This window comes from Telmatherina bonti, assembly GCF_933228915.1.
Source record: "Telmatherina bonti genome assembly, chromosome: 17".
In the NCBI taxonomy this organism is placed as follows: Eukaryota; Metazoa; Chordata; class Actinopteri; order Atheriniformes; family Telmatherinidae; genus Telmatherina; species Telmatherina bonti.
The window spans coordinates 20,890,371-20,962,459 of record NC_136615.1 but is presented as its reverse complement, the minus strand read 5'-3'; the positions used below and the strand labels follow the sequence as shown (position 1 = coordinate 20,962,459).

Here is a 72,089-nt window from a genome sequence, read left to right as displayed (position 1 = left end):
ATATATATATATATATACATACACCGTATGTACTCTGACTTACTCCCACCATCCAAAGAATTTGTGTATATATATATATATATATATATATATATATATATATATATATATATATATATATACATACATATATATATGAATATATAAGGGGTTTGTAAATACATGTTAATACATATTTTATACTAAATAATAATTAAATATATGATCATTCTTTTGTACTGAATCCGTCTGCCACAGAGTATTTATTTGAACCTACATTTTGTTTGAGGTGACTTGGGTGAGAGTCTCCCCAGTCTGCCGTTGTCGGACAACAAGCTGCCCTTTGGCTCTCACCACAATTAGTTTCAGGCTAGAGCAGGGGTCGGCAACCCAAAATGTTGAAAGAGCCATATTGGACCAAAAAAAACAAAAAACAAATATGTCTGGAGCTGCAAAAAATTAAAAGCCTTATATAAGCCTTATCATGAAGGCAACACATGCTTTATGTATCTATATTAGCTATATTTGCCTACTATCAAAATGACTAAGTTGGCTACAAATACTTAATGATTAAATGTTTATTTTCCCTGTAGTATATCCTGTAGAGAATGACCCATCACGTGACTACTCTGTTGTACGATGCCGCCTCATATTTAACTTCATTACAATATTAATGAATTATGTTTCATTGCTTTGGTGAAATTAAAAGAAATGCAATAAAGATAATAAACCAACGCAGCTATCCTCGGACCTGAGCACCATTACCAAGTGTCATTCCAAATATATACTGACAAAAATCAGAAATCATTTTATAAAAACAGCCACTTTGTTACTCAATATGTGTCTATGAAGGATTATGTTCTTACCCGTTCTGTTGTCGGACATCACTGGTCAGCTTCTCAACATGTAAGATGTAACTTGTGCTGAATTAATGTCCTTGATTTGCTGATGGGTGATGTTGCCATCATTTTAATGGCCCTTTCCTTCAGTCTTAGCGGAGAGGGGCATGTCTTTGATTTCTGTATGATCTCGGTTTTGTTTTTGAAGTCTGCAAATAGGTGTTCTGATATGTTGATGAATGACTCCTTCATGTAGTCACTATCTGTGAACGGTTTTCCACACTTTATAATCTTCCGTGTTGCAACTAAACTTGCAGCAGTAGTGGAGTTTGGAGATGCAATCCACTTCTTAAATCTATTTTTGCGCTCAAACATTCAGGCAATCATTCGGGATTGGCAATGAATGCAAATTATTCGGTCCAAGAAACGTTGAATCCTCTGTTCTCCTCGGTTATTTTTCTCTTTTTCCCTTTGGGATCCATGGCCCATCACACAGCCGCCGGTTTTGTTTACAACAAACACCTGACTGGCATCCCGCCTTGCTGATAGATAGGCTGCGCGTGTCGCAGGCTATGACGCAAGTCTTCCTTGACAGAAATGTTAAAATTTCATATTTATCCTACACATTTTTACAACATTGGAAAACGTTAAGAATGTTTGTGTCATGTTTGTCCTCCTACAGAACTATATCAAAACAAAAATATATATCCCTCCCCCATCTTTTTCCATTTTTTTTTTTATTTTTTTTTTTTTAAACATTTTTTAAAAAGCTCCAGGGCACGCCACTAGGGCAGCGCTAAAGAGCCGCATGCGACTCTAGGGTTGCCGACCCCTGGGTTAGAGTCATGGCTGATAAACCTTCATTTTAATCTGTCTATCTAATTTTATCTAGAGTTTCAGGTCATTTTATTGCTTTAAGATTAACAGCAAGGTAGTGAAGTGTAATAATGATAAAGACAATAATAAAGACATGTCATTGTACTTTCAGATAGCTTATTTGAACTCATCACAGTGTGAGAAGCATGGGTGTGATGATGGGGTCCAGGTGGGATGAAGCCATGATAAACCTGTGCAGCTCCAACTGATAGAAAGTCTGCTGTGCTGCCCACTTTACGATTGCAAAATTATGGATTGGCTGATGAGTTTGACTCACGTACCTCTCACAATCAAGTCTCAATCTCTTTAAAATGACTCTCTTTCTTACTACTGTGATACTTGTACACAGTACATCTGTGTAATTAAGTCACAATCACCTGAATATCCATCAAATGTTGAGCCAAACACAACTACTGAGCAATCTAGGCAAGTTAACTTATAGATGATGTCTTTTAGAACAATTTTTGTTTTGTCCGTACTTTTGAATTTAACTAATCTACTTAAAGCAGACACACTCTTCTACGCAGCTTTTTTTAAAACAAGAAAGTACCTGCAGGAATTAAACTGGTTATTATGGTTCAGTGTTATGTGCAAACCTTATGTAAACACAGTGTCTCATTTCTGATCCACGTTGAACTTTGACTAATAGCCATTCTGTAATGACATCTGTCAGCAGAACCATTGCAAAACACATGATCCAAACAGATACAAAGTCATTAACAGCTATGAATCGGGAGGGATTTAAGAGATAAAACAGCAGAAAACAAATAAAACACAAGCAGCTCAATAATTATGAAACATTTAACAGCAGGACATATATAGCTGTCCTTCAATCAGTGTACATTAACCAAGGACTTGGTGATAAACCAAGCTAGTACCGTAAGTTAATATAAATGAGTGACACGAGTCTTATGGGAAATTTAGCAGTCATCACAAACAATTCTTATTCAGTATCTATTTATTAGCTAGATAAAGGTACAATTTACCTTGACATGATAAAAAGTTAGCAGATGTATTTTATATGCTAAACAACAGCCAACCACTAGAGGGAGACACAGAGAATCCAAGAGCTGGAATCAATGGTCAAGCCCCCCTTTCTGAGATGTTCTTACTCATTAACACTTAAGATAACATTCAGAAAAGTGCACAGACACAGTGGATATAAGAAGTGACAGCACTCATGGACTTTGAGACCACAGCTGAAGTAGAATGAGGTAGCACACACATACATAATGAAGAAATTTACAACCTTCTCTGTTGTCCTTCATGGGTTACATATTACAGGTATCTTGCAGAGAATCTATGCCTTGTGGTCCCTCTTTATTCATGACTTGATGTAGCCTTCTGGATTGAATTAACGTTTGCACCGTGAAGTGAAGAATTATTTATATTTACAGTATTGGAAAAGAGTAATGTCAGTAGTGGGCATGAATCAGCATTAAATATGAATCTGTCATTTAACAAAGAGCAATCTTAATTTAGAATTAAATACAAAAATATGTGCATTGATGTACATTGCTACTCTGTCATGTTTCCATTGATGGGAGAAAGATACATAAGACAGATTGGAAGAAAAAACAGAGTTGACCGAGGAATATCTCTAAATATCAGAGAGAATGTGTGAAAATTCATGGAGCATTTTAACAAGATTGATATGTTAATAAGTTACTGCATGGTTTACTGGTTTACCTCAGGTGACAAATACCAGGAAATGTTGACAGGATAGTCCATCACCTTGTAGAAAAATACATTGTACATCCTGGATGAGAGCAGTAGGTTTTATGGAAAACAATGACAATGCCAAGAAGAGAGGTACGAAAGTTTCTTATCATATTAAAGAAGGTTAAAGGCACCTGGGTGCTTTGTTTTAGTTATAAATTAAATAAATTATAGTATCCAGGAGTGACTGAATTGATTGAGTCTTTCTAACCGAAGAAGCCGTGACAGAACACAGCCACGCACAGGAGGATGAGGGCGTTAGCGTTGACAATGTTCCTCCATAGAGGATCCTCCGTTGTGTCTGTCAGCTGCTTCTTCATTTCTGCTTCTTCTTCTGGACTCAGTATTGGTGCTTTCTTCTGCTCGAGTCCACAGAAGCACATCACTGCTTTCTTACAGAAGCCTGGTTCCTCCTCAGGTTCTGTTATGCAGGCAAAGAAAAGCATCTTATCGTGTCTGTGTATCTGCATGGATGCATGTTTGATTAAAATGTAAACTCTCAATGTCTGCTCATTACCTTCTTTACTCATGCTGTCATCATTTTCAACCCAGTCATCTTGTTCGAGGTCCACCCTCTCCTCAGTACGGTTCCTCAGGCTCCAACACAATCGATAGAGCTAGTCACACACCAACACATAGAGTAAAACAAAATGTTTTAGCACTGCAACAAAAATGGCACATTTTCTTGACTTGTTAGGCTGATAATATACCTGTTTTTTTTTTTTAACCTCATGTTCAGTTCAATTCAAAACTTTATTGCCATTCTCATAAAAATGCATCAAGATTACATCAAAGCATCATAATATCATCATAAAAGTAATCAGATGTGCAAAGAGTGCCAACTCTAATATGAGGAGTAGCTACATATCATGTAATATTGGCACACAAAAACGACAGTGATGAAGTTTCTTGTGTTATCAGACAGCCACACAGTTAAATGTTCAAGGCCTATATTCTTTGTGTAAAAGAGCGTAATGGTGCAGTAAACTAAATGGTGCAAAATTCTGTCTAAAAACTGATCAAAAAATTATTTACAGTTTTTGTATCAGTGGAATATGAAGACAGACACTATTCTATAGTCATTTGACAGACGCTTTTATCCAAAGCAACTTACATCTGAGAAGCGATCCATTACTCTAACATGAATGTGTTTGGACAGGGGGAGAAAGCCTGCGTACCCAGAAAGAACCACACCACACACACAAGGAGAACATGCAAACTCCACGCAGAAGGCCGTTGTTCAAACTTTCCCCAGCCGAGGCTACCAGTGACCTTCTTGCTGGGAGGCTGCTGTTTTTTCCATTTTGCCACAATGCAGCCGAGAAAGAGAGGGAGGAATGCTCATTCGTTTGCCTCAGAATGCCTGAGGATACAGGCTGACGGCACATATGCAACAAGCACTGTTGTGAGCGTAAATGTTCACATACTTCTGTGAGTACTTTACTTATTGCTGGAAGACTTCACTCAGGGACACAATGCAGAAGTCAGATTGAGTTCCCAAATACGTAGAGTGTAAACAAAATGATAAACGTGGCAACAATAGAGGTGGTTGGCACTTGATGTTACGGCAAAAAAAAACCCAACAGCAGTAGTATCACAGACAGGGTATATGACCCCATGTCTTCTAAACTTTCTGGGATTTTCAACGCTATTAATCATGTAGCCTGACATCAAATTAAATCAAAGGAGTTCAGACACTTAAGTTACTTAGATATTCAACTTGCTAACATGCCCATATGAGGCTGCAAAAAGGGAATTATGCAAAGCAACCATAATAATCACATTTGTGCATCTTTAAAAACAAGTATATTATCAGCCTTTGCAAAGTCAAAAATGTCCTTATTCATTTTTTTTATTTGATGAAATGGCACAGATACCATATTTCACCTTTCGTCATCTAACTGCTAATGATGCCTTCTAACCATCTCCTCTCCATGTAACATATGTTATTGTAATGGTTTAGAATCACTTGTGAAAGTTAAGACATAATGTAAAGTAATGAAAGGTATGCATGCAGGCCAGAAAAACAAAGCAAAGCATCAGCTTGAAGTAAATATGGAACTTTGATGCACAGATTTTCACTTAGAAAAACTAAAAATCCATCATGTAATATTCAGTTTGTTTCAATGGTTGTTCAATTCATTTCACTTTAAAAATCACCCACATTGAACGTGCTCAGGGGTGCCCAAACTTTAATTTCCAAGAGTATGAAGTTAATATATGTGTGTGTTTCTCATAAATGATAAAGTGATTGATTTATTTAGCCTTATCTCAAAGCAGTCACGTACATGCTTGTCATCGATGGGCTTGGTAATGAGGGAGACTCCAACTATGGTGATGCAGGAGATGACGAACAGGAGGATGGCGAAGTACAGGTAGTGGACTCCACATATAATAGTCGGGCAGTTACTTGGGTTAGCACAGCTTCCTGTCCCATAAATAAACTCGGCAATCATCCTGGACAGGCCTATTAACAATCCAAGTGTGAGTCCATAGAAGGCGCCCTGAGGAAAGAAAAGGAGACATCAGACTGAACCACAACAACTGTATCAGTGCAGTGGATACATGCTTCAGTTATTCTGTCAGTTTGAGAACGGACAAGCTACAATCATGACATCTGGTTTAAAGGGGAATTCTGTCTTTGAAAAATTATTATTGCCCCACCTCGAGTAGAAAGCAGTTTTAGGATCTAAACAGAAAAGCTTTGTCGTGTGCACAGCTCAAACAACAAAAGCCTGGAAAACATCTCACCTGTCTGAGATTTTTTTTAAATTTTTTTACACAAGGCAGTGTCTACTTCTTTATGTACTACATCAGCTGCAGACTGTTGCAACACATTCTGCAGAAGAAACCGTTTAGAGATGAAGTGCAGCAAGAAAGTGTGACTGCAATTTTTCTAAAAAATTCTTGAGGTGGTTAAAAGTGAAGAGTTCGGGTAACTCTTGGATTCCCCGTTTCAGTTAACAGATTGTCTTTAGGCCAGATGCTGAATCCCACATTGCTGCCTACTGTCTTCCTGACTTGTAAGTCATTAAATGAAAAAAATAAAAAGATCAGTCCTTCCATGGACACATGAAGAGAGCCAGTGTTAATGTTACTAAACCACTAAATCCCTGCATATATTTTTACTGTCTTGAAAATATGAATAATAATAAGCACAAACACAGACACACAAACAAAAAACCAAAGAAATTCTTAATTAGAGAAGCAACTCACGGACTCATTGACACGTTTGCAAAAGACTGCAAGCATGAAGACCGCTGCAACGGGAGGAGCGAGGTAGCTGGTAATGGACTGAATGTAGTCAAAGAGCTGACCACTCTGGGCATTCTGCACCACAGGGATCCATGCTATGCTCACACCAATCAGGGCCAACATAAAAACTCTACAAAGGTAAACACAGTGAAGACACACAGTATCAGTTGTAGTCAACAATTTGAATATTATCACACTAAACATTAGCTGAGATTTTTTCCTTCTTTTACCTGCCAGCAATCATGAGTTCCCTCTCTTTAGCAGAAGGACGGATCTTCGTCCAGATGTCCATGGTGAAGAGCGTACTGGCACTGTTAAAGATGGAGGTAAGGGAACTCATCAGAGAAGCCAGCATCACAGACAACATCAGGCCTCGCAAACCTAAGAGAAAAAAAGTAATAGATTCAAAGGAAACATCAAATAAGATCCCGTAATTTGTTTTCAATTCTTAAGACAAAGCCCTTAATCTGCCTACCATTGGGCATGAGATCCACCACCAGCTTGGGATAAGCAATGTTGGTACATCCCACACTTGCACCACAGTATTTTTGACATTCATCTGGTTCCACACATGCCACCACATCTAGAGGAAAGATTCACTATTATGTCTAAGATGTGCATTAGCTAAAGGGGTTCTGTAAGGCAGAAGTGTTGCCAAGTCAAACGGAGCAGACATCAAACACCAAAATGCACTCACCAGGGTAGAGGATCCTGCTGATCATTCCGGGGAACACCATGAGAAACATAGGCAAAAGCTTTAAGTAGCCACATAAAATGCAACCTCCTTTAACGTGAGAGAGATTTTTGGCTGAGAGGCAGCGCTGTACAATCACCTGCAAGTGCAGAAAAGATCGTTTTCATACTAAATACTACTGCTGCTAAACATATTTACTCATGTCAACAATTTTGATCTATGTTACTTAAACTATAATGCTGATCAAATAATGAATTTTTTTCACTTTTATAATAGTAGCTGTTGGTTTTTTAGTGTATTTAATGATTTAACAATTATTGTATTTTATCATACCATTATAAAAACACTTTTATTTCTAAAGCACTTTAAAAACAACAGCTGACCAAAGTGCTGTAAAGTAAAAGAAAGTGAATAAAAACAGCAGAAGAAAATAAAATAACAATAAAAAGGGTAAAATAAAGAGATATTGTCTTAAATGAATGGATGGCCACAGACACTGAAGGAATAAATGGGAGAAAATGATGGTTGCATGTGTTTCTAAATCATCTTTCGTCTTATAATTCAACTCTAAATGTGCTTTGCCTTTCATATAGATTTCATAGTGATGATCATAAAACTTTGTCTTATTGTATTGGTGCACTGTATACCTTTGAGCATATTCCTGCAGAGTGTGCAGAACCAAAATACCTTGTTTAATAGAACAAAGCCATCATCCAAAACACGATTAGAGATGAAAGTAGGAGGATGCTCATTAATAAGTGGCTTTTCTTTTGTAGACAGAAAACAGCACCGAAGATGGGTTGATGTTCTACTAGCAGAACATGCAGCAATAAACGTCTTCTGGCACTTATCAGTTTCTTGTATAACCCTTTTTAAACCTCACACTACTCTTACATAATGCCAAAATTAACCTTGACTTGTGATTTCATCACATGATTAAAATGCCTTAACTTTAAACTTTACTGATTTATGTGAAGAGCATTTGCTGACATTAAGCAAGCAAATATCCAAAAATAAATATCTAAGGAGAGGAGATTTAGAAAAGACAGACTGTGTCCATGCAGTAACATGAACATGTAATCTTTTGAGTTTAGCCAAAAGTGCAGGGAGAATTAGGATCCAAATCCAAAAGATAGCCATATGAGGTTCAGCCTACTGATACGCCCTACCTATAAATCTAATCTCAGTGTGACCGCTTCACTAACTCTGGCCAAAACAGGAAGATAAATGAGTATAAATGTGTGTACCAATGTGCAGAAATCCATTGTGTGACTCTCTCTTTATGACCATGACTTGTCGTTGGTTGTGTAAGCTGGCACTGAGACAGTAGAAGTGATGCATCTTCACAGATGTCATTTGCTGTACTGACCTGATCAGTGCACCAGTACCAGAGAGCCTGAATGGTGAGCCCAAACACCAGGCCAGGCCATGGCAAGTCTCCTGTGATCGGATCCCGAAAAATATGGAAGGAGTCTGGCCGAGGCTCATAGCAACTTGGGTCAATGCCACCTGTGATTGTGGGGACTGCCTCCATGTAACGCTTCTGGAAGTTTTCATATCCCCCCACTTCATTGAAAGCTGAGGATATTTGCAAGTTGCAACATCTTAGATGTTTACCCCTCAAGAATTGGACATCACAAGCAGTCACAACTTAAAAAAGAATACATATTGATGTTACCAAAGCCCATGAGAATGAAGGATCCCACAATCATGATGATGGTCTGTAGGGTGTCTGTGTAAATCACTGCAGCAAGTCCACCTAAGATACAACAGGTGATATAACCACAAAGTCTTCAGTTTCAGTAAGAAAAACATCAGTAGCATTGTTTACTAGAGAGAAAAAATGGTGTTATCATACATTTATATAACTGCACTTTCCATGCACATCTTATAAAACCTACACTCAGGTTTGTGTGCATTATTACAGAACAGCAACAGAGGTCCATTTCATGCTTATCATAGCCCATGGGTTATTAACCACAATAACACACCACAGATAATCTACCCAGGAAAGACAGAGATTGTGTGTGTGTGTGTCTTTATGCCTTGAGAAGACTTTAACCCCAGTTACGGAACCATTACCATCGATAAGACTTCTTTCTAGCGTCAATCTACAAGGAAAATGTCAGTGTGTGGAGAAGGAAGTGTGGACAAACCTGTTACAGTGTATAGTGCAGTAATTGCTAGCAGTGCGATAACAGCAACATATATGTTAAGTCCGAGTGCCTGCTGGATAAAAATGGCACCAGAGAACATGTCTGCCTGGGTGGAAAAAAAAATCAAAAAGTTACATTATAGTTCAGTCACTTAATGTGATGATGAAATTGAAAAGTTTCATGCAACTGTCACAGTAACTTACAGAGATTTTAGTGAAGACATAGAGGATCAGGGAGAGCACAGAGAGATAGATGCGGATGCGCTGTCCTCCAAACCTCTTCTTCAGGTACTCAGGCATAGTGACTACCTGCACACATCCATCATCAGATTTGACTTTTTCATCACTCAAAATATAGTTGTGAATGCGCATTTTGAATAGATTTTTTGTCTCGTTTACCCCAGCTTTGATGTAGATTGGCACAAAAAGCCATCCCAGAATGATGACGAGAACAAGTGCCTGAAACACACAAAGGTAGAGAAACCAATTTAAAAAAATCTGCACAGAAACTCTCATAGTAATCAATAGACAATCAAATCACCTGACAAATATAACTCAAAAATATGTAATAATAGCATAAATGCTTTTACTCACATTCCATTCAAATCCACCAGTGGCTATTCCTGAGGCTGCAGCAGTGCCAGCGATTCCCACAAAGTGTCCACTGCCAATGTTGCTGGCAAAGAGCGATGCACCAATCTTTAAAAGGCATATTTAAATCAGAAGTCTAACTCTTTTGTTTGGCTTATTCAAAATGTTATAATTAAAATAAAATGTTTCAGGCTGATATATAGAAGGAATTACTAAATGATTCATCCACTCAGTAAAATATGACAGTTTGATCATGACACACAGCATCCTAGCATCCATTGGTGCAAAACAGTAACCATGGTGACAATTGGAGGAAGGTCAGTAGGATAGTAAGATAGAATTTAATCTCTTTAAACATTAAAGTTGAGGGTCAAATACCCACCGGCCACCACACCATACTCCTTCCCGCGAGGAAGAAGCCACCCACAGTGGACCGATTGGTGCGTACCATAGCCTGCAGCAGGACAAGGGCATATTTTAGAACATCCATAAATCTACACAACACACTCCTATTTCAACAATGAATTAGTGACCCCATGTGTATTATAATCCATTTAATTTGCACTCAATTGTCAATCAATGCAAACAAATAAGAAATCATTACAATATCTATACAGCTCATAAATGTATCTATTTTTAGATAATGTACTTTATGTATCCCACAATATGCCTGAGAATAAATAGCTGCTGGTTAAGAGGTAATGAAACAATACTAGTTCACTCCTTTTATGTCTCAATTACACAACAGTGCTGCTGTGGGAAAGCTAAAAATAGCAGTTATGTTACTTAAAGTAGTCCTAATATTATCCCAAAAATTGCTGTCGTCATGTGTAACTCATCTTGTAAATTTATCTTTACATTTCATTTGTGTCTGCTTAAAGAAAATTTTCTTACATTTCAAATAATCAAGGTAAAACATCGTAAGCTCTGCAACTGTTGATGAAGTACAAGGAAACATTTACAGAACAGTCTGAACAACTCACCCATACTCCCACAGCCAAGACCACAAGAAAGTAAATCACAATAACAGAGATGTCTGCTGGATTGTTAAGGACCACCGTGTTTGATCCTGTGCCATTTCTTATACTTCGTTGTATAAAAGAGAATCCAAAATAATCACGAGACATTTTGCCGAAGAGGAGATTGCAGATCAGAAGAAATCCTGGAGTCAGTCCCCTTTGACTGAAGTGTTCACCCAGCACCTTTATATCCTCAGTATGTGTGTGTGTGTGTGTGTGTGTGTGTGTGTGTGTGTGTGTGAGTGTGGGTGTGTGTGTGTTTATGTGTGAATAAGACTAAACTATAAAGACAGAGAAAGGGAGGGGGAGAAGATATTAAGTAAGTCTGCAGGTTTAAACATTAAATAGTGTTTTGTTATAAATGGATTCACAACAAAGCTTCCTGGTGCATTAATGCAAAAATGATCATGTCAAATAGTGAAACCTTTTGGCACATTATGTTGTTAATTATCAACTTACAACAGGATTCCAAAAGAAAAGCCACTGTTCTTCCTTTCACACAATTGTGGGTTTAAATGTTTGCCATGACTTTAAGTAATGGTCACAGCCAACACATATACATATCTGAAATGGAAATGTGTTTATGTATATGTGTGATATATATATGTATATGTATATATATATATATATATATATATATATATATATATATATATATATATATATATATATATATATATATATATATATATATATATATATATATATATATATTTATATATATATATATATATATATATATATATATATATATATATATATATATATCTATATCTATATATATATATATATATATATATATCTATATATATATATATATATATATATATATATATATATATATAGATATGTATACTATATACTATATATCTATATCTATCTATATATATATATATATATATATAGATATGTATACTATATACTATATATCTATATCTATATCTATATCTATATATATCTATATCTATATCTATATCTATATATATATATATATATATATATATATATATATATATATATATATATATATATATATATATATATATATATATATAGTTTTTCCACTTGTCCCCATCCACACGTCTTTGCATGGTTTTTCATATTAAATAGGGGACAAAAAGAGGGTAAATACGGGGGAAAAAATCAGCACCAGAAAGGCTTAAATGTTATTTTGGGGGTTACTTTTATTGGACCCCTGCTGATGTAACAGGACTGTTTTTGTTGCCGTAAGATCTGCTACTGGAAAACAGAATATCTTCAAAAATAAAATGCATGGTGGACTGCATGGTCAGAAAAAGTGCTTACTGAATGTACAGTTTTGACTTGAAGCCTGAATTGTATAAATCATTCAAATATTAAGAACCCTACCTTTCCAATGGTGTATATTGTGTAGGTATTTGGAAAGTGGATTGATTAAAATACTATTTATTTGTCATATTCCTCCCATTGGACTGTCAGTTAACATGAGTCGTTGCCAATGTTAACTGATTGATCAGTTAACAGCATTAATTGATCAATCCCTCGGACATCTTACTGAGAGATCAGAGATTTCCATCTGTTCAGAATAAAACAACACATGAAAACTGACTCCACAATACACATAATCATGACAAATATTTTAATCAATGCATGACGACTGCTACTTTTGATCTCATTTATGAGAAAACTGTCAACCTCACCTTCATCTCATCTGTAATGAACATTAAATGTCCTTCATAAAGAGATAAACTGCTGTTTATCTTGAGTTAATAATTAACATATGGGCTGATGGATGGGGAGGGTCCAAAATGAAAAGGAAAGTGGAACCCACTTTGCTTCTAAACATTTACGAACATCCCTCATTTAACACATCCCAGAGACAATTGCATGGAAAAATAAAAGAATAAAGAGACTTAGCAGGATGGATAGTGATTTATCTTTATCAGTTTATTGATCTTTCTCCTGATATATAAGTCTTAAAAGTAATGGAAAATTTCCATTTCCTGGTCAGGGAATGTTTCCCATCAGCAACCAGTAGGTGTCTCTGCAGGACAGTGAAACTCATGTCTGAGAAAATGGCAGGAATACATCTTGTTTTAAATAAAACATTTCTCTTCCGTTTGATTTCACCATTATTGTTTATGGTTGTTGAGGCATGCAGTGTTGTGAAATCCTCTCTGTCCTTTAACCCTGGTGATCCCTCTAATGTACCTAAAATGATAAACGCTGCCACATACACTCCCATATACATTAACTTCATGTCTACTTGAAATTACTTCTATTGTCTGATTTGAAAAAGAGAGGCAACTATCTCCTGATGTAGGATTCAAGATTCAAGATTCAAAGCTTTTACTGTCATGTGCACTGTAAGTGCTGTGAATACAGCTAAGCGAGGCATTACTGTTCATGATTTTTCCAGCAGAGGGCGCACTTTTATTTTGATAGTGCATTCAGTTGCACCGTATATTATATATATATACCCAATCATGATCGTTGTTACTTCCTGTTTTACCCTCTTCACGTGTTACACGCGACATTTTTCGGCAGTCGAGAGGATATTAGATAGCGGACATTGTTGTTATGTTTTGATCAGCAAGAAAATGTTTTTTTGTTTTATAAAGCCAACCCCCTCCCATTCGGAGCTGCAAGCGGGCAAAGTGGTCAGTAGAAATGAATGTGAACCTTTATTTCCTTTATTTTTATGAACTGCATAAATTCATTGTTTTATTTTGTGCCTGTTTTGTAGTTCTACGGTGGTCTATGATGCAACGTGGTGCTAGCTGTGCTAGTTTTAAGTGCATCAATAAAGAAACCCATCTGTAGTCAAAGAACCGGAGTCCTCGCATGCTTGAATGGGCGGCATAGTAGAACACTTCACCGTGCCAAGGGTGAAGACTCCAACTTAAGACGGAATCGCGGTGGCCGTTTGAAGACGTCGGGTAGAGGAAAGTCTGCAGTTGAAGATGTTTCGTCTCTTCTCTTCGTGTGATGAAACTCTGCGCGGGAACGGTTAAAGAACAGCGTAAACAAGGCTGAACAAGAGTACGGTGAAGAAAACGGCTCGGAAGAAGCACGAGTACAGAACTGCCACTGAACTTTCCAGCGCACTTGGATTTCACTTCATTCATCTTAAAGGAACAGCGAACTTTCCCCTATACTACATACACCTGTCTGCATAACAGGAGCCGAGAGACTGCAGAAGTAAACGCCAGTCATCACGTTGTATAAGGTATTCAGTTCTCATATTTCTGTATTGAAAGTGTGCGCACTGGACTTTGATTGCGTGCAGGTTGCATTGAGTAATATACGGTGCAACTGAATGTATATGCAATTTATTTTACAAGTAACCTACTCAAGAGAGTCATGTTGATATTTCATCATTAAGATTAAGTCATATACAGAATTCATACCATTCTACCCCTCTATTTACATTTCAGAAATATGTTTCATACATCCATTCCATAACACAATTTAGTGACAAACATCCCATTTTCACAACCATATTGAAAGCAAAATATATTGATTTACTGTACATTTTTATGACTTTGAATGGTCTGATATCGCACAGAACATGTCGCAAAAGGGTGTTATGGAGCTTACACGTTCATCAGCAGAGACAGCTGATATTAACGAACAAGTGGAAGCAACCACAAAGGAATCGCAAGATCAACATGAGACACACACACTGGCCGATATTAAGGAAACAGATGTATCAGTGACTGTAGAATCACTGCGTCACGCTAAAGTAGATTCCCAGCCTGCGGCCACTAGAAAGAGTGAACGCACGCGAAAGCTCACTGAAAGGGGACAAGCTCTAGTAGACGATAAATTGAAGGATCTAAAGGTAAACTTCAAAAGGGCATATGAGAGGTGGAAGCACAACATAAATGGACTGAGAAAAGCCATGAAGTATGATGATGATTCTGAGCTAATGGACATCATGAGTAAAATAAATACAAACCAAGTTGAGATCGATGCCATTTATGTCAAAATAAGAGACATTTTACACTCAGATCATCCCGACTCAGAAGTCCGCAGAATCAACGACAGATGCCAAGCACTAACCATAGTTGCGAACAAAAAGGCTAAGCAGTTCCTCAGTGATGGTGGTTCAGAACTTTCAGCTTGGCCTGATGCTGAATCTGTGTTTGAAACTACAACCTCCAATGTCTCTTTATCTATAAAGACCAGACAGTCTGGACAGTCTTCATACATTTCATTAAGTGCTAAACAAGCAGCAGCGGAAGCAGCTGCCACCAAAGAGGTACTAAAAATAATGAAAACACAGAATGAGCAAGAAGAAGAAATCCGAAGACTTGAGCAGGAAGATCAAATTCTAGCAGCTGAAAATGAAGCAGAAAATGCAAGGAACAGAGCCCAGTTTATAGCAGAAAGTGCTACTAGAAAAATGAAACTGGAGGAGATAAGGAAGGAAATTGGTCGGTTAGAAGAACTCAAAAGGCTCAATGCAGCCAAGGCAAGGCTAAAGGTGTACTCTGAAGGTGTTCTTAGTGACGATGAAGAGGATCATCTCTCATTTCCTGTTCCACAACATTCAGCACTTTCACAAGCTCTCCCCTCACAAGAACAGCCACTTCAAGTGCCTCAAGCACATCAAGCCAAGCCCACCTCAACCCGACAAGCTAAAGTTCCACAGCCATACCAAGCTACAGTCAATAAAGACCCAACCTTACATCCTCCTATCTACACCTCAGTATCTATGCCACAATCAGTCACATTTACCAAGGCAACCATGGGTTATCAGCACATACCCACTCAGCCTCTTTACATGCAGCAAACTAACTTCACTCAAGCCCCTCCCACTCAAATAGCAACATCAGACGCCTCTCACAATATGTCTAATGAGCTGGTGAGAACATTAGCCGAAGCTATTACTGCAGATCGCATTCCAATTCCAGAGCCTGCAGTTTTCACAGGAGATCCCCTCAAGTACAATGATTGGAGGCTTTCCTTTTACGCTCTAATTGAGCGGAAGAACCTCCCAGTCCAAGAAAAACTGTTCTTCCTACGCAAATATGTCAGTGGTGCTGCCAAGAAAGCTATAGAAGGGCATTTTCTGTCAGGAACAGAAACGGCATATAGTGCTGCCTGGAACGTCCTTGAAGACAGATTTGGCAACCCCTTCCTGATTGCTAAATCATACCGTGACCAGATACACTCATGGCGCAAAATCAGCCCAAAGGATACTCAAAATCTTCGCGAGTTTGTCGATCTTCTGAGCAGTGTCGAATCAGCTATGTCCTATGTACCAGGTCTACAAGTTCTCAATGATTGTGTGGAAAATCAAAGGATAGTGCAAAAACTACCAGACTGGCTCAGTTCACGGTGGAATAGAACAGTGGTAGCAATTCAGGATGAAACCAATGCATTCCCCAATTTCAAGGATTTTGTATCATTCCTCAATAAGGAGGCTCGTATTGCCTGCCACCCCATCACATCCTGGCAAGCTATGAATCCAAAGGAAGAGATATCAAAGTCAAGCGAACGAGACAACTCTAAGGGGCATCAAAGACGTAACGTTGGTGCCAACACATTCACTACAAGCTCGAGTGAAAGGACAGACAGCAAGTGCCTGTTCTGCCAAAAGCCAAACCACACTCTTCACAAGTGTCGCAAGTTCATTGAAAAGCCGATTGAAGAGAGAGTGAGGTTTGTGCAGCGAGAGAAACTTTGTTTTGGCTGCCTCGAAACTGGCCATCAATCTAAGACCTGCAAAACAAGAAGCAAATGTGATGCATGTGAAAAACATCATCCAACATGCTTACATCAAAACCGTGAGACAAAGGAACAAAACCAAGGAAAGAAACCTAAGGAAAATCAGTCAAATGAAAATAATGACAAAGATGAATTGAAACAAAACCAGCCTAGGGAAGGTAATAGTGACAAAGGAAAAGGGTTCAAGCCAAAAAGGACACAAGAGCCAGATGGGGCTACCTCTCTCAGAATAGTCAGAGAAAAAAGTGGCACTCATACCTCATCAATTGTTCCAGTCTATGTGTCCACACCAAACGAGCCAGACAAGGAAGTGTTGGTGTATGCCTTGCTTGACACTCAGAGTGACACCACCTTCATCTTAAAGGATATAGCTGACACACTGAATGCTAAGAGAGATCCAGTAAAGCTCAAGGTATCTACAATAACTTCAAGAACGAAGGTCGTGTCCAGCGAAAGGGTGACAGGTCTTCAAGTAAGAGGTATGAAGTCTGAGACCAAGATCAAGCTTCCAGTAAGCTACACCAGGGAGTACATACCAGCAAACAGAGCCCATATACCCACAAGTGAAACGGCAAGGTCCTGGCCTCACTTAGAACACCTGGCAGATGAGATGCCCCAAGAACTTGACTGTGAAGTAGGGTTGCTAATCGGCTATAACTGTTCTCAAGCTCTGGCTCCCAGAGATGTCATCCATGGTGGCGAAGAGCAGCCTTTCGCGCTCAAGTCTGCGCTGGGTTGGAGCATCATTGGCTACAGCAGTGTTGCCACTGACTATGAAGATGAAATAGGTGTGAGCCACCGTGTAATCACAAGGGAAGTCAGACCAACTGTCATGCCTCATGCTGAGCTCAAGTCTGAGGTCCACTTCACCTGCAGAACCCAAGTTAAAGAGATAATCTCTCCCTCAGACATAATTAAGGTGTTTGAGTCAGACTTTGCTGAAAGGACAAAGGAAGAAGTTCCAGTATCACAAGAAGACCTTCAGTTCCTCACCAAGCTGAAGGAGGGCATCAAGCAGAAGCCAGACGGACACTATGAGATGCCATTGCCCTTCAAGAAAGAGAGGCCTAATCTGCCAAACAACAGGTCATGTGCAGAACATCGACTAAAATGCCTAAAGAAGCGTCTGAAAGGGGATGAGAAATACTGCAAGGATTATGTGACTTTCATGAAGGACATAATAGCACGAGGTGACGCTGAAAGAGTGCCAGAGACAGAAATAGATAGGCAAAGGTCCTGGTATATTCCTCACCATGGGGTTTATCACCCCAAAAAACCTGAAAAGATTAGAGTTGTGTTTGACTGTTCGGCCAAGTTTTGCAGTACATCACTCAACGAACATCTGCTGACTGGACCAGACCTCACAAATACACTTGTTGGGGTCTTGTGTCGTTTTAGAAAGGGAAAGGTGGCAATCATGTGTGACGTGGAGCGTATGTTTCATCAGTTTCACGTCACACCACAAGACCAGGATTGCCTTCGATTCCTTTGGTGGGACACAGACAAGATGGAGGATCCACCATCAGTGTATCGTATGAAGGTCCACTTATTTGGTGCTGCGTCTTCGCCAGGATGCGCCAATTTCGGTCTCAAACATCTGGCAGCCAAAGGAGAAGGCAAGTTCAGTGAGCCAACAGTGAGGTTCATTCAACGTAACTTTTATGTCGATGATGGGTTGACAAGCATTGATAGTGAAACTGAAGCAATCCAGCTCGTCCAAGAAGCGCGGGAGCTCTGTGGGACTGGAAGACTCCGCTTACACAAATTTATCAGTAACAACAAGAAAGTGCTTGACTCAATCCCAAGAGAAGAACGTGCCGAAGGAGTAACTGACCTGGACATGGCTCTTGGAAAATACAAGATGGAACGAGCGCTTGGGGTCCAATGGTGCACCAGCTCTGACAAGTTCCAGTTCCAAGTTACAATTAAGAAGAATCCTTTCACTCGGAGAGGAGTGTTGTCGACTGTAGCTTCGGTCTTTGATCCTCTTGGATTTCTCGCACCTTTTATCCTAACAGGAAAAAGGATCCTACAAAGGATGTGCCAGGACAAGATAGGTTGGGACGAACCACCTCCTGACAACCTCAAGCTACACTGGGCAGACTGGCTGCAAGATCTCCATAATCTGTCCTCGGTGGAAGTACCACGGTGCTACACTCCATCAACAGCTAGGGAAGTTCAGCAGTATGAACTCCACCATTTTTCTGATGCTAGTTCATCTGGCTACGGAGAATGTTCTTACCTCAGAACTGTCTTCAAATCCAAGGAAGTACACTGCACACTTGTTATGGGAAAGGCAAGAGTTGCACCTACGAAAGTTACAACAATCCCAAGACTAGAACTGTCGGCTGCGGTAGTAGCTGCAAGAACAAGTGAAATACTCAGACAAGAGATGGAGTTGGAAGGTCTAAAGGAATACTTTTGGACGGACTCAAAGGTCGTCCTTGGATATATCAATAACGACGCAAGGCGTTTTCATGTATTTGTAGCCAATCGAATCCAGCAGATTAAGTCAAGTACAGAACCAAGTCAGTGGCGATATGTTTCCTCTGAAGACAACCCAGCTGACCACGCGTCTCGCGGGCTTTCTGCCAAAGAGCTCATGGACTCAAATTGGTTTACTGGACCCAGTTTTTTATGGCAAAAGGAACTACCTAAAGAAGATGAGACTAAGGTCAACGCGATCGTCAATGATCCAGAACTCAAAGGAGCACAGGTTCTTACAACCAAAGCAAAGGAGGAGAGAACGGTGTCAGATCGCCTAAAGAAGTTCTCAGATTGGAAAAGAGTAGTAAAGGCCATAGCAAGACTTAAGCGTCGTGCAAAGGAAGCAAAAGGTCTAAATACAAGATCGAATGAAGTTACCACACTTGAAGAAAGACAAGAAGCTGAACAATTCATTATCCATGAAGTTCAAGGAGAAGCATTCAGTGAAGAGATCAAAGCTCTCTAACAAAAGAAAGAGGTCCATCAGAACAAGTCAACTTACCTGCACAAGTTGAGCCCCTTTGTGGACAGCCTTGGTATCTTGAGGGTGGGAGGAAGATTGACTCAAGCTGCACTCCATCCGCATGTCAGACACCCAGCCATTCTCCCAAAAGGGCATCACGTCTCTCATCTCTTAGTGAAGCATTACCACGAGAAGGTGTGTCATCAGGGTCGTGGAATGACAATCAATGAAGTACGTGCCAATGGATTCTGGATCCTTGGATGTAGCAGTGCAGTGTCATCTCTCATCTTCAAGTGCATCAAGTGCAGAAAGTTAAGAAGGTCCAGTCAAGAACAAAAAATGGCTGATCTTCCACTTGAGAGAACAGAAAGCACGCCTCCATTCACGTACAGTGGCGTGGACTGTTTTGGACCATTTTATGTCAGAGAAGGAAGGAAGGAGATGAAGAAATACGGGCTCATATTTACATGTATGTGCTCAAGAGCCATTCACATAGAGGTACTGGATGACCTCACTACTGACGCCTTCCTGAACGCATTGCGCTGCTTTATTGCAATAAGAGGCAATGTGAGACAACTCCAAAGCGACCAAGGCACCAACTTTGTTGGTGCACGGAATGAGTTTCAAGAACTGATGAGAGGACTAACAGAAGAACGTGCGAAAGAACTGGGATGCAGTTTTGTCATGAACCCTCCTGCTTCCAGTCACATGGGTGGTGTCTGGGAGAGACAGATCCGCACTGTAAGGAGTGTCCTCACCTCTATCCTTGACCAGTCTGCAAGCCGATTAGATAGCTCATCCCTGAGAACATACTTATATGAAGTGATGGCTATTGTGAATAGCAGACCCTTAACTGCTGTTCATCTCAATGACCCATCAGGCCCAGAACCCTTGACTCCCAATCACATACTCACAATGAAGTCTTCAGTTATTATGCCCCCACCTGGAGAGTTTGTGAAGGAGGATCTCTATCTTCAGAAAAGGTGGAAGAGAGTTCAGTTTCTGTCAAATGAGTTCTGGACCAGGTGGAAAAAGGACTACTTACTTAATCTGCAGCAAAGACGGAAATGGACTAAGGACAGGAGAAATGCTAAAGTAAATGACATTGTCCTGCTGCTAGATGAGAACTTGCCAAGAAATCAGTGGAAGTTGGCAAGGGTAGTAGAAGTCTTCCCAGCTGCTGATAATAGGGTCAGAAGAGTCAAACTGTTGGTCAGTAACACAACAGCAGATAGTAAAGGCACTCATAGATCTCAGCCACTTTATTTAGAAAGAGCTATACACAAAACAGTGCTATTGCTAGAGGCTGAGTAAAGGAGTTAACTCATGGTGGTTCTTTGTTTTTGTTTTTTTGTTATTAAAAATACGTGTTCGTATTGTTTTAAGAATCACTTTGCGTGATTGGTGGGAGTGTAAGTGCTGTGAATACAGCTAAGCGAGGCATTACTGTTCATGATTTGTCCAGCAGAGGGCGCACTTTTATTTTGATAGTGCATTCCAGTAGATCGTTGTTACTTCCTGTTTTACCCTCTTCACGTGTTACACGCGACATTTTTCGGCAGTCGAGAGGATATTAGATAGCGGACATTGTTGTTATGTTTTGATCAGCAAGAAAATGTTTTTTTGTTTTATAAAGCCAACCCCCTCCCATTCGGAGCTGCAAGCGGGCAAAGTGGTCAGTAGAAATGAATGTGAACCTTTATTTCCTTTATTTTTATGAACTGCATAAATTCATTGTTTTATTTTGTGCCTGTTTTGTAGTTCTACGGTGGTCTATGATGCAACGTGGTGCTAGCTGTGCTAGTTTTAAGTGCATCAATAAAGAAACCCATCTGTAGTCAAAGAACCGGAGTCCTCGCATGCTTGAATGGGCGGCATATGCACAGTAAAGACACGTTTCCCTGTGCAATGAAATTCTTACATTGCTGCTTGCACCAGATGCCAAAAGTGTAGAAAAGCAAGAAGTAAAACAATCAAACTATAAAATAGATAAATGTCATACTTGTCAGTGTTTTATATCATTCTGCTAGTATTTGTTGGTTTTCCTGTAATTTTGTTTTTCTCCTTACTTTCTTACTTCCCCTCAGTGTGACTTGCCCACTCTGATGGCTCAGTCCAAGAAAATGAGCTGCTGTTATTCTTCGGTCCTGTCAACAGCAGTTCTTCTTCTTTCACTTGCTTTTGTATCTTCAAAACTTATATATATATATATATATATATGTGTATATAATATATATATATATATATATATATATATGTACATATATATATATATATATATATATATGTACATATATATATATATATATGTATGTATATATATATATATATATATATATATATATACACATATATATATATTATTTGTCAACAGATATATATATAATTGATGTGATGAGAGATTTAACAAAATATTTTTAGAATTTTTACATATTGCATTTGTTGTTTTTAAAAACACAACAACGTGAAAGAAGCAGCATTGATGATGGGCTATTTCTTATATATTCATAGTGGCCAGGTGGGAAATTAGGTTCATTTTAGCTTCCACATCCCAATTCTGAGGTTTGCTTCATGTCTTTCTGTTTCAGTCCCACTGAAATGAAATCATATCTGTGTGAAATTGATATGATTATCAGTATTGCAAATGTCACTTAATTTGTACATATATTTTTTTTAGATTTAATATTGCACAGCCACCAATGTAATGGTAAATAAAGTCCACCAAAAAGGGTCATATTTCCTGGAACAATATTTATTGATATAGATTTGAGCCCTCGGGGATCAAACCCAGATATGAACAACTGGGTGTTGGAGGAGCTAACCAACTCATCCATGCACATTCACACCATAGAATTTGCAATTTCACAATGTAAAATGTGCTTATAACCATCTGTAATTAGGCACAATTATGTACCAAGCCTTTTAATTAAATGGTCTAATATTTTGGATTCAAAGCAGTGATCACGGTATACAGGCTGTTTTTTCTCATTACATTAGTTGCAGCTTGTAATTTTAAAGCTGTGTGTTGGTACTAATTTGTCCCTAACATGGGTGATATTTACATCATCTTGCTATGCCACACACAAAACAGCAACCATCTCTTACTAGTTATGTCTAGTTATGTTGATGTGTTTCTGGATTGCTTCTACTCTATGCAGTTTAGTTTGAACATGTATCCGTCCCTGTTCCATCAGTATGGCACGCACAGAGAAGAAACATTAGACACAATCAAAGAAATTATTTTTTATAGAAACTAAGAATTAAAAAAATACTCAATATGTTACATTAAATTGACAGTAAATATATCTTGTTTGTTGTGTGACACTCCTGGAATAAAAACATGTTTATGCATGACACTTTCATTACATAACACATAGTGGTAATAATATTAAAATTTGTTGTCCGCAAACAAACATACACACACATACAAACACACGGTGGCTTTTAGATACCATAACTTATATATATTCTGTATATAATTTTCAAATTGAACCCAAATCTTTATTAAATATATTTACAAAATGTCACAACTTATTAGGTTAGCTTTTTTGTTTAAAACAACAGTTGGACCAAATGACTTTGTTTCCTCACATCCCATTTGATTATCCAATGGTTGTGGCTTCTATAGTGTGATTAGTGTGATTTATTTTCAACATCTGTTTCAATGAGAAAAAAAGGGACACAAAAGCAACTATCACAGCGTTAAAGCTGTGACACCACAGCTTCCCACTGAAATACGATTGCTATGGCTGTGTGGACAAGATGAGAGCGTAAAGGAGCCAGATGGGGGAGTTATCAGACTGGTACTGTTACAAATGGCTGCTTGAAATCTCCAAATGGGGACAATCAATATTCGCTTGAATGTGAATCAGTCACTGGAATGAGGCCATGCTCTGTGAGGATTAAAGCCTGGTTGTATTTGTCAAATTTGGGCTTGATTTCAAGCCACAGAAGCAGTTCTGGTCGATCTGATGATGCTTTTCTTTATCCCTGTTTACTTCTTTATTTACCAGCGTTGAGATGTGAGGAAGAAAGACTAACATAAACAGGCCAGAAGGCAGATTGTTTAATTGCTGAGAGATCACCAACACCCCTGACGGTGCCAGAAATTGATTGTTTCACCCATTATTCCTCCTTATGAGGAATCTATATTGTGTGGGAAAGAGATGTCTTAACAGAGCTGTACCTCGAGGTCACAACAGACACATGTGTGTCTTATGAACATTTCTCTGTGCCTACGATTTGCATGATGAAGGAAGCTGTGCAGAGGGCCGACTGAACTAGTGAATCATGGCTACAGGCAGAGCCTTAAAAGACAGACTCACGGGAAGGATTTATCTTGTGACCACAGCACTGCTGGTAAGTACTCACGTAGTGCTTTGTCCGTGTTTTGGTTACAAGTTAAAAATAAAATGAAAATTAAAGTTACTAAAACTCTCCCCCTTCCCCCGTCTTCCCCATTCACTATTCAGAGTATTTTTACTATGGCGAGTTCCAACCTGGAACGCTGAAAATATCATCTCCCACAAACAAAATGAAAAGTATTCCCAAATCATCAAGCGTCTTTGTCTTCAGTATTCTTCCACTCCATCAGTCTTACTAATGTCATCTTTACTGGTGATTGTTCTATTTTTTGTACTCTGAAGTGATTAAATATTTTCCAAGAGAAAAGTTTTGCCAGTTATAACAGCTCCCACCTGTCTGAGTGAGTATAGCCTCAAAGTGAACCCACATTAATGAATTCTTTTATGCTCACTTTTTTGCTTTGCTTTTATGATCAATTCAGCCACATATCATGCTGCAGTGTTCAGTGAAGTTCAGTGTATCTGTGTTGAGATAAAAAAAAAGAAAATGCCTGAGAGACTGCAGTTGTTCATATGAAAACTTTACAATGCCTGAGTGACTCTTGTGAACACTTGTGAAATGGCTAACACCTTGAAATTTCAAAGTAATTTTTGTAAAGATATTCTGTAGAAACAAAAGTTTCCACCATTTTGTATCGTATTGCTCTATTTAACAAAAAAAAAAGACTAATATTTAGATGTAAAACTGGTATATATCCCCATATTAAAAGCAAATCAAAGACAAATGTTTAAAAACGTGACTTTTAGAAGTGTAATAACTGCTTTCCCTTATAACTTTCCAACAGAACTCAGCAGACCAGCTAGTGATTTTATCATATTGATTATTGTAGCCAAATACTTAGTTGTGATAACATTTCTGGTTTCTTTGTTTTAAAACATTTTCAACTAATTTCAGGAGGGCATTTGGTCTGACATAATTTTATTTTGTGTGATTTCTGAACTTGTTTGTTATGGTTTGGAATTGGAGACAGGACCCCAAAAACAGAAAAAAAAAAAAAATGGAGATTGCAATTAGAGAGATTGTTCTTGATAAGACTGCAGTTGTAGATGAGGTGGACGAATGCTTACACAGGAAAAGGGGGGGCCGCATCTAAGGGCTGGAAAAACTTATTTAAAAAAAACAACTAAATATTTCCTGACCGTGAGAGTTTTACTGAGAAACTGATCCTTCAGGGATGGTAGTTGTTGGTGGCGGTTCACTGACCAGATAATTGGATAAATACTCACTGTTTGACAGATTATTTCCTGCAGCTTGATGAGGTATGAAAATCTGAAAGGCTAAGTCCTGACTGAGAAGCTGGAAAGCAGAGGGTGGGTTTAAAGGCAAAAAACTTCTTTTTAAATGTGACAGATTTGGGCTCACGCTACCACTGGAAAGCAGACGGACTGGCTACAGAGCAGATTCAGACTTTAAAGGAGGCAGTAATCAGCTGTCCCAGGTAAGCTGCATAAGCAAACAATGCAGCAGCTGGAAACTACCCCCAAGGAAGGCAAGAGCAGTAAAGCAAAATCACACATAAAAAAACCCCACAAAACCCAATAATGTTTGCTTTGATTTCACTACAACCAACAAGAATGAATGTATCAAACAAACTTTATTGACATAGCAATGTCATGCAGGACTGTAGTACAAAGTGCTGCAATTAGTAATAAAAACAGTTTTTGCATTGTGAAAACAAAGAGTCACAGACCGAAGTTCATTTCAAAAACAAATCAACACACACATGTACCTAAACATGCTCTCTCACGTATCCCCTCTAAAAGAAGTTGTTTCTAAAATGTAACCGTAAAAACCAGGTAAAGAAACATTATCTTCCACACCATGAGCCACCCCCACCCACAACCACAGAGGTCATCAGTGCTGGAACCACCCAGGCACTGGCAGACCATGCTCACATAGAGCTGCAGTGCAGAGCTCTGACCACCCACCCAGACAGGGTACGTCACCTTGGTGACAACCCACAGACATAGCAAGGGTAGACTCTGATGTTGAAGACCCTAATGAGGAAAACACAGGATTTAATAAATAAATAAATAAAATATATTACAACAAATGAAACAACAAATAAGAAAATATCCATAAAAAGTTCATAATAAAAAATAATTATAAAAGCTACAAAAACTGTTAGAGGATGAATAAATCATTAAATAACTAAATTAGTCAGTAAATAAATAAATACAAAAATGTAATAGCTAAGTAAAGATAAAAATGTATTTCTTTAAAAGGAATAAAGCTTAGTTATAATCTGAATAAAAGGTGGGTTTCGGAAAACAGCATCTGCAAGGGCTCATAAAAACAAAATTTAGATAAATGAGAAGGCTCAAGGCCATTAAAACATTTATAAATGTCGCTGGTGGGCTAAATACGGGTTCGGTCGTGATGTACAGTGAAAGGAAGATCGTACATGAAAACCCAAACAAGAAATAGAGACCTAATGCACACATTAATATGGAAATAATCTAGCCGTTGTCTGGGTGAATCCAAAAGCATGCACATGTGCTAAAGATTCAAAGATGGAGGTGACTTCTCATGGAAATCTTTTCTACACAAAGGAGCATTTCATATGCTGTTTAAAGGGCAGACTTTTTTCTTTGTGAATCTAATTGTATAAGTTACTGGGGTTACTGCTCACCCATTTCGCTTTTGGCTTCACATAATTCTTGGGTAGTAGTTGTAATGACGTGTTGTATTGGAATATCAAAGAGATGACGAAGGCTGGGAGTTTTTACTGAGGAAGCTACCCATGTTGTGTTAGGTAGACATTTGAAAGAAGAGTGCTTCAGTGCACTCAGCTGGAGCTTTCACACTGGCCCTGCAGCAGCTATTTGCAGAGAAGATCACCTGTATGTCAAACCCATAATGCCCTGTCCATCTGATCACACGGGGCTTCATGTGAGCAACTGTGGGAGCTGCTATTAAGGAGATGTCATTTTACATCTAATGCTTCTCTTTAACCCACAGTTACATCCACTCTGCTTACTCATCCTCAAGCACACATGACTGTTTTGATCTCCCTTTTTTACACATATATGGACAGGAAAATAATTCTATAAAGGAGAAAAAGACTCCTTCATTTAATGAATCTATAAAAAAAAAAAGAGTGTTCATCAGATTTAGCAGGCACATTTAAAAAGTCCATATTTGGATGTTTAAGTGTGTAGTGCAGGAGTCAGTCGCTTGACACGGATCCAAGAGACTTGTGTTTGGCTCCTGTCTGACTCAATACTTTTCACACTTTATTTTCTTTTAAACATTGTTCACCCTTCACTTTAGTTTTCACACTGTCCTTTTTTAGTTTAGGCATCAAGTCATATTTCACAAAGATCAGAAAAATACGGTCATGCCTTAATATTAAAAAGAAGGAAAGAAATGTGTCCATTTTTAGAAACACATTTATCTCTTTCTCAAGGCTTTCTCTGAAAGTTAAGACTGAACTGAAAGAGCAGAACAGCAAAGGAGACATTATAATATTAATTTGGAGCATCTTTTGTTTGCAGTAGGACCTTTAACAAATACGTAAAAGCTGCACTAACAATATTTCCTTTTTCAACTCTTATCCACTTTCTCCTATCGTTCGTGGGCAATCATTGCTATTAAAGCGTGTTGTAGAGGACTCGAGTATGACAGATATAAATATACGTTAGGTTTTTCTCACATGACAAAGGAATGTTTCATTGAACACACAAACCAAAATTAAGGATTGAAACTGACACCAAATATATTAAATTTGGTTTTAAAGATGTTAAATATGCAGAGTTTATGGCTGAGATGCAAATGGTGTGCCAGGTGAAGGTTTTCAGTTTTGGCTGCATGCTTGTGTGGTGGTTTGCACAGTGAGAAGGTTCCTGGTTGGAGTTTTATCTGTGAGTTTGTATCTTCTTTCCTGGTACTCCTGCTTCCTTCAAATACATGCATTTGAGGTTATAAATTCTCATTAGCAGTAATGTGAATATTTCTCTCTTGGCCCTAACATAGACTGTACTCTGCCTCTTGCCCAGTAACTGCTGGGATAGGCGCTGGCGTACACAGGACTCTTAAATGGCTTAAGATGTAATTAAATAAAGTATAAACTGGTGTTTAAAATTTAAAATAACTGCGCAGAGTTCTCCACTCTGAGATGCAAAGCTTGTGTCAGGATATGTGTCAAATTCTATTCTATTCTATTATATTATATTATATTATATTATATTATATTATATTATATTATATTATATTATATTATATTATATTATATTATATTATCCACAAGGTGGCAGAATTAACCCTCTCTGTAAAAATGTTGCATCATTGTGATGTGCAGAATTAATGGAAAGAGCTCTGACACAACAAAAAATTACATTAAATTGCAAAATGCAAATGCAAATAGAGGCTATATTTCAGTTTTAATATTACTCTATTGTTTAAAGTGAACTGTTCTTAACCATTAACTTCTGTGTAGACTGATTCAACAGCAGCTATTTTTTATTTCAGTCCTGAAAGTACAGCCAGAAAAAGTTGAACTGAAATGATTGGTTCTGAGAAAAAATAGTCCAAGAGTCAATGTTATAAATGAAACTGTCAGCATATATGACACGTTTTTATCAACTTTTAAGAACTTTGATTTGGCACTGCAACAAGAAAAGAACAGCTGTTTCTCTTTTTGGCATTACAAGCAGGAGGCATGGGATCCAGATCTGAGCTTGACTTTGTCCTGATCTTTCCACCTGCCTAAATGCTCAGGAGTTCCCATCAAGCTATGGATGCCATCTTAAGCCACACAAAGTCTCTCTCGTGTTTGATATTGAAAGTTGGCAGTCAGTTTGGGGATTTCATAAAGGAGGCAATTGATGTTTGTATCCCGGAGAAGTCTGTGATGGAAGTAAATGTTCCTTGGACAGGAGGTGTGAAAAGAGGCCGATGAATCCATGGTGGAAAACGATAAGATAGTGCTGCAGCCAGGATTAGAGCTTTTTAGGTGATGCAGCCATTTGTGGGATCTGTTGTGTCTGTGTGTGTGTGTTTAGGAGTCAGTGTGTTTAAAAACACTTGTGTTAGCTCAAGGGAAGCAGTGGAAACAGAAGGTCCCTGAGAAGGCAGTACAACAAATTGCAATATTAATTGTATAAAGTAGATCACTAACTGATGGTTTTAATGAGACTCTGGTAGGAGATGTCTTTGGCCCCAACGTTGCTGGAAAAGTGGTGAGAGGCAGGGTGGTTGAAAGGGATCACTAATTGCTAATAAGGTGGGGACTGTTGTGGGGAAAAGGTTTAAATTTCCAATCACTGGATAGATAAAGCATCTCCAAATCATCCAAGATTGTACCTCTGCTAACTGGAAATGGCTTCAAGCTATTTACTTATTGTGCGCTACAGCATCAAAATCATTGTTCCTGTTGAAAACAAAAAGAAAAAAAAAAGTCTCATTTTGCAAAAGTTGAGTCATTATCTTACTTTCGCAACTATCTGTCTCGCACTCTGTCAGTTTTTATCAGGTCTTTCTGGGCCTCTTCTTATACATATTGACTTTCTCTGGCTTTAGCATCAGTCACTCACCTTCCACTTTAGCACTGGAGTCTTCTTGTCATAACATTTTATGAAATTACAGTCATGTGAATATAACAGTACTTCACAAGATTAAATAATTTCATTAAATCAGAAAACAAGAAGTATCTGCTTGTGAATGCAGTGTTGTTTATTTTATTAGTTTTTAAAAAAACAAGCTAACAACAACCAGACAAAACGATGGATTCCCCCAACGCATCCCACTCTCTGTGGAGTCACAATGTATCCATGAATGAAAGCAGCAGATGCTTCCTGGCAGCTTAATTATAAATTTCCCTTGGGCCAAGAACCCAATCAGAATAACCAATCATTACTTTTGCCCAGACCCCAGTTTCATTCTATTCATTTACTGTTATTAACCAGAGTCGGGATGTGAGTCAATGTGTCTCACAGGATGTTGACAAAAAAAACTCTATTGCTGAATACTAAACATGAGTATATTCTAACTAAAGAGCTGCATGCTTAAGGACAGAAACATGTCATGATTAGTTAGAGATAGCCTTTATGGAAGTAGTAAGTTTGTTAGTCCATTAGTTGTACTAAATCTGTGATAAATGCACTTTTTAAATGACTAAGGATCAATTATGGCTGACATAATTTGAAAGGTTATGTTAGATAAGTTGCTGATAAAGCATTAGAGGCATTTTTATATTAGTGTGATAAAGTATGACAGGAGGGCACACTGCCCAGAATTTGGAAACCAGAAGGCTTGTTACAAGTGGACTGTTTCTGTGAAATCATGCCTTTGTGATCTTTATGAAGTCATGTAGGATTTGACTTTAATGGAGTGAAATGGAGTTGGGAACATGTCCATAAGTTACCAGTGAAAAACAGAAAAATAGAAGCAAAACGAGAAAGCGGTTGCTGTTTGCTCTGTGTGGATGTCATTTGGGATTTTGGAAATAAAAAGTATTTATCAAAAAGAAATCATTTACCTTTTGAGGGATTTAGGACGTTTGTTCTAGTCACAGTGTTCATGTAAGGGTATGAAAAGTGTTTTTTGTTATTTTGAGTGGTAATGTAAAATGTTTTGTAAAACCTTTTGTTCCAACAAACTGGGATTTATGCAGGATTTTACATGTAACATCGGGTTCACATGCTTTAAAAACATTTCAAAACTACAAAATATGCTTAAAAGTTAAATGCTCAGATCATTCCCTGGACAACACGCACCCAACATTATTTACTTGTAAATAAAAGAAAAAAAAGATTTTATAGACTTCAGTCCATCTCTCTTAACCTTTCTCCTCTTTGTCGTTTCCCCACTTGCTCTCTCTCTCCATATTTGTGTTTTTTTTTTCTTTTTTGTTGATTTTATTATCAATAGTTTCTTTACAACAATGTTTTTATTCTGTAATATCTTATTTATCTGAAGCCGCTCCTGCAATAACTTCATAGTTCTCCCATTTAAGAACCAAGCCAGGAAAGCTGAATGCTTTCATTGATTTTGAACATGCTGAATTTTCTTTTAAGCAATTTAATATTCAAAACTTTGAGTCATATTATAAATTAATTATAGATATAGAAACAACAAAGTTTTATCGCGGTTATATACCGTTATATCTGTGATCATGTCTGCATCATGTGACATTTTTACAGCTCCTTAACAAAAGATTAGATCATCTGGAGCTGTTGAGCTCACAGGATTGTTCACTAGCGCTAAATTAGCAAGTTAGCTGTCGATATGCAAGCCAGTTAAACGGAAGTTTCCAAATATGATTTCTTATCCTGAATTTTTTTATTATGAAAAACCTGATGAGTTTTGGGGAAATTTTCTATCTATGACATCAAGTGGGTTAAACAAAATTAGCTAATCTGCTGGTTTTCTACTCAGCCGATCTGCAGAAGACCTCTGAGGAAGACGAGAGGTTCAGAAGACATGTGGCACACCCTCAATCTGACACATGCCCCAGCTGCACCTCTGGTCACTGGTGTGTTCGCTGCAACTACAGGCAGTGGTGCTCAACGGTGGTTACAGCAGCGAGCGCTCCCCGCCCTCCTCCAGCCCAGCCGCTGGAGCCTACTTTTTCTGGGTCTCACCCGCAACAGCGGGCCCCCAAAAACCAATAGCTTGCCTGTTCATTATCCATGCCAATAGAAGAAATATGGCTTCGTGGACAGCTCCATGCTTCTTTGTCTACTTTTACTTACAAGATGTTTCCAGTTTCTCTCTGAGCCACTCTGTCCTGAGTGCTTTCTCAGAGTAGCATGTTCCCCCTTTTCATTTGAGGTGATGAGGGCAAATTCCTTCCTTCTCATTTGCCCAGGTTTGGACCATCCCAGCACCTCTGCTGCTGGTTCTAGTGAACATTCTGCCACTACTTGGTGCATCAATGCACATGACACAGCACCTGGACCTACATAAGTGTGTTTTATGCTTATTATACAGACCCAATGAGGCATGTACTAAGCCCATGCGAAGCCCATACGAAATAGAACGTTATATATGTACTGTAACCCCAGATTCTATGAGTATAGGCGCAGCCCTTTAAGTGCTTGGCTTCACTGGTTCCTGGACCGGCTGAAGAGAAAACTGGTATTTGGAAGCCAATTGTAGGGCTCAGCCCAATTTATACTCAAGGACCAGACTGAGCCTACCCAGTAGGTTGGCGTGGACGAAAGTTTTCAGTGCTACACGCATGCACACGGAGGGATAAACCCACTAGTGATAGCCTTAAAGGGCTGCGGCTATACTCATAGAATCTGGGGTTGCAATACGTAACCAACGCTCTGTATGGCTCCACACTGACTTCAGCTGCAGACTCATGGCAGCCCAAAGCATGTTCATATCACCATCATTTGTCTGCAGCATGATATGGGGGTCTGTTCCCAGCTATCTTAACTCAATCATACAGACTTTTTCCCTTCTAGACTGCCTTTAAGGAATGGTGTGTGGTACCATAATCCCTATGCACATCACAGCCTGTCCTGTCTCTTCTTGTTTGTTGCTGCATGATGATAGAAAGAGTTTCTTTCCTATACAAACAGACAGGAAATCACAGGTAAAGTCATTAGTTTGAATTTTACTCACTTGGAAATTCCATAAACACCATAATGCCAACATCCAAACACCTAATGTGTATAAGGGGGCTAGGGTAATTGCTACAGTCTTGGCACAAATTATAGCAATTAAGAGAAACTACCATTAGAGAAGGTAGCATTAAGGAAATGTGAACAGACAATTCTAAGAGCTGGACAAGAATTGCAATTCAGTATGAAGCATGCTTTTTATTACAGCAGTCACAAGGGGATTTTCATAGTGTTTTTCTAACCAGGGAATAGAGTGGAGTGGCTTAAGAGACACTCTGTGGAAGATGCATGCTTGTGTACTTTTACAACATCACCATTTGAGTTAAAAGGGAGAAAAAAGTTTCACCCAATTAACCAGCTGCAGTGCCAGACACATGTTATGTTGTCTTCAGCCAAGGACTTGCAGAACATTTGGCCAAAGAAACTACAGTGAACTTTATTTCAGCGAATATCCATTATCCATTATCTATACCGACTTCAGCTTGTTCAGTGTTGCAGGGAGCTGGAGCTTATCCAGGCAGACATCTGGGAAGAAGTTGGGTTAACCCTGGACAGTTTCCCAGAGACAGTCAGCCATGCACTTTCATATCTATGACCAGTTTAGAATCTGTCTGACTCTGTCCATCACTATCTAGTTCAGATGGCACCAAGTAAAGTCTTGCATGATGACAGGCTAGCTGCCCAGTAGTGCTCCTGCAGGTTGCTGTTGTTGTACATTTGCTTGTTTTGTCTGTGGTTTCTTAATTCGTGTCTTAGCTGTACGACTGGGTGATTAATCGATTTAATCGATTAATTCGAATTTGCTGTTTATGACAATTTATTTTTATGAAAATCTGGATTTTTTTTTGCCCTGCCAGCACCTTTTGGGCTTCCGTGCCTTATAGTGACGTCAGCGCACTCCCGCTGGTTTCCCACAGAAACGCATAAACACAACATGGCAGCTAGAAACGTACAAGAAGTGCCCCCTCTGCGTTTCCATTACATTTAGTTGCAAAATAAAAATGATATTTGTACATTTTGACAAACAACAGTTGTGATTTGCAGGTGTTTCCATTGCACAATGTTTAGCACATTAGCATCACGTATCGTAATTGTGGTTAATGCAAAGTGGGCATGTAGCGTTATTTTATGCTTTTCTACTTGCTGCGGAGAATTTGCTTCGGATTTTCGAAGCTTTTCTCCCTCACTTCCTTTTCTAAAACTCTGAAATTCGCTGTTGTTTATTCCACACCGCGCCATCTTTACCGGGAATTAACTGGACACGACCCCCACGTCACGTCGGCGGACACAAAAAAAAGTGTTTCCATTACACTTTTGCAATATATTTCTGTACTGAAATTTCTGGAAAAACCACCTCTTGAGATTGTAAGAACTTTTATAGCAGCTGGTTCTTATGGTGATATTTGGTTTTTGCATAGTTCTAGATGTCATGGAAACGCAGGGTTTTCAGTATGGGAGGGGGCGTTGTCACATGCCACAGGGGTCTGAAGCCAGATGCAGCTGACAGGCTCGTCTTTTTGCCAAAAATGTGTAAATCAAACAAAAAACAGCAAGGATGTAATAATACATGTATGTTAGAAATATAGCTTTAATTAACATTCAGGGATTTTTTAAAAATAGTATTTCGTATGAAAGTGGTCAATTTTCTCAAAACACATGTTAAGTGTAAAGAAACATTCATTTTTATTACCTCATTACCAATGTGGGAAATTGTTTTGGTTATTTAATGTCAAAATACTCACTATTTTTCTTCCAAGAGGAGGCACTTTTACTTATTTAGCAGTATTTTATTTTAAAATAAAATTACACAAGTGAAGTGAGGCCTATTCTTAAATGTATGATCAAAACTTAAAAACTATCTCACAGTGGAAACGCACTAAGTACAAACATGTTGTTATAATGTTTACAGTGGCAGCGCCTGCCATCTCTTTTTACAATCTTGTTTAACAGCATGTTTAGTTGCACTTTAAATTTAGGTAAACTTTTAGGTAAACTTTTTTTCTCTTTTTCTTTACAGTAAAGGGGAAAAAATCAATTAAAATCGGAAATCGGATTTGGTTTATGGCCATATCGCCCTGCCCTACTTAGCTGTGTGTACTGAAATAGTTGGACTCAATATGAACTGCAAACAGTGTCACTTTGATTTTAATCTGAAACAGTAACCAAACTAGTTGCAAATAAGTTAACTGTTTGAAATGTTTGACAACTGCTTTGGTGATCATTGTCATCTTTTTGGATGTTTTGGTTTCTTAATATTCCTCAACTGTTAACTTCTTCATTAAGTAAGTTTCCAAGAAAACAGGTCTAGTAGAGTTTCAGGACATCACAAGGGCATCCAGTTTGTCAGGACTTCTTTTGAATGTTTGGATCTCAGTTCAACTTTTATAAACACCTGTGTGACTTATCACTAAATCGCAGCCTTATTTTCAAGATTTAGTCTTTATTACCTGATATTTTGTGCCATCACATCCAGACTGCTGCTAGCATTTTATCCTTTTCCCTTCAGCAGAGGAATGTTGGCCCACAATTTTATCTTTTGCCCCAAAGCACAGTGAGATGGATTTTTCAGGGCTTTAAACATCATCATAGTTTTGGTCAGAGCTGTTTTCAGTACATCCAGACTTTAGCAGAGATTGTTGGTTTTTACAGCACAATAAATTTAACTTGTTAGTTGCAATAACTGTTTTCTTCTTTTAAGAGGGTTTAAAAAGTCAAAAGATAATTAAAAACAAGTTTTTTTTAAAAAAGAGTCTCAAATGAGGACATTATTGTCGATTAAAAATATTTACCTCAACACGCAACTAATTCTGAGATTAAAACAATCATTTTAACCAGAAAACAGCACTAGTCCCAAAAGTACTTTTAATTCAGTTTCAGTTTGATTAATGTTCCTATTAATAAAATATGATGTCTTGGTGTGGAATAGAGGATTAAATACACCTTTTATCGATATATATATATATATATATATATATATATATATATATATATATATATATATATATATATATATATATATATATATAAAAATATATATATATATATATATATATAAATATATATAAATATATATATACACACATGTTTGTGTGTGTGTGTGTGTGTGTGTGTGTGTGTAGGAGAGTACAAATCTGTTATTTTATTGAATTTCTACATTGAGAGGTCAGGTCTACCACTTTAGTCCAAACTGAAAAGTCCTCAAAGCTAGTTGATGAATGGAATAATGTTTTGGTTGCTAGACCTTGACCCTCAAATTAGCTCATCTGATGTGTGAGGAGACTTCACTTTCTTTCTTATTATATTAGTTAAAAGGTGGGTATAACGGCGTCCTGATGGGTAGACTTGGTTTACCTGTTGACTCATTCTCAAAGGAATTAGATTTTTCTTTGCCTTTAATAAATGCCACAGTTACACAGTTCACTGTTAAAGATTCAGTTTAGTTATCACAGGTGTAATTTTAGATGAGATATCCGAAAGTGAAATTTTGAATAAGTTACTTTTTGAGAGACTGTAATGGAGCAACAGTGGTTCCATTCAATAGGAATCCACATCTGGATTCATACTCTGCACAACAGTCTGAAAACTGCTAAAAAAAAAAACAAAACAGTTAAATCGAGTCAACGATGACAGAGATGCCATTGGTCAAGGAAAGGTTTTGTGTGGAGAGTAGCAGCTTTTACTGACTCTAAAGCACATGGTTCATGGCCAGATGTCAGGGAGGAGTTGATGACACTCATCAGAATATAGAGCAGATCAGCAGCAGCAGTCCAGAACAGGGAGGACATGAAGTTGGTTCAGAGGGGCAGATGTTCAGTCCTCTAGTGTTTAGTTAAATACTTCTTGTAGGAGTAAACTGAGAACAGACATTAATCTCATGTTCAAGGGGAGACAGTGACCAAAGGTCTCTCTGAGCCTTAGCTGTCATCGTGCTCTTTGTGACTTAATCAGAGAAAGGCTAAGCTGAGCCGGACTAAGAGGAAAAGAGAGGAAAAAGAAGCAGAAAAGTAGATTTTTAGAGGTAAATGACAGATTTGCCAGCAGATAAAGGCAGAAAAAGGACATGAGATACTAAAACTATTCTAAGAAAATCAAGCCGGTGGAATTTTCCTCAAGCTGCCCAAAATCCACTCTCCATTTGATTCACGTGGCAGCTTACTGCCAAGAAGCAGGTGAGCGCAGTTAGACAGTAGAAAGAGGAGACGATCTGGGGTGGGGGGGGTGTAGGGGTTTGGGATTTGAAGGTCGGCGACAGGAGTCAACTAGTGGGAGGTAATGAGAGTTGAGATGAGGGCAGGACGTAAAAGAGGAATCACGAGACACAAGTTTGCATAGAAGATAAAGACGCAGTCATCAGTCATGTGGGAAAGATAGATAAGAGCCACTTATAGAAAGGGCTTATTTTCTATTTTCTTTTCTTTTCTTTTGCTTTCTTTTCCCTTTTTCATGGGTTTAAGTTTATATATTCGTCTTCAAATCTGAATAATTCAAGAGCCCTGTAAAGATGGTCAGAGCACGTCAGGAATTAAAGATATTTATTGTCCCACAGGTTAAAGATCTTTTTTTCAATTGCCTCTGGTTGTTTTGTGAACAACGCATATTTCTAGAAGCGTCCTCAATCATTTTTCCTTACTGTAGACTGAACGTCTCAACACTGAATGCAAATTTGGTCAGACCCAAGTTAAGTTTTATTTTAATGAACATTTATATTTGAATACACGTGTAAATTACATAATTTAAGTTTCTATTATCGAATACTAAAAAAACTAAGGTGATTCCCTTCTATAAGCGGATACGCCGCGTAAAGAAACATCCAAATTTTTTTTATATTTGTGCATCACAATGCAGTCTCATTTCAGATTGTGTAGTAGTTTCATCCGACCACAGCCTAACATACAGCGGATTTTCTTTAGAGGCTTAAATTGTTCAACATGGTTCAAATATTTTAAAAAATGATCAAGTTTGCATTATGTAAAGCTTCCTTATAAAATTGTCTTATTTTAAGGCTTCAAACATGATATTATCATGTTTTCTTTTGTGAACACAAACATGTTGAAAATTTTCTTTTAAAACGCTTGTTTGTCTTTAAATATTAATAAATACATAGTTACAAGTTGTCATTATGTCACTTGAAGGTTATTATATGAAACTCAGGACACTTCATTTACCTGTTGACTAATAGGATGGGGAAACAATTGCTTTGGTTTTCTTCTGAAACTGGGCTATTAAACCTTCATGATTAGGTTTCCTGCACTTTGTGTGTGTGTGTGTTTTAACATTAAGCCAAAATGTTTCTACAACTTACTATGTAACTAAAAATGTGAAAACTTAAAACATTAGATAAAAATTAAATATATTAAAGCACAAAACAGATCATAAGTTTGTCTTTCATTTTGGATGAAGTCCACATTTTTACATGGAATTTGTGTGTTTAAGAGAAGTACTTGAATTTGTTTTATTTTTACAAACCATTTGACAAACCTGAAAAATGGCGTGATTGAGACTGCTAATTTCTCCCATGACTTCAGTGAAGCACAGCTGACTGAACCACAGAAAACACAGCCAGTAGTCTGCGTGAGCCTATAGGAAAATTTTGGTTTTATTATAGAAACAGTTACAAAACTATGTCCAAATACCAGTCCACCCCAGCTTCTCATGTTTTCACTAAACTGGCAAAAAGTAACAACAATTTTACTTTATTACTTTTATGTTTGAAAGTTTCATTATGACCTGATGATTTCCTTTGCAAGGCACCTTTTTATGCATTAATTGGACACATTTATGATGAACTTCACCAATGTAACTTATTCTAAAGTTGACTTGACTGATTTACATTTGTATTGCAGTGAATGATTGCATTATAAGTGGATTGAATTAAATTTTGCTGTGAACTGGCACCATACTTTATACTTTAACTAACTTCAATTTAATATCTTTTGCGATGGAGGGGTTCTTGTCAGTAAATAACCCAGAAAAACGTGGGGTAATTGTTTAAAACTTTTATATTCTAAGAGTCTATTTCAAAGAAAGTCATGATATTTATGGATCAAGGTGATACTCTCCGCAATGATGAGGCATTATGAATTAGTCAGTGCAAGAGTAAATTAATGTTTTCCAAGCCTCCTTACGCTGCTTCATTATCGTGATAAATGTAGTCATGTTACCCAAATCTTCAATGAAAAGATTTGCAAAACTAAAAATTGTAGTAGGCAGTAGTAGCTAACTAGTATTGTGGGCTGAATAATAGCAGCCCTTGGCCTGTCAGAAGTGCCAAAACCTCATTAAATGTTTTTGGGATCATTTATAAGTATCCTACAGACAAAAGTGTCTCAAATCTGATTTTGTTTTTGCCCACATGATCCATATCTGTCTATTTAGTCAGAAACCGTTTTTGGTTTTTTTCTTTAAATCAGACCCGCTGTCCTGAGTGATACTAAATCAGACAAATATTTGATGGTTTTCAAATGATCTCAGTCCAAACAGTCATGTCGCATTTCATTCAATTTCAACTTCATGGAAGTAAGACTATTCTGGAGGCAGGATGTGGAAACATAACGTATTGACCAAGATTCTCTTCAGGAAGTAGACTCCACACACTGGAGTCTGATGGAGATCACACTTGAATTTTACTGTGAACTCACACAGACGAGAATCTGAACTAAGCATTTAGACATGCAGTGTGAACATAGTAGCAATGTGTTGTCTCTGAGAACAAGCCGGCTCGAAAAGCCAGCTCTTTTGTCAACTAGAAAAGCTGACTTCAGTCTGAGAAATAAGTAAATCTAGAGTATTATTATGTTAATATGTTGGCCTTTATTTTTCTGACTTGTTTGTTGTGCTTCGAGGTTCAGTTTTACATTCAAAGATTCAATTGAATTGATAAACAATAATTTTCTCTTTAAATAATGATAATAGACAAAAAAACATAACAATAACAAGAAAAGTAAAAAACAACCATACAAAAAAAAAAGACTTACCTTTGTTCAAGCCATTCATAACTGCTCTGAGTTACATTTAATTAATAATCATTTGGGACCCAAAGGAGTCGGATCTTCTAAGCGAGCCAAGCCAAAAGAGCCAGACTTCATACATCTAGCACAATGCTCCTAGGTTTGTTTGACAATGAACAAAGCCTCCAAAAATGTGAAACCATCTCAATGTAGCACTGATGGAGGAATGAGTTATAATTCGTCAGATCCTCAGAACCAGGGATGCTTTTCCATAACAATGCTCATGAGGATGAAGAATGTGTTGAGTGTAGATAAATATCTGTTTAAAACATAAAAGAAAATTGTTTAACTATTTAATAGGTGAATTCCTTAACTGTGTCTTGTGATATACTGCTTTTTCTGTATGTATGTGGGGAACAGTAGGCTCTTACCACACTCGCATTAATCCTGTCTGTGTGTGTGTGACACAGCTCCATCAGCTGCTTCCAGCGCCACCTTGTGAATGGTCCCGAGAAAATCCCAAGTCCCACCGCTGAGCACTCAAAATGAAACTTTAAATTACCTTTTGGTTCTTTGGATTGAATGAATACAGAACATTTTTATACTTCATTCGATTTATTTTTGGCAGCCATTCTGTAACTCAGTCATTTTTATAGCAGGCGCTAACCCCGGCCACATGACAGTCACAAGGCATGATTTCTCCAGAACTCTCCATTCTCAGCGGTGATTTTTATTTATGTTCATCTCTTCTACAAATTCCCACTGCTGCTTAGTCCCAAAAGATCATCCCCATGACTGGAGATGCTTTTAACACAAGGATGTAAATTTAGATAAGACAAGCACAAGATCCAAATTATATGAATAGTTTTAAAAACTACCAGACACACAGGGTTGCCATTTTCTTTTATTCATAATCATCTGTGTGTAATATAAATACTTAGAAAAAGCTTGATTTCTTCCTTCCCTTGAAAGATCTCTTTCATTAAAGGAATTGAATGTGTCTTAAATTTGCTTCATCTTTTTGAGAATCGACTCTTGGAAGTATTCATGTGAAGTTTGATGGACCTGTTTGTAGACTTGTTGGGTCAGCTAGAGTTTATATAGTAATTAGAGTGGAATCTGTTTGCCACTGTACCCTGTCATCCCATCACACAGAGGCCAAGTTCATTCAGGAGTAATTTAATTGCATACTTCATGCTTGAATTCTTCTTGCTCCAGTGGCTACATTGTACGGAGAAGACAAACTGTTTTTATGTCACGATTTTGGACACTAAAGATGGAAGTCTGGATTTCGGACAGAGCGTCCTTTTCAAGATTGCAAATCATTTGATGCATAATTAGAACAAGAGAGAATTGTGGCCCAGAGGGCTTCTGGCAGTGTAAACACTCCCATCCCAAACACATTTAAAGCACTGTTGACACAACAACCACCCAAACACACATTCACTACACCATAAAAATTTGCATAAGTTGTTTTATTCATAGTTATTGTCCTTTTTTTTTTTTTTTTTTTTCTTTTTAAATATTTCTTATGTCAATGTTTTTCTCTTTTGTTGAAGTGGACATCCTGTAAAGTCAAGCCTGAAGCCCTTGGCTGAGTTGTTCTCTGATCTGAAAAGAAAGGGTAAGAGGAGGAGAAGACGCACATCTTCCTCCTTGATCTCTCACTCTCTCTTTATCTCATCAACAGTATCCCAACTCAACCTTTATTTTCATTTGTTTGAACAAAGAGTGTACCTTACAGTATATTTACACATCATACTGACTGACTGTTGAACAATTTCCACTTAGATAATGCAAGGAAGATTGAAGTTTCAAGGTTTGTGTTTATTTTTTTTATTTTTTTTATTCTTTAAAAGTCTTGTTCTCCTTTGATCCACTTTTTCCTCTCATGCTAACTTTAAAGTGAGATTTTCATTGTCAGCACGGTAATGACCAAAATCATCATCATCATAACATTATTATAACCATTACTATATTGATAAATCTCTTTTTCAATAGATTCCTCTCTGACAACTGTACAATCGTACACAGTGTTTGACCGTATATATATATATATATATACATATATATATGTATATATATATATATATACATATATATACATATATATATATATATATATATATATATATATATATATATATATATATATATATATATATATATATATATATATATATATATATATATATATATATATATATATATATATGTAGGGAATATATTATTTATATGTTATTCAAAACCTAGGAAAGGAGAATAGGAAAGAAAATATAGTAGTATCCCAAAGTAACAAAATCATGCATGTTTCAATGTGTTTTGTCCATAAAAACAAAGCAAAAAAATTAATGAATGGGATCTGATTTTATTTACAAACTGATCTTGGCACTGTTTTTGTTGTCTCTTTCTGGAAACTGGAATGATCATAAATACTTTTTACTCCTGGTATTTTTAAGTCAGTGACCTGCTACAAAGAGCAGGTTTGAGAGACATATTCATCTTTTTAAAGCACAAAAAAATTAAAAGAAAAGGGGTGTGGAGGAAGAACAACATAGAAGGACAACCAGGGGGGTGAACAGAAAGAGTGTGTAGAAAACACATTTCACTTTAACCTTAGACTGTGGCAGTTTCCTTTTGTAGGCAGAAACCCTGTGACATCATGTCTACTGACTGTTTTTTTTCCCCAGAAACAAATGCTCTCTACATCTCATCAGGTGCATACTCACTGTTACTTATTGTTTGGGTGAAGATCCAAAACAGATCATTGATTATGTCCAAATTATTTTCATAAAGCAGCATTAATTGACCCAGGCAAACAAGATTAAGGAGAATGAGTAAAGAAGATTAATGAGTAAAGAAAACTGCCAGTATACACCTACTACTCAATCTCAGGTTTGACAGGCAGGCTGGGGCATCTGTCTAAAGGTTCCAGTGTCGCCTTGTCAAACGAGAGCTTGACTGTTGATCCATTGATCTTTTGTGTGAGCAAACCATTTGAATGTGTGTTACTTGTGTGTGTTTGTGTTTTCTGTGTGTGTTTGGGTGTCTCTGCATACTCATATTCAGTGCAAACACATAGGGTAAAAATCCCATCTTGCCCACGGCCCATCAGCTCTGTTGTTTTATCAAAGAGATAAACGTCAGGCAGAACGACAGGCCTTTGTTTTTCCAGCCTGATGGTGGGCCAACTGCTGCCAAGCTGCCCGCTTTACCCCACCCCGTCCCCACCAACACCCACCCAGAGTCAGGTCCTAGCATAGCCCAATGTATTTGAGATTGTTCTGGATGATCACGTCCGTGACTGCGTCGAACACAAACTGGATGTTGCTGGTGTCAGTGGCACAGGTGAAGTGCGAATAGATCTCCTTGGTCTCTTTGTTGCGGTTGAGGTCCTCAAACTGCCGTTGCACATAGACAGCTGCCTCCTCGTAGGTGTTTTGACCTTTGTAGTCAGGGAAGCACACTGTCAGAGGAATGCGTTTAATCTTCTCAGCCAGCAAGTCCTTCTTGTTGAGGAAGAGGATGAGCGACGTGTTGGTGAACCAGTTGTTGTTGCAGATTGAGTCGAACAAACGCAAGCTCTCTGCCATGCGGCTCTGTGTGGGCACAGAATCAGAAAAAAATCAGGCAATTCCGAAGCCATTTCATAGCTAAGAACAACTCAGAGCAACAGTTTATTATCATGGTAGGACTTCATTCATGCAAAAGGGTTCAGATAATTTGGCATTGAAGTGAGAAAATTAGGCAGAAAAGACCCTGACTGGATTTCAGGGTGAAAGAGGAGAGGGGCACACGTCTTAGATATCCACTTGACTAACCAAAGGTATGGCTTGTCTGTTGTGTCAACAGAAATTTGAGACTCAGACAGACAAAGTACTATGTTTGAACTCTTCTCTGAAACAGACGATTACATCTTTAACCAACACTTATTTTCTCTAAGTCCAGAATTGTGAAATAATCAGTCACAGAAGGCGCGCTGCAGCCTAGCAGAGCTATTTCTATTCATTACTGGAACAGCTCATGCTGTGAGGATAAAAATTTGAGTGAATTGTGTGGAGGAAAGAGCTGTTGATAGACAGGTGGTTTGCGCTGAGGACAGACGGGTAAAACCTCGTATAGTCTATTTCCACAGAAACACCCTTCTCTTGAGACTTATAAAAGCTTGAAAGGGATGAGAGCTGCATGGATTTCTTTCACTCTGTGCCTAAAATTTGCGGTTCGACAGTTGATTGAAATTCTTAAAAGTTTCATTTTAAAGTGTTTCAACTCATTGACAACTCTCCAGATTGAGCTGTGTGTCGGTAAACGCTCGAGTCAATCCAAACTTGTGCGTTCTCATTTATTAACCAACAACCACATTAGATTTAAAACATTTCCCCATAAGTTAGGTCAAAAAAAAAAAAAAGATAACAATCCCTCCAGTGCCTGCCCACAAATTAGTCATAAGTTATTAAGTGGAAAAACCAGTGACGCTGTTGTCAGCATTAATCTACAACTTTCACCCTAAGCCACGTGTAGCTCATTTGATTCTACTACATGCAAGGTCATTAATAAATTATCAGCCATGCTGAGATAATCTTTGGTCAGTTGGTTTTCCACATCTAGCTAGCAGAATGGTAGTTTAAGTGTGGAAAAGAAGAAAAAAAATAGTAGAAGGAGAAAAAAAAAGCCTGCGATCATCTGTTTGTGTGTGCGGATATGCATGTCCCTGTAAGCCTCCTTACAGTCTGCACTCATGTGATGTTGAATGTATAAGAGAAAACAAAGAAAAAGAAAGTTGATCTGTTCGTGGCAGCTGCTGGCATGTGGCGAGTGGCCAGTAGCTTGTGACTGGGAGGTTGTCAGATGGAGGACTGCTGTTTAAAAGGTTACAGAAACAGCATGATGCTCAGAGCAAATCACAAGATCTGCACTGCATAAAAAAAAAGGATACAAAGGGGAATAGCAAAGGATTAGACAATCGTTGTGCAGATACAAAGCAAGTCCTGATTATTCAATGATAAAAGTGCTGCGTTCCAGGGTAATGATCAAAAGGTTGCAGTTATGGCAATACAGAGGTGCATGCAGCTCTTTGATACAACTTTTTTTTTCTAAAAAAAAAAAAAAAGTGCTTGCAGCATAAAAAATAAGTCTGAAAAGACAGGAACCTATTAACTACATCCATAAATGGTGCCTCATTATAATAAATAATTTAACATTACAGTTTTAACTAAGAAATATTGCCTTGGTGCCCATTTAGGCCTCCATTATTCACATCATTTATTAAGTATCCCGTCAAATTCAAGTAGCATATGAAATATCCTGAAGAATAGATTAAAAGAATATGAATTGCAGTCGTGCAGTTTTGTCAATTGCAAATCCTGCAAAGTCATATGACTTCAGAATCATTTCTACACAATAGCATTATATGCTTCTTGCTTTATTCATACATACTTCATTTCTGTTCCTTTCTCGCCGATGATGAAGCACACGCTATACTTTCTGTATTCATTATCCTGCACGGGTCAAGACTGGCTCCTAATCACTGTATACAGCAGCAAGTCCTGTCAGGCTTTTTGACCTCACTCCTCTTTCCAAGGTGTCAAAACAAGAGTGCAGCCACTTTGAAAGTATAGCAGGAGACAGCAAGCTGAGCCCAGGGAGTCTCTCTTCTCCTGCATTGGCCACTTTAACACTCGTACAGTAAGTAAGATTACTTAATGGGGAGTGGAAGGAGCTGGGCTGGGAGGAGGGTGCACCTCGGAGCATTAAAGCATGCAAACCCCTTTCCTTTATCTCAGACACCCACTGATGCAGCAAATTCTTTACACATGCTCCTTTACACCCCCTCCCCACCACCACACCCCCTTCTCTCGGAGGCACAGGCCCTAATTAAGCTTAAGTATTAATGATGAAGTTCATTGCAATGTCATTACTTTGTTTCCATACATACAAGTTCCGTCAGTGTTTCCGCCATATATGTTCACTTCGTTATGGTTCATTTTAAATGCTGCTGTCTGCCAGAAAGAGGCTTTTTGCATAAATCTTTTTTTTTTTTTCCATTTGCTTTTTTGTAGATTTAATTGTTCAAACTGCTCCCACTTTCTTCTTTCTCTCAGCCTCCTAAAATTACTAATGTCATTAGGGGGAGCAGAAACACTGCAGGGTGTTACGGTAAAAACATACAGACATGAACACACTGTATTGCCTATTCTGATCCAAATCACATTTTCAAACATAATATGACTGAATTAAATATATTTTTTAAATCATACATTGTATGTGTTTGAATTAGAGGGTAAGATATGTCTAAGTTCAAGTGTGCTTTATTTTTTACTGTGTATTTGCATGAGATAAAGTGAAATACAAATGCATGAGATGGCTGATAAATGTTACTGGAGCAGCTATTATGTCACAATAAGTGTGGCTACATTATGAGACTAGCATTGTCAGGAATTTCAATCATTTTAATTAAATTAAATTACAAAAAGCATTCTTTTGATTCTGAATCTGTTTAGTTTGGTTTTCTTGCTGAAAGTACTGCTACAGTATATAACAGTAATGCCTTTGATAACCCATTAGCCAGTGAAGAGGTTGTGTCCTGAAATCTTGTCTGACACAGCTATGAAACACATTGAACATTGTGTAATTCTGAATAACAGCCAATGCAACGTCAAAGCTTTGACTGGGGAAAAGGTTGCTTTACATCCAAGTCTGTTCACCCATGATGTTAACAGCAACTTGAAAGGATGACACCCACCAAAAACTTTGACATTAACAACATAAAACCTCACTGATTAATTTTTATTCTTCTTTCCTGTGACATTTCAGTTTTCTATTTGAGAAATTGATAGTGAAATATTGGATATAGAGCTGATACTGCTGTCAATACGGATGTTTGCTGAGCAGAAGCTTAAACAGCTGCAAAGCTCACTTCTCTGCTTTTCATTTTTGCATCACTGACACGCTGAATTCTCTGCCGTTGTTCAGCCTCAACTGTTGCATACAAACCAGCACTACATATGCAGAGTAACACAACCACAAGCACTCACAAAGACACACAATGAATATGTGCACACGCACATGCATGCATGCACATGCAGCAGACCCCACCCCTCACTCCCCTCCACCATTTACTCTTTTCCCTTCCTCTTCCTCCCCTCCCTAGTCACAGCTCACTGTCAACAGCACAGGATTAGGAGCATTTGACTGCCTTGTTGCTTGGCAACAGTAACCATGGCAACCGATTCATTATGAAGACAGGGATGGGACAAGGAAAATGCATCAGGGAATGGGTTGATGGGTAAATGCACTATAATTATGATAATGTATTTTCTGTCTAGTGTGAGGTGGTGCATTGAAGCTGAACCAGCGTTGTCCCAGTCAGATGAATTGAGCTAGTTTTTTTTGTTTTTTACGGGGGAGTCAAACAGGTGTGTTACACTGATAAATGTCTTATAACTCCCAATGACATTTTTAAGACTGAAGGAATGTTTTCACCCTCAACAGGCTTTGCTTTTTTTATCCGCATCAGCCAGCTTCGAAAATTAATTAAGTTTTAGTTTGTAATCAAACGAATTATTGAGTCAAATTTTAAGTTAAAACTTTCATGCTTCACTGATTGATCCACTTGAAATAAAGAAATTAAATAAAATGACAAAAAAAAAAACCCAATTCAGCATAAAACTATGAGTCATCTCTGATCTGAAAATCTGAATGTTTAGCATTGAGGTGAAAATCTATTTTATTCTACTTGAAGAAATGCTGAGCATCTGATGTCAATATATCCACTGAGTTATAAGTTCAATATAAACAGATGTAGGAATAGATATTAAAGCTATGAGGAAATACAAGATTCTTGTAAATTTCCTTCCATTTATCATATGGGGCACTGTACCAAAACACTACTGCAAATGTAATCAGGGTTTCTGAAATGTTCCTTTATTATATTTTTAAACATGTGACTGAGGTCATGCCCTCACATATCCTCCTAATGTCCCAGCTGTTAAATCTAGTTGGTGGTTTGTCAAATCTAATAACATTTTGACAAAACTTCCCTCTGTCTAGTATTTTTAAAGATGTGCATTCAGGTTATTTTTTTCTTTTCAAGCTGAATTGAAATTATCATGTTTTGAGGCTAACGCAAGATTGTGGGCATATGTAAAAATATTTATGTGCAACCACTTTATATATATATATATATATATATATATATATATATATATATATATATATATATATATATATATATATATATATATATATATATATGTGTGTGTGTGTGTGTGTGTGTGTGTGTGTGTGTGTGCGTGTGTGTGTGTGTGTGTATTCCATCTGCACTGTGCACTGTGCTGTAAATGATTATCACCAAGGTGTTAATTTTTAACAAAGCAGAGTTAATACACATTGCCACACCCTGATGATTTTCAAAGGTATGATTCAATGGACTTCATGAAAAACTCACAAATTTTCATTTTCATCCTGAGTAATAATATCACAGGTTTTTTGTTGATGTCTTCTTTTGTTATTACATTGTTGAATTACAGTCTTTCAGATCATGATCATAATAAAACTGCGGTACTAAGTAGCATTAAATCATAGTAAAAATCTGAGTTCTTTCTTATTTAGCTATGGCTATCAAAGTGGAAACTGGTATGGAGATTGTGCTATGTTATTTAGTTATACAATGGAATAACACAGTACCAAGAAAAAGTTTGTCTGTTTTCAGCATGTGAAGGTTCATTGCTTTAGTTCTATGTTCTAGTTCTAGTGTCATGTGAGTCAAAAGATTCACATGACTTCTTAACACTGATATGGTATTTGCTTTGTTTGTGGTCTTACGTAATAGTGACAGTCAATGAACGTGGCTAATGAGCTAACGCTCCTTACTGACCATGTAATACTGCATCACTATTCATTTGAAAAATTGTTGTAATTTTTTATTTTAGACAAGTAAGTTTGATGCTGCTAGGTAATCACCACTATCACCTCACAGCAAAAGAGTTAGGTGACTGTCACCTTGTTCAAGATTGTACCTCACCTCTCCCTGATACACGCCGGACTTAACCAATTCTCTCCAATATTTTAAATTTCTTAAAAGGAATTACCTTCAATGTAAGGATCAGAGAGGGACGTTGAACTACAATTAACAATAAAGTAAAACAAAATGATTCGGAATTCATGATCTTCACAAATAGCTCAGCAGTGTAGAAAACACACCATGTTAGATGTAAACACATCTAAAATGCTCCAAATACTCAGTACTAATGTAATTATTGTGAACACGACAGCAGACAATCAAAGGGCGTCACCTGAATCACATAAACCTCCATGTCACGGTCTGGTCACTGAAAATGGGTATAATTAGCATTAAATCAGCACAATGTAGTTTTCTGTGGCTTAGCATTAACTTGGAAAAGCCTGTTACTTTGTTCAAGGAAATCTAAACTAACTTTTTGTGTTACTATGTATAAACCCATATGGAAAGAATTCATAATTTTAAAAAACTGGGGAAAAGTGAAAGCAAATGGTAATATGACAAACAGGTTTTCATCTTTGCTCATTTACACTGTATGGGGCTTTCTTTGAATAATAAAGTTGTTTCTTTTATCACCAGTTAACTCCCATTGCTACATGGCGCCTGCACAATCTGCTAATTCTCACAGGTACAACCTCACACTTTAGTCTGTGAACTCAATTAACACCATACAGCATTTTCTCATCAGACTTTATTTTTAACCTATAAAACTAATTGATTTCATGTTCCAACCCGGCACACTGTACACCCTGCCTTATTTGGGGAGTCCAAAAATTATCAGGCCAGTTCAGTTACAGCCATTACAAAGTTTTCCCGCTCAAGCTATTCCTGGAGTTGACTGTAAGACATAGAGGTGAACCAGGAAACTGAACCTCCTCTGGAATTTTAATCATGCTGTTGAATAGGAAAAAAAAGGCAAAATGAGCCCTCATAGCAGAGATTTCTGTTGTTGATCTTATGTTATCATAAAGGCAGTTAAACAAGCAGTAACTATTTTAAAAGATCCAGATAAGGCAGTGAGAATGCTATGGATAGGAAATCATTCACATTCCACAACCATGACAAGAAGATAGCAAAAACCAACCACTGTCTTTGATTAAATATATTTTAAATAGAACATGTATTTCACCATTTTGTGATAAAGAAAAAATAAACAGTCCATTAAAACCCTCACTCCAAGGACTTTGGATATGTACCATATTTTCACGAAAGGCTTTCTGATTATGTTTTATATAAAACTAAATCAAATGAATGCATTGTACCAGGACTGCAGGATGGGTGATTTTATTCATTTAGGACAGAGTGAACCTGTACACTCTGCTGGGCAGGGTCGAGCATGTCAAGCTAATCTTGTTACACAAATTTTTACACTTGCAGGATGTTAAAATGAAAAATCATAAAATCCCCAAAGAATTGTAAATCATCTCTGGTGTCAGAAAGTCACATTTTATTTTTGTACTTGCCATTTAAACTCTTTTGATTGAACACAGCAGCTGAACTTGACAACAATATGGTTCAGTGGTCATCAAACTGCAGCCCTGGTTACGTTCTGGTAAAATTTTGTTTCAGGTGATTGAATGGCAAATCTGTTCCAGCACCTGAATTGATAAGCAAAAATAAAATCATTGTGTGTTGGATCAAGATTAGAATAATGGCTCTCATCCCAACCCAGGAGCACAGCAAGCATGAAGACCAAGCACTATCATTGGCCATGCAGGATATTTTATGCTGGAAAAAACGTACTCTATACTATACATTCATTCATTTTCTTAACCACTTAGTCCAATTAAGGGTCACTGGGAAGCTGGAGCCTATCCCAGCAATTATTGGGCAACAGGCAGGGTATACCCTGGATAGGTTGCCAGGGCCAACACAGAGTGACAAACACCTTTTGGTCACAATCATGAAGAGAATTTAGAGTGTCCAATCAACTTAACATGCATGCCTTTGGATGGTGGAAGGAAGCCAGAGAAACTCCATGCAGAAACTAGTAACCTTCTTCCTGTGAGGCCACAGTGCTAACCACTACGTCACTGTGTCACCACTTTACTCTACTATACAAAACTATACTATTTTACAATACAGTGTAAAATATGTAAATGTGTTTTTTTACATTGTGGCTTTTCTGTTGCTCCCATGCATCTAACCTAAGAGTCTGAAGATGGCTGTAAATAACATGGATGTACACTCTTACAGAAAGTCTTTAATCCTTGCATTAGCCAGCACTCAAACAGAAAGCATCATGCATATACGACACTTTACTTCAAGTATACAATTTATTTTATATAGTAAGACTAGTTCAACTTAGCCGTTGGATTTAACCACCATCTTTGTGATACACTCAAGGAAGAGTCATTGAGTTGTTCACTGCAGTCTGTATGATGCCAACAACACTTTAGTGAAAAAACATTCAGGACATTCTGCTGCTTCCACCTGTCTCTGTAGAAGATCATCATATATTCGCATTGCCAAAGTTACTGCACAGTCTTGGTATTTAGGTTATTTGTTGGATATTTTTGTCAGACGATGTAACAGAACAATACACCAAGGAAAGAAGTTTTTGTCAGAATTAGCATTTTACAAATAGATGCAAGAAGATGGAGCTTTGGCGCATGTCCAGCCCATCACAGTATTTTTATTTTTTATTCAACCACATTACCTGGATTGTGTTTATGTGGTTTCCAGAGCTTTGAGATTAATCACACTGTCACATTTACAAGCATTTTAAAATTAATATTGTGTTCTTAGTTGCATAATTATTGTCTTTTTTGTCACTTTTATGTAAATGAGCTGTAAAATATTTTGAATGACCCCAATTTACACATACACCTTCTCATATGAAGAAGTAGGCTGAAGGTTATGCAATTAATCTACTAATTTCAAGGTCCAATGTGCAAGATATTATGACATCCAACACATCAGTAAAGCAACAAAATAAATCTCCCAAAAATGTCCATAAACTAAAGTGGTTGCAATGCATGTTTACTGTTTTATTATCACAGTTTATCATGATAAAGAGGTAGTGAATGACTCTTTAACATTTTTTTATATAAACTGCTGATAGTAAAGTACTGAAAAAGTTTCATTTTTCATGTGATTAATACTGAATTTCATGTCTTCAAATTCATTGTTGTAAATGTTATACTTGAAGTAATTCCTATTTGTTGGACATTGAACGATCAACAATCTACCTTTAATATACACATAGATTGTATAAGTATATACAGAAAGTAGAAAAAACATCAAAGAGGACAATCCAAGAAGGTTTTCAAAGTATTCTCAACAAGTTTAAGCATTTAATACTAAACACTGCAACAGAAAATGCCAGAGCTGACACTATGTGTTTGCTATGGCCAGAAGAAGATAAATAAATGTATTATCTCCATGCATTTACTGTGTGACCACACCAAGGTTGTTAGTGTTGCAGAAGGGGATCTACATAGAGGAAATGACATAGCACAGTAGGATTGTGCTCTCTTTGCTTCTCAGAACTACGACATCATTTGTTCCAAATGCCTCTCATCTCGTACTGTCAACCTCTATTCAAAACTTCGTACACAAGCTGAAAAACAATGACAAAAGGTCCTAAACTTAAACATCACTATTAGGTTACTGGTATCTAAATGTTTGCAGTTCAAAAGATCAAATAAAAGCTAAACATAAATGATACACAAAATTCTCAATGATTAAACACACGATGAGAAACAAACGCTGATTCTCCTCTAAAGACATATCAAAACTTATTGATATATTTGAGCCATCTGAGTTGATATCTGCCTGGTCTCTCTTTATGCTTCTATGTAAGGTTGTTTCATACACATCTAAATGTGAGCATGTGTACAGAAGTGTGAAAGAGCTTTCTTACCGTCTGGTTGTCTTCATAGAGTTTGAGGTCATAGCCACTTAGCTCAACACAGAAAATGATTGCAGTCACACCCTCGAAACAATGAATCCACTTCTTTCTCTCTGAACGTTGTCCTCCCACATCCACCATCTTGAAGGTGAGCTCCTTGAAGGTGAACTTGTTCTCTACAATGCCTGTGGTCATGTCTCGGGAGCGTAGGATGTCCTCTACAGTGGGGATGTACTCAGGTGCAGAGATGCGATCCAGGTCGTTCAGGTAGTAGGCAGTGTTGTCCTCTAAGTGATACTCATTGGATCGTTGAAAGCATTCCTGAACCCCTGAGTCTGCCCACAGACGTTTCATCACTCCCAGCAACTCTGGAGTGATCTCCCCTTTGCTCTCAGCTGGCCCTGTGAGAGCAAACAGCTGTACGGCATCGTAGGCGCGGTCAGGATTGTGGAAATCAATCTTAAGGGTGGTGAGGGCACGGATGATGCGGGTGAGAGAGTCTATGGCGTTGTACAGGATGAGAGGCTTGTACTCCTTGCAAGCCTCCAGGTTGAAGCCTCCACTATGAATGATTTTCATCTGTTTGACAATGGTGCTCTTGCCAGAGTTGCTGGTGCCAAGTAACAATAACTTGATCTCACGTCGCTGCCGCTGACTTTCTGAGCGCAGGTGGCGGTCGATCCGCCGTGAGCGCCTTGCTGCTTCCTTCTCCTCCGAGCTCTGACGGCATCCCATGGTCCTCCACCACGTGGTAAGCACAAAGGAACTCGTGCTGCTGCGTGATGGGAAAGCCAATTATAAGGAAGCGGTGAGTGGAAGAAGGCTGATGGCAGAGCCGGAGAGGGGGTCTTTGTGAGTACCGGGGAGAGGGGGAAGAGGCAAACAAAACTTTTGCAACAGATTAATCTAACAGGAGGCAGGAAAGCAACAACACAGAGGAGCGGCTCAGGAGTATTTCATTCCTACTTTTTCAGGGGCAGTCTGTGAGTTCTGTGTGGGCAGAACCCAGACTTGTGGGATGCCCACACAGTGCCTGGCACTGAGCTTGGACTGCCTGCTGAAGCCAGTGGAGCTGGGGTTCATAGCAGGGACTCCCCCTGAGGAAACGCTCTGGTGGAAGGCTGGGGAAAGTTCAGTGTATGTCAGCAGAGAAAGTGTTTGGGCTTGATGCGTGCAAACAGCAAATCCCATTCACTCTCCTCCCACATGGCTCTTGTGGTGTGTGCCCTCGTTTGGTTTCTGCAACTATGCACCTCAGTTCGATATTTGGCCCGTTTTGCTTGATCCTCCTGATAAAATCTTTTCTGCTTCTTCTCTTGTGCTTTATCTTCCCAACAACCGAAAGCCTGCCAACACAAGAGAAAGAAGAAGCACAAAGAACAGGCTTTAAACAACATCTTTAATTTTCACATTTAGCTTTGTCATTAACTACATGTATTGGTGGAATAGTTCAGCATTTTTGGAAATATTCAAAAGGTCAGAAAAAAGGCAGAAATAGCTTTTTATTTTTGTGCATTAGGGATGGAAATTGATTCGCCTATTTTGTTTCAAAGGTCTGAAGCAACTCATACGATACCTTTTCTGTCTGATTTCTGCCCAGCCAGGAGTGCCTGTGTAACTACATGTTTTCAGAACCGAGTCAGACGTGCAGCTTGAGCTGAGCTGACAATGCTGGGCTCTGAATTCTCTCATCTGCAAACTGGTGGGAACTTAAAGTGTAAATGTCAGGCTGTTCACCTTCAAAAATGACAGCGAATGGTTGACACAAAGAGCTTCTACTCAATATTAAAACGATGACAACAGTGGACCAGTCAGCATGCAATTAAGACAAAGCATAAATTCCACTTTAATTTAACAACCTGCTTCTGTAATTGAGGGCATAGACGAGCTTGGAGGATGGGCATCACAAATAATCACTTTTATACCTTCATGGATTTAAAAACAGAAGATGTGATGTGCATTTTAATCTCAGACATGAGATGCATATCACTAATGGCTTCATCTATCTGCTGCATAGGTACATGATGCACCTGCGGAAATTGTCATTGTAGTGTGACTACTCGGTACATCAATAGAGGTACATCACAAATATCCTTTCACTTGTTTTCCCCTTAGAATTCATGTTAGCATGCCAAGTGCAGGGTGGACGAGAACGAAGGAAAATATCGCTTTTCTACATACTAAGGTCAACGTACAAGTTAGCATTATGAAGAACTCTAACTGGGTTGTTACTGGTTATGTTTTAGTGCCACTTGCATTTCTAGAAGCTCAGCCATTGTGGACAGATATACAGAAAAAAAAACTCAATGCTGTACTTTGGTGTTAAGTGTGTGAACTGTGTGACATTAACTGTGTAGTTTTTCCTCTTGACGTTAACACCTTTTTCCTTGTGCCATATGGTGTCTTACACTTGATTTTGTGATTATTTCCATGCCTACAGGTCTAACAAAGTTGAGCTACAGCCAAATTGCGTAAAAACTGTATCTAAAACCCCACACAGCCAAACTTACAGTTTCAGTTTGTGATGAAAAAGTATTGTAGCAATGTAAGATTTTATTAGAATTCATAAAAATAATATACTATCGTAACAACTCCATCAGTCAAATTTATTTGAAATTAGTTTGTTGTGGATTTTATCTCTTTTAGCAAGTTTCTAAAAACCTAATATGATGAGTGTCAGGCTGTGTAGTGGGGGTTATGCAGCTTTAACTATGCACAGATGACAGTTATAATTAATGAACAGGAAAAAAGTTGTCCAGAAAGATTGGATCAATACAATATCTTCTCTGCACATCCTCTACACAGCGTCAGTGCAGTGTCAATGGAGAGAATATCAGTCACAAAATAATCATACACATATGACCACACAACGCAAATATTGCTTCTTTTTAAAAGAGATATCAAAGTTATTGTTGGTATCATATCACCACTGCCATACTTCACATTGTCATATGAACCACTCTTGTAAGTACGAATTTTTTGAAGTGTCGAGTTCACACGTTCCTTCATCACATCAGTAGAGCACAGTGTACGGGGTGTATCATTAACGCATACCAATCTAAAATGAGAAACTACCCTAATTTCCCTCAAATTATAACTTCAGTAAAGACTTTCCTAATTAGCTGAAAGTTGGCTGTCTTCTGGTTCTCAGTCTATATCCACCCATGACTGTCATGTCTGGTTAAAGAAAAAAGAAAAAGATGTCAGCCAAAATGACGAACAACAGAAACCACAAAACAAGGAGTGACGCAGAGTGGTTTCTTCTATCAGGCTTCGCCTTCAGTATTTATGCTAATTTAAGCTAATTGCTTTTCTTCTCCTGGTTTTCTACCCAACATTCAGACGTGACACTGATCTCAATCCTCTTATCTTTTTCTAGGAAGGAAGACAAATACCTAGAACTGAAATGCATTGAAACACATTAAGAGGCCAAAGACACCTAATGAGATATGATATCTGTCTCCATCTGACAGAAGGTAGTGTGTGTAGTCACACGCATACTGACCTGCATGCTTCCAATTCAGCAATGTTCTGTGGAAACTTCAGCTCCTATCATCTGCAGTCCTGTATTGCTATAGACGCTACATACATATTAACTAACCATGCCTGCCCATGTAACAACACACACACACAGACTTCTTAAATGTACCACTGCAAAGGTTGCATTTATAGTTAGCAATAGAATAAAAGCCACAAATCCACAGTTTGAAAGGATAATGACAAAAACAATAATCACGTGTCCTTGTGGCATCTTACTTGCCAGTTGAACCACATCTGCTAAAATATGTATTTACTATTAGAATGAAAAATAAGAAGCTCAAGCCAGCAGGTACGTCTCATGCTTTCACTCGGCTCTAAAGCTTCAGCTCCGTTCCCAGACATCTGTTTTGTTATCCTGCAAATTCTGCAGTGCAATCCGAACATGAATGAAAAGATTTCTGAAAATATTTGCCTCAATTTGACTTTAATAACGCAAATGCTGAATTTACACGAGCTTAGAAACATGAAATCATACAACATTTTTTTCTCCTTGTATGTACCGGTAATAAATGTGGAGCGGTGAATTCCTGTGGGGACTGCAATAAATATAGTAGATGCACTATGAAAAGACTTTATGCTGTTGGCGGAGGGACAAATGTGAAATCTTTGTGCAGCCTTTTTCTACTGAAACTTGTTTGTCATTTCTCAGAATGTGGAGAGTGAGGGTCCACTGTTCAGAATACAGAAAGGGCAAACAGAGCAGAACAAAGCCATAACAAAGAGAGTAGGGAGCTTTGTTTTATGGCTTCAGGCACCTCACTATGCTCTTAAAATGGCAAAGCCAGCCAAACTGGTTAATGCACATCACCGATTTTGCGAGCCTGTGAAACACATTAAAGCTGAATGTGACAAGATTCCAGTTTGCTGTTTTCAAAATTTGCAGTTTCCACATTTCTGCTTTTTTTTTTTTAGATTTTTTTTTTTTAAGTTTAAGTCCTGCTTGATGTAGATGTAGTATGCTGTCACAGCAAAAGAAGTGTGATATGAGGTTACATTTATAATAATTCTACTTAAAATGTATCAAGAAAAATTAGAATACAACACACCAGGATAAAAACTTCGATTCTTAATATTTACAAGCAAAAATAAAGGAAAAATTTTTTGGAACGATGTCACGATGTTGTAAACATCCTTTCTTTTTGTAGTGATTCTAAACAATTCCTCACCTTCCTCTGGCTTGGTTTGCTTTTATACTGTACTTCACTCCAGCTGACCAAACTGCCTGGATGATGTCACGCAATTACATTTTTCACAAGGGGGCGAAATTCACCAGAAACAACCAGGTAAACCATCAGTTAAAACAGCAATTTCACTTCAAGTAAACAATGGAGCAACATGCAGTGTTGGGGTTTTTGTTTTTAACTTTCATGCAATGCGAAGCAATGCAACTTTATTTATAACACACTTTAAAAACAACAAAGTTGGCCGACAGCTATGTGCAGAGTTTTTATCCAAAACCCCTCAGAATGCGCAGTGGTAGAAGCAGCAAGTTATCTGACATGATGTGTTATGACAAACGCATCACTTGCTGTCTTTGGTTCACTTGATGGACTGTTTTTTGGGGGTTTTTTCACGCTGTAAGCAAACCGCACCAGGGTTCGCTTGCAATAAACTGAAACCCCCAGTTTTCAAATGGATCAGAGTTTGCTTCTTTGATCTATACCAGAGTTCAAATTTGCATTCATCCTGTTCCAATAGAAACCATATGCCTGTGGAAGTGGACCAGGGTTTGTTTAAAACAGACCAAGCAGTGCCAGTGTGAATTCACCAAAAGTAGCTTATTCCACGTCAGGGTGAGCCAAACTCAGTCGCGCCTGCTCAGCTTCTCAGAGAATCTTTGCAGCCAGAAGTAGGATTTTGATTGCTACACCATCCGACCAATCATGTGACGACAGACTACGGTCAAATCTTTGTGATGGAAGAAGCAGGGGTAGATTTACTTGATTTGGTTGCCACGTTTCTGTGTTAAGTTTTTCATTTAAAATATTAAAATTATCAAAATTTTGAACAATTGCAAAAGTATTTTTGTTTTGTAATGAAAACTCCTAAAATTAGTTTTTAACACTTGACACCCCAGCACACAAACCATCTGTATAAGAGATGAGAGACAAGCCAAGTGTAATCTTTAAAATGAGCTGGACTTCCCACTAAGTTTGCGATTAATTACAATGGGAACAATTAAATATATAAATAAATAAATAAATTGCACTTAAGATATTTTTTAAGAAAACCGTCTGTTAGATACATGAAATATGTTCGTAGAGCTCAAACTTATTCGTACCCTTTGTCTAAGTTAAAAGAACCTGCGTACTGCCTGCCTTGTGTTTACACAAAATTAACCAAAAACACTAAAAGGTCAAAACTTACGGAATGCGTGCTGACAGACACAGACTGAAGAGAGACAGACAGAAAACCAAAGGAATGAAGGAAACCAGAACATGATATTGCAGATGGGGGCTGAAACATGACTGACTTACTTTTTGAAGTAATAACTTTAATTATCGCACAGTGAGATCCAAATCATCTAAAAGTAGCTTTGTGTACAAACGGGGAATTAATTCCCTCTGACCTAGGACAACAGTTGAAGTTTGGTCTCATGGGCACATTAGGACACATATTCTTAATGCACAGGCTAAAAGGTTCACCACTAATAGTGGTGCAGTTAAAAAAGACAAAAAAAAAGAAACATCCAGATGAGGCAGTCAGGCTGTAATGTTATTGTTTTAATAAACTGAACAGCAGAAGACAATACAAAAGCTTATTTAGTTCAAACATATTCCACTCAAATGTCCATAGGGGCACTCCGACATGTTGATAAGATTTGCTTGTTTGTAAGATCTTAGCTCTATCTAAGAGCAAATCTGAGAATGGAAGACTTTTTATGAATGCCACAATATTCATGTGTGATGTATGTGAGAATGACTGATGAATTAGGCCCAATATTTATCTATGAGAGGCCGCTTGAGAGATAACTTAAACCTAATTTTACACATACCATCATACTTGCAAACAAACACAATTACACTCTTTCTCAAAAAATAGTACACTCTCACAAATACATATATACTCTCTTATAGGGATAATCATACTCTTACACAATTACTACTCTCTCACAAACAATAGTATACCATTTCACTGATACTTGTATAGTCTCTTGCATACATGATCATACATTCTCATATTTACTGTCATCCTTTATTACATATAGTTGTATATAAATCCAAATAACTATGTGGATGTAGCAAAATGACTGTGAATGCAAAAGAGAATGATGTGATGTGTGAATGACAATAGTTGTATGTGTAAAAGAGTTTGATTGAAACGGATGCAAAACTAAATTCCCAGCACATTATTTATTATCTTTGATTAGGAAAGTAGCGGGATATCTGAACCTGAACATCTTTCTAACTTTACCAAAGTCTCCCGGTCTGCCATGTTCCCATTTTAACAAGGAGGGCGGATCAGGTTCAGATCATGTACTCAAGATACGGTATCAGTGAAATGGTATACTATTGTTTGTGAGAGAGTAATGTAGTATATGTGTGAGAGTATGAATATACCTATAAGTATAGATGTATTTGTGAGAGAGTATACTATTGCCTAAGTAAGAGTATAATAGTGTTTGTGTGTGAATATGATGGTATGTGTAAAACCAAGTTTAAATGATCTCCCAAGCGGCCTTTCATATTTTTCTGTCATTTATAGCGTATGATTTGCACTGTGGTCTAGTCAAGTCAGACATGTTTCTTCATCTGTCTGATGTAATATCATTAAGACAAACAGAATACAGTTATATTCAAGAAATATGCAACTTTTAGTGTTCATGAGTGTCTACATACAAGGAATTAATGCTCTCTATGATGGTAGATTTGTAAAGATATATTTTAGCCCATTATCAGTTTCTTACCTTTCTATAAAGTCTTTTTCTTTTATTTATTTTTTTTTTTTCGTAACATTTTGTTAAGTTATGTGAGAGAAATTGTGACAGCAAGAAAGAGGGGGGCAGAAATAGCAAAGAGCCACATTTTGGAGCAAAAATTCAGACTAACTGCTTCAAAGAGTTTCCAGGAGTATCCACCTCTGTACATAGGCCACCACCGGACCATTTGAGCTGTGTCACTACATCTTTTTAATGTCTAACCTCAATCAAGTGATGTAACTGCCAAATACCAGCCAAGAAATTGTGTTTCATCATGCCACGTTTTGTTTGTTTGTCATAAAACTTCAAAAAGGTGAAACTAATGTCTCCATGCAATGTCGATCTGCTTATATAACTCATTTTCCTTCTTCTCATTTGTTGAAATGGTACTTTACAGCAGCCTTTCTCAAACTGGGGTTTGAAACCTCCAAGGGGGTCTCAAGATAATTTCAAGGGGCTGCCTTGTTATTGTAAAAAACAGAAAGGCTTCAAATGGCAACTTTTTTGTTTTGTGGTGGTGGATATGCAGTGAGTATTGCATGCCCGCCACCAGAAAAATAGGAGTTGTTTCATATACATAAAACCGAGATAGTGGAATCCGAAAAGTATGTTGGCCCTTTTAGACAGAAGTTTGAGAATTACAAAGATGAATGTTGGTTGCATCAATAAAAATGCTGCCATTTGAATACAGAAAGGAGTTTTGTTTCAGTTAAGCACCTCTATCTCAACGTCAAGCATTTGTGGAGGCTGCAATTTCAGGTTCAACACTAGCGTTCAGCACATTCATCTCAAAAAGGTTGAGAACGACTGCTTTACATTTTACCAGATTTGACGACCAACACATCCATGTCAGCTGGAGGACTCGTTGGATCGTCTCTTTACAGACAATAACTCAGGCCTTGAGCTTTTCATGCCATTACTGCACATAGCTGTCAATCACACCACCTCCTAATTTACAAGGAAATGCAGTGGAAGTAGAGTAATGAGTGAAGGCAGAGCCATGGGGCCAACACAAGGAGGTCAGCATCTCAATGCCTCAGAAATTTGATAGTCAACATGAGACAGAGCCCCGTCGCTCTCCTGCATTTCCCTTGGAGCTCCTGCTGCGTACAACCCAGCAGCTCCCCCCGATCACTCTCCCTGCTGGTTACTTACAATTATTAATTTACCGTGATGCAAATAATTACAATCCCACCCTCTATTAAAGCTGAGCACACGTAGACACATCATTTTTCTGTTGCGTAACCTCCTCTACTTTCATGCTAATGTTGTTTAGCCCGCAGAAAAGCTATTAATATTAAGAGTCAATCACAATAGATTGAGTTGTGATTTTAATCCATTAAAGGTAAAATGTTATTGTTAAGACAAGAAATAAATTACAGGTTAAACGCGTTATACCAGGTTTTAGAGACGAGCAATATTCGATTGCAGATGCAAACATGGGAATCTTGGAGTGAAGCTAAGAAACGTCAAAGCATGCATCTTTAAACAGATCTTTTCTTAACACTTGAGAAGATGAGAAAACAAGTGCTTGGATCATTAATTATTTAGTGTCATTAAATAGTCATAGCTGGACAAAGAGTTACAAAAAACTAAGTGTAACTTTGTGTATCAATAAATGGGTGGGAAATCAGCCCCGCAACTGAAGACATGTGATTTGAATTAAATGAGACCACTTATTGCATAAGCAGAAGAATGAAATGGACATTGCTGTGTGATGATTAAAACTGACAAACGCAGCCAGATGTGTGTTTTGCTCTTTCTCAGTGGAAGGAGAACAAATGAGACGTTTTAGTTTTCTGAATGAAAAGTAAAAGGGTGTGACGTTTGGAGAGGGGTAAAAGGCACATGTTAGTCATCTTGTAATGATTTATGAATGAGGTGTGCAGGTGTGTGTGTGGGTGTGTGTCTGTGTGTGTGTGTCAACAGGCTTGCATTTCAGGAAGGATCGAGTGAGTAAAATGAACAAACCTGCTGCAGACAGGCAGCAGGAAGGACGTTGCACTTCGCAGCATCAACCTGTCCACTGTATCTGCTATATCCAGCAGATGAGCGGCAATTACGTTTCTTCTTTACCAAGCATATAACCGGTATCCACGATGTCCATTTTTATCAAAGCTAACTATGGCAAGAAGATGGCCTATTCATCACAAATAAGTAGTATAATATTTGAGCTGCAACCTGGAGCTTTCACCTGGGTTGCGAAGGTGGCTGAAAGATACAACCACATCCATGCATTCTTTCAGTGCAGTCGTGACTCTCAGATCACTGTGAAAGGCATATACATGTCCAGTTTAATCTATTCAGAACAGCTTGGTGCTGTGCAAATGGGAATATTTAATAATAATAAAGAAATTCATATTTGACTCCTGGGTTAGCAGGTTGAGTGAGCCATGTTAGTCATCATTGCTCATGTTTCTTTCTTTTTTTTAAACAAACATTGAACTGAGTCAAAAACATTATATAATAGAGAATGTTATTTTATCTCTGTCTTACTAATAGATGTTGGCATTATTTAAAGAGGCATTCAAGCAGCTAGAGTCCCTCTAGCAAACTAGCATACAGTAAATGCACATAAGAAAAAATAGCTCACATGTCTTATGATCAGCTGCACGGTGCTTATGCTCTCCTATCCAAAGGCAGCTGTTTTAGCTTGCTTCCAGCTTTTTGACTGGCTTTCTACCAGCTGCCTGCCAAAAACAGGTTTATAGTTCAAGTTAAGGCTACCTGGTCACTGTCCGTATGCAATGTCCTACCAGAGTGATTTTTGCAATCAGAAACGGACTAATCCCTAAATCTGTGCAGCTGAAACGGCAGTGAAACTTTTTGGCAGTGTCAGATATTTTTGAGCTTCATGGCAGCTGTCAGAAACTACCATATGCAATTTTCTGTTTTTCGTGCAGAGCTGTATAATCACCCCAAGTGTGTTTATTCCGAAAGTGCTTAAGAATCAGCAGATGAAAGGAAGACAGCCTTGTGAGATTCTTGGGACAGTAAGTTGCCCAGTCAAACATAAAGAGCCTCTTAACAAGACAAGAGGCTCTACTGGAGAGGTATTATTAATTTATGTGATGCCACAGAGGCGATGAATTAGTGAGAAAAACTACGATGATCAATGGACATGTCCTCTGGAATTGTGGTCTTCCGCAAATTAAAGAAGTACTTCAAGGTCAAGGATGCTGGGATATCACATGAACTGAGGTGACAGGTTTAAAGGAGGATTGACTAGGAGGTGATGATTGAGGTGGTTTAAGTTTAAAAAGGAAAACATTTGACAGCTTTCTTTCCCAAATGATGAGACAAAATCTGACAAATGGATTTTTGAGCCAAATCTTCCTCTTTCAGATACATGATTGTTGGCATCTTTTCTATGCAGTGCGGTTATTTGAAATATGCACAAGGAAAGGAAGGCTGAATGCTAATATACAACAAACACAAGAAGAAGAAAAAATTATTACGATGAAATGAACTAGTTTAGTTTAAAAATTGTACTGAGGCGAATATGCACAACACTAATGAGGCTTTTAAGTGTTTCGGTGGAGGGCCAGGGTGAGGTTCAGAGGTTGTTGACCATCATTAGGAGCAGCCCTGATGTTACTAAACCACAGCACAGCATCAGCACTACACACAAGGTTTAGAGAAATTTCCACAGAAGTTAGCATTTCCTTAAAAGGGTAAAAAAAAAAAATAGAATTCTGGTAATGTTGCCAATTGAAACACGATGAGGAATAGAGCTGCAGAAACACAAAACAAATGAACAGCACTCTTTCTTTATTCTTTTTTTTTATATACCAGCAGCCATTCCTGCACTGTGCTACCTACAAAAGAGTGAAATATTTAATATTAATAGATATTACTGCTGCATGGTTGATCAGTGACAAACCCGTTATAGTCCTAAGGTCCTCTGCACAGGCAATATTTGAATATTTAATCAAATGCAGACATGTTCTAGCAGTGCCTATCTTTTCACTAAAACTCTTAAATCTTAAATATTTCCACAACTTAAAACTTTTTCAAGCTTTTTATTAGAAAAAAGAAACGTGCTGAGAAAAAAAAAATGCTTGAATTGAAGACATGAGGTCTCAGCCTATGCTAATACTTTGGACCACACCATCCTTGTGGTTGATGGGGTACACATGACTCAAATCAAGTCTTTAAAGCTCAAACTGCCTTTTAGCTACTCCGACTTCAGATACCAAGAAACTCACACTGGAAAAAAAAGATCGATGTGAGGAGAATGTGTTAGATTTGTAACATGATAAAGTTCAACACATATAGCTGAAACAATATCCAAATGAACAAAACAACATTCAATGACGAAAAGGTCTACTGTATTATTTATTGCATAGCCTTATCGCACGTCGGGTTATTACAGTTTGAATAGCTTTTTGTACAAATATTGACTAATTTGTGCAGGTTGAATAACACAAAATAAATCAGAATTTAATGATCTTATGATTTGAACCACCAGCAGTGAGGCATCTTAAGGTTAGTTGACATTTCTACAAGTTAAGTCAGTGTAGAAACTACAGGATCTACAAAAACCAAGATTTTTTCCTCCACAAAAAAACAGGTATTTAAACTGGAAAAGGACACTGAAATGGACCTTGCTGAAAGAGGGGAGTAGAGTCCTTATAGATGAATTTATAGAAAAATGTTTGGAGGTCTTCATTCTATTTTAGTTAAACTGTCTTCTTTATTTATTTCTACTTAGCCTGGCTATGTTGTGCTGTGACTCTGCAAGGAATCTTGAATCTATTATGCAAGAGCTACTGGAAACAGTGATGGAGATGTTAACAATTTGGGGAGGTTTCCAAGATTTCTTACATCCAGAAACTCATACAATTGAATCTTCTGTTAAGATAGAAACGGGCGATCTTTTGGTAAAGTTGATCTTTATCTCTTCAAATTATTTTGCCACTCTTAATGGGTGAATCAAAAGCCTGAAAGCCAAAGACAGGCAGAAATTGACTAGCGTTGGTATTTCAGTTTTAACTATGATAAGTCGTGTCCATACACTATATAGAAAGAGACCCCGGTCTATGGTCGTGTCATATAAATAAGTGCATGTAATGGAGAAAACGAACTGCAGATCATAAGCAAGGGTGTGTTAGCAGAGACTCGCCATAAAAGAGAAGGAAGTGGCAAATTATACGCGGGGTGTGGGAATCTGCAGGGCAGTATATACTGTAGTTTATAGGCTGAATCTTCTTTAGCTGCATTGTTGTGGAATGTGGGACAACAAGCAGTCAATTTCATGCTGTGAGCTGCAGAACCATAGATCAATGTCACCTCAATGGCATTTGTTAGCACTGGTCATGTATAGAGCAGTGCATCATGTGAAAGTACTGGAGAAAAAAAAATACTGAGCCTTTTTGATGGTAAGCAACCAAAACGGATGCCTTTCTGTGTAGATCTCAGAGGAAGGGAATAAAGTATCCCAACCCAGAAGGCCTGCTTATGTGTGATGAGTCAGAGCTTTGTGGTCGCCCCACTCTACGTCAGAATCATATGAGATATAGGTCGCAGGCAGAATGATCTTCAGCTCCATTCAACCGTTTGAACTGCTAACAATTTACAGTTTCATCTAAAAAGAACTGCTTTTTAATTAGTCCTCATTTTTCCACAATAATCCAGTCTAAATACAGTGTCAACCTAAAATTATACTTTATACCCAATCTGTTATGGATAATGTTGTGGCACAGAGAAAATTAATAACTTGTATCTTTTCTGATCACAGATGTTTTGAGGGGTGAAAATCAGTTTTAGCAGAAGGTTAAAGAGTTAACAATGAGCTTGTTATTACAAGACAGTTCCTATATAGATGTGTTGGAGGGTCTAGGTGTTGGGAAAATATTTAATAAATTTAGGTTTGAATGTACTAAAACGATTTATTTAAGTATGAAGTTTATTTGTTCAGTGTTCTTAGCACAGAACCTCTAAAACATGGACGACAGCACATTATGAAGGCTTTTTCCACATGGCTAAAGCTACTTATTCATTATGAATGCATACAAATCACCGGGGATGCTCACGCTAAATCAAATTTAAGCCAAATAGTCAAATCTTCTTATTGTAAACTTTCAATTTAGCTCTCACAATTGTTTGTTCAGTGCATTGTGTTTGTTCTTTCTGACATGTTGTCCTGAATGCCAACTTCAGAGAAAGATGTCTTCATACTGTATACATGTGAGGACACCACTCACTCAGTGTGGAAAACAATGACAGGCAGTGTTCTCTTCTCTCTACTCCCCCAAAACAGTGGGTTGTTTAGAGGGTGAGGACGGGTTGGGGGTGAGCTCTCTGTATGCTAGATGCTTTTTTGTGATAATGCTCTGTTTAATGCTCCTGATCTCAATGGCTGTGTTCCCCCCTCTCCAATCCAGCGGGTCACACTGAGTCACAAGGCCAGCCAACGATGACAATGGCATGTTTGTGCACAGGCTGAGATATGGGCAGGCTGTCTGATGTGAAGGGATAAGATGGCACAAGGTGGAAAAGTGAGGATACATGTCTGTTATACATTTCCTGCCTATTTGTTAATCACACATGGGCAGGAAATGTATAACAGACATGGGCACAAATATCTGTTATAGGTTTCCTGCCAGTGTGTGATAATAAAAAAAAGTGTAATCTACATAGAGATTTCCTTTTTCTTGTATGCACCTTAAAATACATCAAAACAAGTCACCTTCTTATCTACATGCAAATGCTCACTTAGGTTTCATTGTAATATTCATTTGTGTCTTGACAGATAAGATAAATGCTTGCTACATGAGAAGGGAATTTTGGGTAACAGACACTTACAGCCTACACCCCACAGACATTATCGGCTGCAGATGATTTGATAACGGAAACAGGAACAGGAACAATTTCTCACAGTGCAGCAGATGCAACAGTATAATAGCTATTTACCCACCCAGAAAGCTCTAGTGGATGAAGTCAGTAAAGACAATAAGTAAAAAAAGAATGCTTGAATTATTAAAAGTAAAATGTTCCCAGCAGGTGCTTCTGCAAGGAATATATGTATATGTAATCTAGCTCAGCTACCTTAAAGTAATACAATGCAAAAAATGCAGATATATTTAAGAAAATCCCCGCTCCTGTTTTAGGATTCTTCCACAAGCCGAATCAAATCGTATTATTTATAGCATAAACTTGTTTGGGGACACTCAATGGAAGGATACTAGTGGACTGTTAAGGTCACTACAAACACCACTGACCTTACGACATTTTCAGGTGTTTTCCTGGTAAAGCAAACCTGCATCCCCTCATCAAAACAGGCCTCTTGTTGTGCTATAACCTTACTTTTCAATTGTGTAATGATCTCAGAAGGCAATACAGGCTGGATAGGCTTGTATGTGCATCCATGCATAGAGGCAGAATCACACGCCTTTTTGTTTCTTTCTACACAACAACCCTAACCAGTATAGTGGGCTGCAGCTCTTCCTCGTCATCCCCCTCCCTCTCCACCACCTCCTTGTTGTCATATGACCGCTGTTATGTGTGTGCAATGGAACACAAAGTTGCTCTGTTAGTCCCCTCCACTCTGCCCTCTCATCACTCAGATCTGAGTGCTGGAAGTAAGGCTTCAGGAAAACAGGCAGGGTCCTGTATGTGACTACCAGCAAAGAGTAGAAAGGAGGGCAAAGAGAGAGAGAGGGATGAATTGAGCCCATGTTGTTTTATGTAACACTGAAAGATAATTAATCCTCACTCATTCACACAAGCCCCCGCCCTAAGATTTGGTTCGAGTCCACCAACAGTCCTCATCCCTGATGTCTCACTGTTAAGTAATTTATTAGCTCTGGCTACATCTGCGCCTGCCTGTAAGAAACGGCTGCCAAAACGTCTCTATGCGGAGATGACACTTTGTCCCAGTACCTGGTTGGGGTTAAAGACCCAAAACAAACACTAATGCTGAGCCAGCTGAATCAGAGCAAGGCCCTGTCAGAACAAAATAGACAAAAAACATGGATCTTAAAGACAGACATTTCTTCTGTGGTCTTAAATAATATTTAGCTGCCTCTGTGTGGCGTTCACACTCCATTTTAACTTTGATTTCTGTTCAACTACTATGACAAAAAGTAAAAGACTTGTGTGATAATTCCACTTCTCCCTCTCAAGCAAATTTATGACACCTTAGATTAATTATTTTATTAAGTAGGCTGCTGAGGGAACTACACTTGGCCCCCTTGGCACTTAACTGTAATAGAACTGAGTTTAATTGTCCAAGTTGCTGGTGTGCTCACCTACAAGGTTAAAAACGTCTTGCAGTGCACCGGACAATGACATTGGTCTCCTCTGAGCAAGAATTACTACCTCAACAGCCACTGTCACTTTAAAACCAAGGCTGTCCCTGCTGTCCCCTGCCATTATGTCACCCAGTGGAATTGATGTAGCAAGTAACAAAAGAGGTGGAAGGAGGTCAGCTCAGCATAGGGTTTGCCACACTACTGCTCCCATTTTTGTGTGAATAAAAGCCTCTTGAGTTGCACCATACTGCATCCTGTGATTCTAACAAAAAGAGCATGAATTTGTTCGAAGCTTAATTTGTGTGTAGCGCTCTATGCTGCTTTCGCTGGATTTTGCGATTGTTTTCATAAAAGTACTGAGTCATTTCTTCCAGCACTACGTTCAAAATGACGAGGTGTGATTACTTGTTTTCTTTTCCTTATAGTTTGTGAGCGTGTGTGCACGTGAAACCTGGTAAAGACCCATTATTTAAGCACGTGATCAGCATTTCCATTTCACATTGGACGTCGTCATCCATTGTTTTAAAGCCAGTGTCATCGTATTTTCTTTTTTAAATGTTGCAGAGAGAAACAGAGCACTTTCCAACTGATATGAAAAGATAAATTAGATGTCAGTGCAGCTTGCAGGGCAGATTAGAGCTTTTGTGCTACAGTGAATATGACCTTGTTTTGCCTTCTCATGGCGACCAACCAGTCACTGAGACAGCAGTGGAATACTGTCTTACCTTATAGAATGTTGTTTGCATGCTTTGTTGTTTTTTTTAGCAGCTAGTTCTTATTCAAGCACAGTCCAGTTTTCTGTTTTCATTTTGCAACTGAAAAGGCCCCATCTTCACATGACTGCATGGCTGGAAAGCATCTACAATATTTGGTGATTTCTTTGGCATCTAGAATAAAATGAATCTCTCATAAAAGGTGACAACAAGACTTTGCTTTACAATGACTTCAGGTGTGTCCTACTTAAAAAGGTGCATGTGTTGTGTAATTTATCAACCGAACATTTCAGCGAAAAGGGAGTTGCGTGTGCTTTTAATCAGATCAGTGAATTCAGTTGCACAGGGTTTACATTCCTGCCCAGTTTTAGTGTTTCTATCAAACCCCAATCAGGCAGAACTACAAAGAGTTCAGCAAAGATATTAGTGTAAAATTTCTGATTCAGTCGAACTCAATAAAGAAGGGTTTGAAGGGATTTTCACCATCTTTCATTTGATTCAGAGACACATCAGGGCCTCAGTGAGCTTCTGCTGCTGCTGGTGGTGGAACTATCACAGACTCATCCAGCATTCTTTCTGTGTCACATGCTCAGAAATGCGCTGTCTTTCCACCACCGTGAAATTATCACCGTCCCACCCCCCACCCGCTCATCCATCCAATCTGTGCCAAATCTTCTTTTTTCCTTCTTTCTCTCTCTTGCTCTCTGCTGCATCAACCTCCGCCCCTCTGCCCCATCTGCCTCCCTACTGTTAACCCCCCCAGCCCCTCAACCGCTCCCTGCACTAGCTCTTTCCTTTTCTCCTTCTCTCAAGCATGTAGCATAAACATACACACAGTAGGCACAAAACACAAACTACAAACACAATTGTCCTTTTTTTGCCTACTGAATATATGCTCTGCCCAATTTCATTTTCTCGCTGTCAGAATTTACAGTATATTTATGAAGTGACATAAACAATTTGACACCAAATAGATCCCACTTCAAGATGGAGATTATTAATTAATATAATTTTACTCTGTTAAATAGCTGCACTGGACAATTTCTACAATCTTCCAGGCCACAATTTGCCAGATTTTCCCAGTGCCTGCAAAACCAAACTCCACACTGTACACCCCCCCGCTGCACATCCACATTCAGTGTCTCGTAAAGCCAGTAGTAAGAGCTCAGCACCTGTGTGCGTGATGGCGGTTCCACTCTCTTATTATTTTCCCCTCTTTCTCCAGCTTATGCCTGGTCAGAGCACAGACACATCCACACAGAAACACACACACACACACATGTTTTTACACACACACACCCACACACACACATATATGTATGTATGTATGTATATATATATATATATATATATATATATATATATATATATATATATATATATATATATATATATATATATATATATATATATATATATATGTGTATACATACACAATATATACACACACACACACATCTTTGAAGTATCCTCTACTTGTCCTACATACGGTAATTAAAAGACTATGCAATGCATTCAAATAACAGCATTCTATAAGAACCAAGGATGCTCCGGGGAAATGATGAGTCAAATTGTAAGCAGAAGATAGCAGCGTCTGTTGGCACATAGCTAACAGGGTGGAGGAGGGGATTGGACAGGCTGCCTGCCTGCCTGCCTGCCTGCCTGCCTTGGTGCCATCTCTGAACATCACCTTCCCCATTTTATCAGTCACCATCCACAGAATGGCTACATTGAAATCTCTTCTTGCAGGCACTCAAAGACAAGCCATCTTGTGAAATAAAGCTCAGTGAGAAAAGCAAAGCTTACCGTATTCACAAGCCAGCATCCATGTACAAAGGATACTGCAGACAAGCCCTTGCAGGCAGAGAAGGGCTCTGTGCAATCCACCTTTAGTCCTGCCGCTCCATCTTCATCTCGTCCTCATTTTCACAGGGTCTCACACGTACATCTCTTTCTGTCTTTCAGTGGCCCTCTTTCTCTGTCTTATTAACGTCTGTGTTCTATATCCTCTCTCTTTTGCTCCAAGGCAGTTGAGACACTGCAGCGATGGGGGTGGAGGGTGTGTATATATGTGTGCGTGTGTTTGAGTGTGTCAGAGACAGAGAGGCAGAGAGAGGGAGTGCAGGGCAGAAATGGAGGGAGGAGTCAGCAGGGCTACAGAGAAGGGGGGAAATGGTCAGGATTAAATCATGAGAGTAACAGAGAGAAAGGGAGAAAACAGGCTTTGATGCAGCATCCAGAGTATCTTTGTTTCATGTTATTAAATATACATTGGTTGTTAAGGAATCTGAGCTCTGCTGGTTGGAACTGAGGTAAAACAGCCAGTAGATATGTTCCTTGGGGATGTAATGTGCTTGCTAAGAGGCCAGCAGCAGGATTGGTTGTGATTTCATTGATGACTGAAAAAACATACAAGATAGGGAGAGAGGGAAGAGGAGGAGGGGACCGGGCAGAGGAGGAGAGGAAGGGAGGGGAAATATGACGACAAAGGAATGGGAGGGGGATTGGACGATGGTGTAATGTGCTGTTTCCGTGCCAACTGTTTCTGTGACAGTGGGACCACTTCCTTTATGGCTATTGGCTATGACCAGGAATTGATAGAGGCTTGGGCAAATAAGGTAGCATGCCGCTGGGTGTGAATGGGTGGTTCCGTTTTTGTGTTTATTCCTCTCGTAGTTAATCTCTGGGAACAGAAAAAAAAAAAAAAACTTAGAAAGACAGAAAGAGGAAGGAAAAAAAGTGCAGAACTGGATTGTAGCCACAGAGAATTCATGCAAGAGCATAACGATTGCACTGCTGGAGCATGATTGCTCTCTCATTACTCATGCCACCAGTGCATAAAGAGACTCCTCCTGTATTTATAACATACACATACCCAAACACACACTGTCCAGCAGGAAAAAAAAATCCCCAGATCAGGTTGCACTGGGTGTGCAGTATAATGCAATTGCCTGAACACCAACCCTGGTGTCATAAACTATGAGATAATTAATCAGCTAAAGGCCAGAGCAAGTACACATCTGGTTGGGCTGAACAACTTGCCTCTCTGTGACCTTTCATCTGGGCATTTTAATCTGGATAGCAAGTGGTGTATTGTCCCCATTATTTTCCCT

At 38.2% G+C, this 72,089-nt stretch overlaps 2 protein-coding genes across 3 annotated transcripts; both read right to left on the bottom strand.

The window, feature by feature from the left end:
* Positions 1–3,619: 3,619 nt before the first annotated feature.
* Positions 3,620–11,235, bottom strand: slc5a1 (solute carrier family 5 member 1; the record flags this gene model as incomplete). 2 transcript variants are annotated; one of them, XM_079257265.1, is made up of 15 exons in its annotated part: positions 3,620–3,834; positions 3,931–4,030; positions 5,702–5,917; positions 6,630–6,798; positions 6,899–7,049; positions 7,144–7,251; positions 7,366–7,501; positions 8,732–8,940; positions 9,041–9,121; positions 9,519–9,624; positions 9,722–9,826; positions 9,917–9,976; positions 10,112–10,216; positions 10,491–10,562; positions 11,092–11,235. In XM_079257265.1, the coding sequence occupies 15 exons, from the start codon at positions 11,233–11,235 to the stop codon at positions 3,620–3,622; spliced, it is 1,977 nt and encodes a 658-aa protein (XP_079113391.1). The 2 variants fall into 2 exon arrangements, with proteins under 2 accessions (XP_079113391.1, XP_079113390.1); XM_079257264.1 differs by having other exon boundaries at positions 3,620–4,030.
* A 31,609-nt stretch (positions 11,236–42,844) lies between these two features.
* On the bottom strand, positions 42,845–53,284 carry gnaz (guanine nucleotide binding protein (G protein), alpha z polypeptide; the record flags this gene model as incomplete). Its single annotated transcript, XM_079256508.1, has 2 exons — positions 42,845–43,276; positions 52,562–53,284. The coding sequence occupies 2 exons, from the start codon at positions 53,282–53,284 to the stop codon at positions 42,932–42,934; spliced, it is 1,068 nt and encodes a 355-aa protein (XP_079112634.1). The 3' UTR covers positions 42,845–42,931.
* Positions 53,285–72,089: the final 18,805 nt, after the last annotated feature.